This window comes from Lynx canadensis, chromosome B2 (genome assembly GCF_007474595.2).
Source record: "Lynx canadensis isolate LIC74 chromosome B2, mLynCan4.pri.v2, whole genome shotgun sequence".
NCBI classification, from domain to species: domain Eukaryota; kingdom Metazoa; phylum Chordata; class Mammalia; order Carnivora; family Felidae; genus Lynx; species Lynx canadensis.
Window position 1 is genome coordinate 79702871 of NC_044307.1, and position 72089 is coordinate 79774959.

The window sequence follows — 72089 nt, forward strand, 5'->3', positions numbered from 1 at the left end:
ATCTTTCGATTATTTGTTTATTTCAATATAGATCCATGGATATTTACTTTATTGTATAGGCTAAAATTCAATACTATCAATATTTATTTTATTGCTCAAACTTTTCCAACTTTGGCTATTAGGAGCTCCTTTAGATCAGTCTTTGTGTTCTTTAGACAAGCCCTTAGCCTTCTCTTTAAAATTCTGAATATTTTTGTTATGCCCAGAATTCACGATCCCCAAAGACCACCAGGGAGCCGAGTCCGATGCAAAAGCAAAGAGCCTTTATTCGAGCTAGCTCGAGCTCAATCCCCTACCTGTACCGACACAGCAGCGAGATGGCGGAGAGAGCCAGCGAGTTTCAAAAGCACAAAGGTTTTACAGGGGTCTAGGGGCAGTTGGTGAGGTAATGGCTGTGGCCTTAGCCGATTGGCTGGGGAAGGGTCGTGGCCTCAGCCAATTGGCTGGGGAAGGGTTGTGGCCTCAGCCGATTGGCTGGGGAAGGGTCGGAGTCCTGTTACGCAGGTCGCCGGGCGTGTTTTGATCGGGAAGTTTGAATGGGTGTGCGGGAGGTTACTCAAGGGGAGGAGGCATGGTCTGAGGTTTCTGCAATTTTCCCAGAAAGGGGCCATGTTGGGGACATAGTCACTCAAGGTAGAGGACACAGAACAAGATGGAGTCGGCCGGTGTAGGTCCACTCTTTCAATTTTATGCATATAAAAATAGTTAAGAATATACACTATATATATATAACTAATATAGGGAATGTTTGTGTACTCAACTCCTAGATTTTTTTTTTTTTTTGAGAGAGAGAGAGAGGGTGCAAGTGAGTGAGGGGCAGAAAGAGAGAGGGAGAGAGAGAGAGGTAGAGAAGTGAGACTGACCTGAAGCACGGCTCAAACTCACAAACTGTAAGATCAGGACCTGAGCCCAAATCAGTTGATTAATGACTGAGCCTCCCTGGTGTCCCCAACACTTAGATTTTTAACTTCAGCAACTGAGGATATAGAAAAACAGGAGACCCACAGGATGGGGAGAAAAATCAGTATTTTGGTTTCAAATGTGTTAAGTTTGAGATGCTTGTTAGTTACCCAGTGAAGGATGTTGAGGAAAGAGTTGGAGCTCAGGGCAGTGGTCAAGGCTAAACAATAAACCCAAGAAGCCAGGCAGACATGTGGATATCAGAAGAATAAAAAATACATAATACACGATCCCACCACTAAAGATAAGTGCTCTTAATTAACATTTTGGAGTGATTCCTTCCAATTCATGTTTTCACATGGCTAAGATATACGGTGTGCATTCTTTTTTTTCTCACTTAACATTATAATATAAACATTTCCATTTTCTAATGTGTATAATATACATTGTAATATAAACATTTTCAATTTTTTAGAATAGGTATCTATATATGACATAATATTAAAACATGTTCACACACCATAAATTGTCCTAAGAATTCAAAAATTTTACCTCTGTACATCTTGGTTTTAGACTCTTTTATTCCCAGTTTTACTGAGAAATAATTGATGTGCATCGCTATATAAGTTTAAGGTGCACAGCATGACAGTTGGGTTTACATACATGGTGAAATGATTGCTACCATGGGTTTAGTTAACATCACCCATCTCATATAGACACAATAAGAAGAAAAGAAAAATGCTTCTTGTGGTGAGAATGCTTAGGATCTACTCTCAGCTTTCTCACACGGCAGTGTTGGCACTAGTCATTGTAGTTTACACTACATCCTTAATATTTGTTTACCTTGTAAATGGAAGATCATACTTTTTGATGACCTTCCTCCAGTGTCCCCTTTGGTTTTAGATTTTTTTTTTTCTTTAAAATTTCCTGGACACTAGTGGCTCTTTAAACACTCAATTTCACCTAAAGTATCTTTCTTGAAGATCTTGGACTATTGCTTAAGCTCATTTTCTCTGTGTTTTTCTTTGGAAAATGAAGGATTTGCATGCTCCACCTCTGTTATTTATTCTTCTGGGTCATTATCTTGTCTTTACTGCCTTTTTTTTTTTAAGTTCTTTTTTTTTTAAATTAACTTTTCACTTTAGCTCATCTTTTTTTTTTCCTTCAAGCCTTTCTAAAAGTTTATGAGCAATAATTTTCAGATGTAATCGGTAATACAAAGAAGATGTTTTGTAAGATATCGTTTATCTCACAAAGATTCGTTTGTTTTGGTTCTACCATGGTATTTTCATATTCCTTTAATATGTATACCTCATCTCATCCTACCTTTTTTCTATCTCAGCCAACACCTAAGCTTATTAGCTTTGTATCAAATCCAGCCATCTCTTCATTTTAAGTCTTCAGAGAAACCATATCTTTTTGTATTCACCTTTTAGACAAGCAGAAATATCTGGAAATTCTTATTTTGTTTTGTTTCTTGCAGCAAATCATTTTCAGGGACTGTGTTCATCCTCTTAATTTTTAGATAAGGTTCCTTTCCTTTGGAGCCAGGTATTCCTCTTTCTTTGTTTCCTTCTTTTTTCTGATATCAGTAACTTATCTCTTTAAAGGGGTGGGAAGTCCCTATAAAAATCTACCCTGTTGGCGGAGGTAACCCATGGATGGTTTTCAATGCCACCGATGGCTTTCTCGGGAACAAAAAGGTTGATCTCTGAGGTATAGGCACCACCTCTCTCCCAATTCTGTTGATTCACAGTTTCTGGAGGGCTGGTAAAATCTGCCCCTTACTGGAATATGCCCATTGGAAGAAGAGTTCAGATGTTAGAGAAGCCGAGATTGTCTGTATTTCTTCTTCTATAAATCATTTGGGCATGTAAGATATACAGTTAATACTACAAACATCCATAAGCAGAAAATGTGCCCTTGTAAAAAAGTGTAATTAAAGGCTATATTTTCTGGTCCTAGTTCAATATATATAGTTATTAATAAATTTTAAACAAATATCTCACCCTCCTTTTATGATGTCTTATGAGACACTTTATATAAAAGGATAAATTCTTAAGTACTATTCAGATATAAGGCACAATTAGTACTGTTGGTATTATTATACTACAAAATTTTAAGATGAGTAAAGAGAAAGTTTACAATGCAAATTAGTGATGAAGTTTGAATGAAATTGGAAGGTAGACTCCATGCTGCTTCTAATATTAGAGTAACAACCACAAGTGAATCAACATGAGACCCGAGGTGCTGGACCCTTGTTATGTAGGAAATGTAATGGGCTCTTTTTATCCTATTTGCCCTTAACTGAGGGTCCCTCTTACTCCTCCAGGTCCTTGGCAAAGTAGAATTTAAGACTGATATCAAAACCCAACTTTATATGTATGCTATAATTTGTAGTATATAATTAGACTAATAAACTGTATTAATGTAGGTTCATTCATTCTCAGGTAAGGATTTTTTCTGGCTCCTTTTTATGTTTTCTTTTGAAGAACCTCTCCAGGTATAGTTACAGAAAGACATCTAGGTTGAGAGAAACCTTCCTGACTTTTCCAGTCAATATCCCAGTGTCCACACACAGATATCTAAGGCTACAAGTTGAAGATGTCCACTTAATTACCTCAGAAGACTATGGCTATTAAAAAGCAACACCAATTCCTAAGGAGAATTCAGCAGTGCAACATGCTGCTTACAGAGAGATACAATGAAAGAAAAAGCAGGCATCCGTCCTGATGGGGAAAGAATACTACATAACCTTGATGTATTAAGGATAGGTTTTTCTCTTCAAAATCTTACATTTTTGTCCTATGGAACATAAATCATAAATTTCAAAAATCAAACAGCAACAACCAAATAATGACAACCATAAAATCTAAAATCACTCATCCAGAAATGCAGACCAGAAGATAAAATGACACCCTGGGAAGGCAATTGCTTTTATCCAAGAGCTCTGACAGATGAGAAACAAGATCAAATCAATAAGATACAGAAGAGTAAGAATGGCACATACTGTTTAATTAAGCACCTAGCAGACAGCTCTTGATTCTTTGTGCAAATTAAGGAGAAATGAGCCAGTCCACTGTTGGTGATAAATAAATTATTTAAGGATTCCTGAAGATCTGTTGCTCAAAATGCCTCTGCCTCTGTACCAACTCTGTTCCTGAAATGTTCTCATTGTTGATGCTTCTGCTTAAGATTTCTATTTAAATGCAACTACATTAGGGAAAAAAAGTTGTTTTCAAAAATTGCATAACTCCTTCCCTTCCTCTAGTTGTTTCCTAGAAGGGGAAACATATTTTAAAAATTATCATCCTTTAAACTCTTAATTTGTCAGTTTTGCTAGTACTTAAGATTTCTATTTAAATGCAACTACATTAGAATTTTTTTTTAATTGTACAATTCCTTCCCTCCTTCTAGTTGTTTCCTAGAAGGAAACATATTTAAAAAGTATCATCCTTTAAACTCTTAATTTATCAGTTTTGCTAGTCAGTCATTTATCAAGGACCTTAAGGAACTGATTCTTAAAGAGAACATTTATATATATATAAAATTCTTATCAAATTAATGCATGATGTAGTTTACAAAAATCAACAGAAATACTTGTACTGAGAAGACCAGCTAAATTTTGATGGAGTTCTTTGGAGAAGTGTCTGGAGTATAGAGAAGATAGCCCGAGTGCCCTATAGCAGGTGAGAAGACACCAAAAGGCAAAAGAGAAGACATGATTTGGTCAAATGTTACCTACTTAGCTATTTTGCCAGGACCTTGCTCTGAGAGAAAGAGATACAAGGAAAGTTAATTTGTTCTTGTTTCATCTATTTGGTTCAGTCTTCCTTAATTAGACCTGTAAAGTGTTGTTTCACCTCTTCTCTTACCAGGCAAGAAGAGGGCACAGAAAAATGCACATGGTTACCCACTGGAAGCAGGTGGTGCTTTGATTCTTACACCAGGGTGGTGTCAGCAGGGCCCATGGGCAGCCGAGCCTTCACCCCCACGTGGCACTGAAGGGATGGGATGAGGTAGCACAAGGTGGAACTAATTATCTCTCTACTCTCCCCATTTTCAGAACCATCCATGCCCAGTGGGAAACCAAGTCTCCACTGTCAATATACATCAACCAAGCTGGAAAGAAGAGAGGGTATTCAGTACCCTGCTTCTTTCCAGAAAGAAGTGGAACATTTTTCAAGTGCTGAAAGAAAAAAAATAATCAACCCTGAATTGTATACCCAGTAAAAAATAACCTTCAGGAATAAAGGTAGGATCAATACATTTTCAGATGAAGGCTAATTAAGAGAATTTATTGCCAGCAGACTTACCCTTAAAGAGTAGCTAAAGGAATTTCTCTAGACAGAAAGTAAATAACAGAAGGAAACTGGGGCTTCAGGGAGGGAGAAGGAACATTGGAATGGCAAAATATGGAAACCATTCTTCTCATAAGTTTTTTAAATTATGAGCTTAATAGAGGAAGCAAAAATGATAACATCATTGATGTGGTGTTCAATATATGTATAATAAATACTTAAGACATATTTTAAAAGTAGGGAGGGTAAAGAACCCCAAATGAATGTGAGAGTTCCGCACTTCATTAGTAATGGTAAAATACCTATGCCAGTCAGCTGTGACATGTTACATATGTACCTTGTAATTCCTAGAGAAAACTCTTTTTTTTAATTTTTTTTTCAAGTTTTATTTATTTTTGAGAGAGAGAATGAGTTGGGGAGAGGCAGAGAGAGAAAGAGACACAGAATCTGAAGCAGGCTCCAGGCTCTGAGCTGTCAGCACAGAGCCTGATGTGGGGCTTGAACTCACAGACCGTGAGATCATGACCTGAGCTGAAGTCAGATGCTTAACTGACTGAGCTGCCCAGGTGCCCCCCTAGAGAAAACTCTTAAAAAAAATACCTCTAAGAAATATATTCAGAAGTAATAAAGATCAAAATGTAATTCAAAAAAATGTTCAAGTAATTCACAAGAAAAAAGAAAGCAAAAGCAGAAAGACAAGAAACAAAATGAACAAACACAAAACAAATAATACAATGGCATACTTAAGCCCTAATGCAGCAATAATTTAATTGTAAATGGTCTAATATACAATCAAAACAAAGATGAGCAGATTAAAAAAACATGACCCAACTATATGCTGTCTGTAAGAACTTCTTTAAATCCAACAACATAGGTTATTTGTATGTAAAAGAATGGAAAAAGAGGTATTGTACAAGTATTAACAATAGAAAAGCAGGAGTGACTATGTTAATACCCCTACAGTAGACTTCAAAGTAAAGGAAATTAGTGAGGACAAAGAGGAACATTACCTAATGATAAAAAGATCCATCCACCATGAAGACTTAGCTACCCTCAGTATGTATGCACCAACAACAGTTTCAAAATACATGAAGCAGGGATACCTGTGTGGCTCAGTCACTTGAGCATCGAACTCTTGATTTCGGTTCAGGCCATGATCTCACAGTTCCTGAGATCAAGCCCCGTGTCGGGTTCTGCACTGACAGCATGGAGCCTGCTTGGGATTCTCTCTCTCTCCCTCCCCCTGCCCTCCCCCACAGAAATAAATACACATTAAAAAAAATACATAAAGCAAAAACAGAGCTGAAAGAAAAGCACACAGGGGCTATAAATGGCTGTTATTTGACTATTTATTATTCATTGAAAATAATGCAATCATGATAAATTGTAATATCCTATGTGGCCATGTAAAGTTGAATTAGACTCCTCCTTCTTCATCTGCCAAACTAGACCAGCAATTATGATTGGAATTAGACCAGCAGTGGCATATGCCCAACCCCACATATTGCCCAACATCTTCCCATAACCATACCAGATATTATGAGTTTATACCTTTCACTTATTTTCCAAGTATTTATGGAGCACCTACTGTGTATTGGTGGTAATGCAGTGGTGCCTAAGGAGGTGAGATGAGTGTTATGAAAGTATATGGCAGGAGGAACAGGGAAAAAAAAAAAAAAGGTAAAGAGGATCCTACAGATTACCATAAAATCTGTGAGAAATCCCTGAGGACCAGAAGGCTTTAAGAACCAGAAAGGTGAAGAAATGTCTACCCGGGACAGACAGACACTACTTTGGATAAAGAAAACAGATTGAGGGTGAGCCTTTGAGTTCTGTTCTGTTCTGTATTCAACAGGGCCTAGAACGGGTCCTGTTCTGTCCCTCCTGTGAGACAGCTAGCACCAGCAGCCCAAAGCACTCAGGGCTGGTGTGAAGGAAGTAACACCAGGTCAACCTGATTCTGCAGAGCAGCCTACAGTCCCATCTCTTCCTCCTCTGTATCCCTGGAGCGAGCAGATTAAGTCAAAGAAAATTATCACTTTTTGATATCGTGTGTCATCATGGGCTTTTTCAATGAGGTTTAAGAGAAGGCTGATGAAAGACATGGTCACTGAATAAGATAATAGCTAACATGAATACTGGGTACCCAAAGTGTCCTCCAGGAGCACATCCATTTCTAACACCTTAACTTCAACAGGAGAGATAAAGACTAAGGCTTGGACTAGACCAGCAACGATATATGCCAAGACACATCACCTGAGTGATTAACTGATGCCACCAGAGGAACATGAGCTCATGGGAGAAAATAATTAGACAATGGAGGGCTATAGTCGATAGAAAAGCAAAACAACACACCGAGTAAACTCTTCCACAGCAAATAGAAATAACAGAACAGGAAGATCAAGAATCAGTACTAAACATATTCTTTACCCTCAAAATGATAAAGATGGTAAGAAATGTAGTAATGAGAAGTCATAAAGATGAACATGAGGGGCACCTGGGTGGCTCAGTTGGTTAAGCATCTGACTCTAGATTTCCACTCAGGCCATGATCTTGGTCATGATATTGTGCTCGGTGTGGAGCATGCTTGGGATTCTCTCTCTCTCTCTCTCTCTCTCTCATCTCTCTCTCTCTCCTTCTCTTTTTGCCCCTCCCCACTCACGTGTACATGCATGCTCTCTCAAAATAAACATTTTGAAAATGACGAACATGAAAATATTGCATATGAAAAATGTAATAGGTCAAATGAGCAAGATAACAAGTGGGTTAGATAGCATTATGATTATAACTGGTGAGCCAAATGACCAGTATGAAGAACTGAACCTAGAAGACAGAAGGAAAGGATAAAAGATAGAATTTTTTAAGTTAAGAGATCCAGAGGATATAAATAGAAGTACTAATAGCCAAATTTAAGGAGTGCCTAAAGGGAGAGAAGAGAAACACACACACACACACACACACACACACACACACAAATCAAAGGAGAGGATACAGACGATGGTAAATCTCTCAGAAATAAAGAAAAAACGAGAAATCTCAATTTGAGAAGGTCCATAGAAGGCCAAAAAGGACAGAAACTGATTTGTTATGATGAAATTTGATAATCACCCTTTAAAGTGAAATTCAGTAGCATTTAAAAGTTCCCAAAAAGAGTACATCCCTTCTAAAAGAACAAGAATCAGACTGACATTTGACTTCTCAACAGCAACAGTGAATGTAAGAGGATAACAGACTAATGTTTTTAAAATACCAATGAGAAAGAAATGTGAACCTAGAATTAATATCCAGTCTATCATTTAAATGATAGAGTTTGTTTAAAGAGAAACATACTTGGTCTTATTCATGCATATTAGTCTATTCCTACTTAATCTGGGATCTTAAAAATTTAAGGATGCATTTATGAATTATTTCAAATTACATTTGAGATGACGATTTCATTTTTGCACATTAGGTACTGATGAGTAGCTGTTTAATTGTTGCCAGCAGTTGGATGAAGAAACTGTTTTGCCTGGGGCATTATCAGTTGTTGCAACTAGTCTAGATACATTTTGATCATTTAGCTTCCAAACGCATTCTCTGAACAGCAGGTATAGTTCTGTGAATGCAGAATCAGTAAATAATGCAACTGAAAGGGAAAGAAAAGAATAAGTTTAAAATTAGTAACCTCAGTAAGATAATCATTCTATATTGTTATTTATACTATCTAATCTGATCCTATCAGAACTTCATAAAATTAATCTTAAGTGTACAAATAAATAAACACAAGGGTAAATAACAGGCATATAAAGCTTCAAAGTTTACCATATAAAGACCCTTTTAAAAAACACTTTTGAAGACTTTCAGTAAGAGAAATAAATCTAAAGAGATGCTAGAAAAGATAGGAGGATTTAAAGGAATCGAGTAACTTGGAAAATCTATTGTCTAAAAAAACAAGGATAAAAAAAATTTTAAAAAGGAAACAAACAAATAAACAAAAAAGGAGAAAGGACATCCATCATCATCCAGAACTTATGTTCCAGATGATAACATCTGGGATGGGGCTTGATAGGGACACCAGAGATGACAGTGTGTTAAGGCATTCATCCTGCTTGTGGAAAGAGCTAGGTTAGATTGATGAACTGACACATGTAAGAAATTGATTTTTTAAATATGCATAAGTATAAATCTTAAGTAGTTAGGCACACACATCAGAATGACAAAAATAGAATGTATAACTTTCAAACTGATAAAATGAAAGTCGATCCAGCCAATGGAAGGTTTCAGGGAAGGAGAAAAAAATAAAGTAGAGTAAACGTAAACTATGAAGTAAGGTCAGAGAAATAACCCCCAATAGAGTAATAATTCAAATGAACACAAATGTGTTAAGCTCATTTGGAAGCCACAGAGAATCTCAGAACAGACTTAAAATCAGACCCAGTAATGCAGTCTATAAGAGATGCTCTTTTATAAAAAGACTGTAGAAAAGTTGAAAATCAAAGGATGTGAAAAGATATAGCAGTTAAGAAAGATAGCAACCTTAGTAAGTGACGATAGAATTCAAGACAAATATAAATTACAAAGAATAAAAAAGCAGTAGTACATGAGCGAAAGAAAATGTATTATAGGAGGTGAGGAAATAGAGGCAAGAGGTGAGATCACTGGGGAAATGACTTTAGAAGGAAGGGGAGGGCGGATGGTAGCTGAATTTCAGTATAAAGTTGAAATATTATATGTTTTGCATATAATAATAGCAGAAGCTTCTTGAGAATGTGATAGGGACAAACATTGGAGGAGAGATGACACTTGCACGGTAAAAGAAAGAAAGAGGAAAAGACAGGGCACACAGAGGTGAGCCTATAGACCTGGTAGTGGAAGAATGAGGTCTTCTGTCTGCTGAGCCTGGGAGGGCCCTCTTGTGCCTCTCAGCCCAGCATTTAGTTTGCAGGCAGATGAAATCTAGGTGTCATCCCCCATATATCTAAGATGTTCAAAGATGAGCTCTAGGAGTCTAAATTATTCCTACACTGAACAACAACCGAAAGAAAAAAAAGTCCCACATTCCACAACCAAAATGTTTACCACATCGCAATAAACTCACAAAGCTTGCTTTTTTATCTCCTATTTGTGCATATATATTTCCCCATAACTCTGGTCTCTCTGATACATTTAAAGATAGAAAAATGGAGCGTATAAAATGCAGGCTAAATCAAGAAGTCTAAAAAATATAACTCAGATTTCCAATCCAGTTTTCAAATCCCAGAGAGGCTGCCAAGCTTTGAAAGCTTGGATATACTTGTGAACTAAGCCTTTGAAACTTCTGATGTTTGCCATCTCTGATGGAAATGTCTGCCTCAGGAATGTGCCGTTATTACACTGAGAATGAAAACCATCCGTTACAGTAAGTGGCCTGATGTCTTCATGAGGGACTTTAAAATACATGAAGAGAATCTTGCCCGGTGAACCACAGTAATGGTGTGTCCAGTGCCCGTGCATTAAAGGAGCTAGAGACACAGAGGCTTGGTCCGGCTTCCTTAGCCTAAGAAAATACTGGAGATTTTTTTTTCCCCTGGAAACAAAAACCCCGCGCAACATGTTGTGCCTGGAGGAGGGAACAAAGGTTGCTATTTTTCCTTAATGACAGCACTGGGTTCTGAAATTGAGCACAGCAGGTAGGAAGAGCGTGTATAGATTTCAAAAGCTATCTAAATGTTACACAGGCACTTCCCTTAAGAAAGAGCAGCACCAAACGTGGTAGCAGTTTTCTTTGGTTTCAACCCAAAACAAGACGTTCCGAGAAAAAGAATCCCTATTCTTGCCTCTCTGCCTTGATTTACTGTCAGGACGGAGAGACTTGGCTATGATGGAAGTGTGGGGCTGGGAAAGGCAAACCTGTCTGTTCTGGTGACATCCCACCTTCAATTAATTCCCAGCCTCAGGGGATGCCTCTCCTTGCTCCTCTCTTTGTTTCTATAATTGTCATTATTGTTTGCTAAATGTATCCCGATGTGCTCTTTACTGCAATACACTGCTTCAGGATCATAATGGATTCCTGTACTCTGGGACATTTCACAATAAATCATGGAGATTGAGAAGATCTGTTTCTCAAGCCTGAATCTCTTAGATGCATTTATGAGAGACCCTAAGAAAGGAGTTTTTTTTTTTTTTAAAGCATCGATCGACCATCTAGAGTATATCAAAAAATAGGCAAATAGGTACTATTTTTAAAAAGATGTTTGTGGCAAGGCAAGTTGATGTGTATAAAGATTCAGCAGAAAAGAAAAGAATGGAATTCATAAAAGTAGGTTCAGAATAATTCAAGGAAGACATGAAAGTCCCAATCGCTGCTGGGTATAAGAAACCAGAGGCTGAGCCCCAGCCGTGCATCAAAAGGTTGTATTGATAGCTGATGAAAAACTAAAGAGGAATATTCAATGCTATGTCGTGATTGGAAATGTAAATGTGGCTCTAAGAGGCATAATTCCAGAAGTTAGATGTTTAAGAAAAGATTCTTTCCTTGTTTATGGCCAGATCCACAGACAGATGATGAGTTTTGTAGGAGGGAAGAAGCTTGTCTAAGCGCTTTGCCAAAAGGCGTGGCAGAGAGGGAGTGAATGGGAAAGAAATGAGCTCTTTCATGGTTAAGCTAATAGAACAAATCAGGCTGTTGAGGAAATAAACTGAGGTTTCCAAGTTAGGATGGATTACTTTTGCCACAATCAGATGAAGTTAAACTCTGAAAAATTCTGTTGAAATAAGAATGATCGCAATGTAAGATAGCAATGAAAATATGAGGACAGAAGAACAGGTGGATGACCCAGGTACCAAGACCACTGAGGCATAGGAATCAAAATGACTGGCACTTTCTACCAGAGCCAGCCAAGCACGTGTGTTCAAAGGTCTAGCGCTCTTCTGGTAAGCTTCGATCCTTTCCCTTACTCCCAACAAGACTAGGAGGGAGGTCTGAATGCCTGAGAAGTTCTCACAACCCTGTCAATTTTGTGACCTTTGTGTGCACAGAATTACTTATTTTCCCTGCACCGCAATAAGAAACTCTAGTCGTGTTGAGTTTATAATCTGAAGTCTACATCCTCAGAATTGTGGAGATCATTGTTCTGGGCTGGCTGTCTCTGGCTGTGTGGGCATTAATTACACCTGTAAACCAACTTGGGGGGCCGGTGCGGGGAGAGGTTTGAAACCGTGCACAGTAGCAAAGCAATAGGATAAGGGCTATCTGATCTCCAGTGTAACTCCTTAGCATAATTTGGCCTCCTTTATGTTACTCTATTTTCTTCTTTGTCTGTGAGCTTTCTCAGATGAGGCAGACAGATGGCATATTGGGAGACAGGCTGAAATGAATGGGAAAAAAAGTGGGTGGTACTTCAGTAGAAGGTGAAAAAGATGAGAGACTAAAGTGGACCAGATTCCTAGTCTCCTAGATATCACACTGGCAGCATCTGTTTGTCTTAAAATCAATTTCCTTGTTATTTCTTCCTCAATAAGACTTTGTTGACTGCTTTCACTTTAGTGTTTAAGTGAAAAAAATAGTGTGCAGGCTATCTAGTGCCTTACCTTAATGAAAAAATATTGCCCTTAATATTTCCTCTGTGTTAACTGACTGGCTTAGCTCTTGATATGATGAAAACAGATTATCTGAAGAACCATTCCACTAAAAGCAGATACCATTGGACTGTGTCCATTCTAATGATTCAGCAGCTCAGTTTGCCTCCAGCAGAGGTTAGAACACTCCAAACAGAAAGAAAAACGGTAGTGGGGGTGGGGAGATCATTGTAGCTCCTGCCCAGTGGTTGAAATTTCTGATGACACTATCACAGGAAAAACTGTTTGCTGGGGTTATGACAGCAACATCAAGATTTAGCTTAAGACTGAAAAATTACAATCATTTCTCTTCTTCTGTCCCATTACTCCAACCCAGGAAGCCAGCTAGGTAAACACTGTCATCTGTAAATCAGATGTAACCTTTTGAAAGAGAGAAAAGCTGTAGAGATGAGTCAAGGACAAAGGGTAAGGTGGCCATGCAAGGACAGCCCTGCCAGCTCAACAGAGGCGCATCTCTTACCAGAGATGCCTCACAGGCTGGCCTTTGGTATCCAATTTGAACACGGTACAATTACTGTGATTATGACCCTGAAAATGGCTTAAAGTACAGTCTTCCCAATACGACCCATCAACTGTACAATGTCAGAGAATAGAACTCTGTAGCAACTGGTCTTGTCCAGATTAAATTATTTTTCTGTGATTAGTTCACTACCTGTTTTAGTTTCCCAGGGATGCTGTAACAAAGTACCACACACAAGGTGGCTTAAATAACAGACATTTATTCTGGTAGCTAGAAGTCTAAGGGCAAGGGACTGGCAGGGTAGGTTACTTCTGAGGGCTGTGAAGGAGATTCCAATCCATGCCTCTACTCTAGACTCCTGAGGTTTGCTGGCAATCTTTGGTGTTCCTTAACTTATAAATACATCACTCCAATCTCTGCCTTCTTTTTCACACTGTGGTCTCCCTGTGTGCATGTCTCTGGGTTCCAATTTCCTCCCTTTATAAGGACACCAGCCATATTGAATTAGGGCCCACACTATTGACCTCATTTTAATTTGATTCACTCTGTAAAGACTCTACTATCAAGTAAGGTTACATTTTGAGGTACTGGGGGATTGGGACTCAAATGTCCCTCTTTTGGAGGACACAATTCAACCCATGACACTACCTAAGTTAGTTGATGATAATTCAGCTGGTGTTTTCAGATCATTTATTCTTAAGTGAGAATAAGGATCTGCCCATGAAAATGAAAATGAGAGTCCCCACCAAGTCTTCTGATATAAAGTTTCTCTCTCAAATGAAGGGTTCCAAATCCTTCCAGAAGGGATCTGTGCCTCTTCTGGACCTAAGGAGCAGAAGTGACAATCACAGGGGTATTTAAACCTGTATCTCCTTTTGAGGGGTGTACCAGGGCTCCAAGTTCTCTTCTGGTGACTTGCCTTTGTTGAGGCTGTTACAGTCCACATCAAGAGGGTTTGATGGCCCCCAAGAGTGTGTAAGTATCAGCAATGGAAAACCTACTTCTCCCACCAACAATGTCACCTCCACTATTATGGTTGTTCACTGCCCTTTCTCTTGAGGTTGGAGAGGACCTCAGTGTTGAGGAAGTTGACTCCAATGGTATCAGCCTTTGGAGATCTTAACAGATAGTCCCCTTCCTTCAGCAGACTAACCCTTCTACTGAGAATACTAGGAAAACCTCTCAGGTTTGGGGCTGGGATAGTTGAGGACATCCTTTAACGTCTGTCCTCACCTGATATTACAAATGGAATGCGATTTGCATCATAAGGCTCTTGAAAGCACACACATGACAAGCAGCCTGATAAGCTACATCTGGGGGCTTGGACTTGCAAGGAAGGGAGATGACATCACAGAGTGTCAAAGATGATTGCACGACAGCATGATGAAAAAGTCGTATGACAACCCAAAGTAACTATTTAGGCATCAGATTAGTCATCCCATCATTATTGCTCAGAACCCTCCTCCTGTACTTGGGCCTGGTTCAGAAACCAGAATGCTGATGAACTGGAAATAAGTGTGAAGATCTTTGGCTTCCACATGAGTGCCTCACCTGGGTAGCACATTTTCACATGTGCTTCAAGGTCATTGACTGCAGTTTTTGCTTTAGCTCTTTACCCATCAGTGCTTAGCCACACAAACACTGAAAACAGCACTGTGAATACTTTGCATAGAACAATTCAGGAATTTAGGAAAAAGGAAATCATGGTAGAAAACTCAGACTGCCAAAAGGATTATTTGTGGGGTCACAAATAGCGATTCTGTTGATCACTTACCTGGTAATGTGTAATCTGAGTTCACCCAACCAGTGGCAATAAGAATGCTCTGCAGGAATTCAGAGAGGTGTGCATGGGGGTTTTGGAAACCATAGTAATAAAAGTCAAATGGTCTTCTTTATGATTGTGGGAAGAAGGAGATATTTTTTGAGAAAAATGGCAGTTTTCCACATCTATTATTCTTTTCATGTGTCAGATGGCTATACCGTGTGGGTTTTTAAAAAATAGAGAGGTAGTAAAAAATAATATTACTGAGAGAAGAAAACATATTTCAGCTTCAGCTTTTTAAACCGGTTTTGCAACACAGACATTTTGTTTTTATTATAAACACAGGCCATTATTTCTAACAAAAGGAAAAGAATGCTTATAATTTGCGATGAGACTAAAAGGAAATAAGAAGGACTGAGTTGTTTTATCATTTAGTGAAAATGGGTTGCTTCTCTTGATTGACGGAAAGAACTTTTCCTATAGTCCATTAGAAAGTAACTTGAAACAGGCGAAACGTCTGAGCCAGGTTCTCGGTTCAATGGCAGAAGGTTGAAAGTGGACTTCGTACGCTACTCTTTGCCATCTATTTTCATAGTACTTAGAACGGATTCAGTAGGTACCAAAAAAATACCTCTGTCTCAGGGATAAGTGGAGCAGAATTCAGTCATGCAAGGAAATAAAAGATAAAAGACTATGCTAGGGAGAGGTTAGGAGAGATGCTCCGGAACCAGGGATTTTAAACATGTTCTTTCTGATACTTCCCTAAGGCTGCTGAAAACTATTATTCATGTCACCCCTGAACACAGAGGCTGAAGGTAGTGACTGAAATTTCCTGCTTTGGGAAAGAGGGGGCTATAGTAGCCTTATCCTTTGTTCCTGTCACAGGAGAGAAGGAGTGTAGAGGGAGGTCTAGGTCATGAGTGATACCTGGATGAGTGATACCTACCCCTCCATAAAAGGAGCTCACCCTACTGCTTCTTACTGCAAGAGGAAGAGTGGCCAGAGATGGACCTTGTCTTGAGAAAGTGCTGGAAATCCAGAGTAGTGACTGAAAATCAGAAACCCTGGGAGGGAGGTCAAGCTTTATTGTTACCAGTCATGTGACCTTGGGCAAGTACTAGCTGGTTCTGAGTCCTCTCCTTCTCTAGAATACGAGCCCAAATCACTGTTGGAAGTATTGATGAGATCAGGGTGATGAAGATTTGCAAGGACACACACACATACACACACACACACAACAACAACAACAACAACGGCAAACAGAAGCAGAGCATTTCTTTGTTCACAGGGCTAGTGCCTGTACCCTGTGGTAATCTGGACTGTGATGTGCTGCTTAAGATAGATGAAGCTTGACATGTCTTCTCCCTCTGCTAGAAGGCCAAATCTTGCTGCCAACCAGTCCCTGGAGACCAGAACATGCAACATTTACACATGGGGAAGAAAATAAAGCTAGAGAAATGGCCAGCCTACCTCCAAAATTCAGACACTAAGCAAGCTTGCTGCAGGAAGCTGGAGGCAAAAGGTTGAAGAAAGATGCTTCCTCTTGTGCAAGTGTCTTTTACATGGTTACTCTGAACACTAGTAAGCGTGGCCCAGGCAGAGCGGAATTTGGAGATAGGGGAGGCAGGAGATGGAGGGGGCAATTTATTTCCTTTCCACCTTTATCCACCTGCCTCCTTAAAGGACTATGGTGGTAATCAGATCAAACGGAAAAGGGAAATCCCTTTGTAAACTATAAAGCGCTATAGAAATAACATGGATTATTATTGTCACTGTCAGGGGGAAGGCATGAGAGAGATTTTGTCAACAAATTACCATAATAAACCATGGCAGGAACATGACTTGAAATGCCTTTGTGCCTCCCACTTTTGGGAATGCCAATCTAGTGCTGGGGAGGGAGAAATTTCTTTCTCCCCGCTCCTCCCCAGAGGTCTTCTAGCTGGTTTAGGAATTAAATTGATATGAGACAGATTAACAGGAGAAAAAACAAAAACACGAAGTTTTTCTATGTGTGCACAGAGGCCCAATACTGAATTGAAGACCTAAAGAAATGACCGAGGCAGGCAGTTTTTGTACTTTGTAGACAAAGAGAAAATACATTCATGAGGAATTGACAGGCTAAAGAAAACGGATCTTTGGAAGCTTTAATTCCAAAGCTGAAGTAGTAGATTAGAAAAAAGTAACAAGGTTTGTTTCTACAGCTTTCTAGGCTTTCAAGTTTATATCGCTGGTGATAAGGATACCATTTTACTTCTTCGCACTGGAGTGTAACTTTCAGATGGGAGACTATTTTCTGCTTTTAGGGGCACAGAGGAGGGTCTGATTGTCCTTACACTGTCTGTTTCTTAAGTAACATTTATTTAAAATAAATAATCAATATGCCAAAGTGGCACATTTGGGGACTATCCTGCCCTTGGCCCCTCCATTAGTCTCAGTGGTAAGCCTCTAGAAAAAGGTTGGGGTTTCAATTCCATTGAAAAAAATAGAAGTAGGAGGTGAAAACTCAGCTCCACCCAGTGACATTGATACTGGTATTAACTTTGACATGTAAAATTAGAGTTCTGGGCCCAGGGACCTGCCTCTGGGTCTTGCCTGCTTGCACTCTAAGGAAGGCTGATGATAGGGAAACAGTCTGCAGAGAAATGTAAGTTACTGGTTCCTTGAGTGCTTTACTCTGAGGAGCAATTCTAATTTACTATTCAAATTTAACATTTGAATACTACATCCCCTCTCTCATTCCCTTGACTTTTTCTTTCCTTTGTTATCAAACGACTTTAGGAATTAGAACCAATCTGAATGTTGAACAACACAGAAATGGGTAATTATGTCACATTCGTACAATGGGACACCATGAAGCTAGATGCGAGACAACTGTGATGTAAGAGGCCAAGTGAGAAGAGCATCTTATAGCACAGTGGCTAGGCTTTGATGTCCTTTTAGTACGACAAACAAACCCATAGCCGTCTGGAAAAAAATCTAAGAGTATCTATGTACACACAAAGGTTGACAGTAGTTACTTACAGATATGAACTCTTTATTTTCTTCTTTTCACTTTTCATCATATTCCATATTTTTCAACAGACGATACATGGAATCATGTTATTATCAAAAATAAATAACTGTTACCTTACAAATAATAATAAAAGGACTTATAAATCTTTGGTTTTACTTATTAAAGTTTAACTTCAATCCTAAAGTGAATCTTGGAAAATGTGACACCTTAAACCATTATGTTTTTTCAGATCAATGTGTACTGGTCAGTACACACGACGTAGCCCTGCGTGCTGGGTCCTGATGACTGGGCTGAAGAGTGGCAATGGGGGGGGAGGTACCTTCTGAAGAAGGCTGGGAGCAGCCTGATCCAAAAGCTTTGGCATGGCATCAGGGAGAGCCAGTGGTGTCCTTGAGTAAGAGCCTCCCTTGTGCTCTGAAGGATTTCAGAGTATGCCACCCCGAAATGTGCCACTCTGGCTCAAGGACTATTTTGAGCTGAAGGCAATTGAGAAAAAGCCGGTACAGGACGAACTCTCTGTCCCCACTCCCCATCTGCCTGACAGCAGAACATACATTGCCCTTGTGAAGGTGTCCCTTCACAACTGCCCACACCAGGAAGAAGATGCCCCCCTTATCACCAGAGATGAGATGACGCTGAGAAACAATCTACACAGACAAACCTTACTGACTCGCTCTTTTCTTCCACTGGTTTCCCCATATATTTAATACCGTTCCACAATTTGCCACCCTTGAAGCTCAAAGAAAGGTTTCCATACAGAACACTGTAGTCCTGTCATTCTTCTACACATTTCTTGTTTTTTGCTAAGACGCTATATAAGCCTTTGAATGACTCATCACTGAGTTCTCCCATGTGTACGTATAATGCAAGTGTTAACAAACTTGTGTGTTTTTCTCTTGTTAATCTGCCTTCTGTCAATCTGATTTGCAGGGCCCCAAACAGAAACCTAAGAGGGTAGAGGGAGAAAGTTTTCCTTTCATACAGCACCAAGATGCAGACACCATATGTGGAAACAATGCATTCTCTCACATAACACCATGTGCAGAAATAGTGGGACACACTTGGCTGGATGATGCAGTGAAGAACCCAAAGTCACCCCATTTCTGAGATTTGCCATGTTGTGCTGGGAACAACTTTACTCCAGTCACCATATCCACATGCGACTCAGTTGGAGGAGAACAGATATTGTCTGATCCTGTGGCTCTCTAAGAGTGAGAAAGACGGTCTCAGAAGCCCTCCAACGGGCTTTCTCTCTTGTCTTACTGGTCAGACTGGATCACCTGCCTATTCCCCATCCCTGGAAAGGGGATCAGGATCACCTTTAACCTAATCAAGCCCCCTCTGGGATAGGCAGCTTTCCCTGAAGCATCATATGGCTACTCGGAGATTGGAGGATGCAAAATCAAGGGCCATTAGGAAGGATGAAAGGGTGATTGATTGAGTGGGGGGCAACAAAAGTATTTACCCATGCCACTCCTGAACTAGTTGGATTCTTACAGTGGGTGGGAAACTGTAAATTTCTTCTATTCACTGGAATGAGAATGTTATGGATTGAGAGCTGGGGATTCCTGCTCCAAAAATGGATGAAAGCCTGGCACTACTTTTTTTTTTTACATGAAAAATTATACAGGTATCTATTTTTACTGTTAATGATTCACATAACACAGAAGTAGGCAGAATAAGGGAACAAAGTGCCTCTATAGGATACTCTCTAATTGCCCCTCCAGACCCACTCTCCACCCTTCTGCACCTTAATCTCTGCTCTGCACCTACTGATCTCTAAGGGCTACATTAATGGACTCCCTTAGTTCTGGCTTCCATGAGGGGTCAGCCAATGAGGAGTCCTGGAGGAGAGAGGAAAGAAGGGAAGGAAATGCAATCGGCCAGAGTATTTGTTCCCCTGACATCTTCCCTGAGTGGTCATCATGAACTGTGTCCCCTAAGCAAAGGCCACAGCTCCTCCTAAAGAGCCCTTGTGCTACCACTCTCTCCTATAGAGTTTCAGGAACTACTCTGCCCTTGTCCCTTCAGACCTAAGGATGGTGACAGCCATGCTGTTTCTAATCCCAAGGCACTTATACTATTCCTGAGGTTTCCATTCAGCCTGCATGTAGTTTAGTAAATTCTTTTTTTAAACTTTTTTTTTTTTTTTTTTAATGCTTCTTTATTTATTTTGAACAGGGGAGGGGCAGAGACAGAGGGAGAGAGAATCCCAAGCAGGCTCCGCATTCTCAGTGCAGAGCCCAGTGCGGGGCTCCATCCCAGGAACTATGAGATCGTTGTCCTGAGCCAAAATCAAGAGTTGGAGACTTAACTGACTAAGACTCCCAGGCACCCCTAGCGTTGTAAATTCTTAAACACTTCTCAAATTATCTTAAGGGCATTTAATTAATTTAAGGGGATTAAATTGAATTAATTTCCTATTGGAAAATGATTTTACCCTATTCACACTGCCAAGTCCCCCTACATTTACCTACCACACAGTAAATTATAGACATCAATTAAAAAAAAACAACAGCCTTCCTGGGGACACCTGGGGGGCTCAGTCAGTTAACCATCCAACTTCAGCTCAGGTCATGATCTTGAGGTTCATGAGTTCGGCCCCACATCAGGCTCTGTGCTGACAGCTTAGAGCGTTCAGCCTGCTTAGGAGTCTGTGTCTCCCTCTCTCTCTGCCCCTCCTGCTCACACTCACTCTCTCTGTCTCTCTCAACAGTAAATAAACATTAATTTAAAAAAAAACAGTCTTCTAGACTTTGCACATTTATAACTGTGTGCTTACATGTAATATATATCTTTACATGTTTTTTTTAATAAGTTACCATCATGTTATGCATATTGCTCTGTTACTGGCCTTGTCAACCCACAATCTGTTGTGTTATATTTCCATATCAATGCATACTGATTTATCTCTTTTTAATGGCAGAATAGTATTTCTTAATATGAATTACCATAATTCATTAAACCTCTTATCTATAAATATTTATCTTATTTATACTTTTTGATTAGTAAAAACAATGTCACAATGTAATCCTTATCCATACATGTATATACATATGTATAAGTATTTCCTTAGAAGAGATTCCTAGAAATGGAATTGTTAGGTCAAAGACCATTGCTTTTAAATTTTTCTTCAAGCTGCCAAATTGTCTTACAAGAGGGTGTCACCAGTTTTCACTCCCACAAGCAGAGGAAGAAAGGCCCAATTTCTTCACACTTGTTTCAACCAATATTATCCATCTTTTTCAATTTGGGCATTCTAATGGGTGAAAAAATATCTCATTGTTGTTTTAATGTGCATTTTCCTGATTACTATTGTGGTTGAGCATCTTTTCATATGTTTATTGGCCATTTGGGTTTTTTCTTCTGGGAATTGATTCTTGAGATCTTTTGTGCATTTTTTTCCTACTGGTTTGTTTGTCTCTTTTTTATAAAAAGGAGGGTTTTTTCTTTTTTTAATTTTTTTAATGTTTATTTATTTTTGAAAGAGAGAGTGACAGAGCTCGAGTGGAGGAGGGGCAGAGAGACAGAGACACAGAATCTGAAGCAGGCTCTAGGCTCTGAGCTGTCAGCACAGAGCCCAACTAGGGGCTCAAACCTACAAGCCATGAGATCATGACCAACTGAGCCACCCAGGTGCCCCATAAAGGAGCTTTTTATATGTTCTGTATGTTAATCTCTTGCCTATTATATGCTATGTTGAACATATTTTCTTCCAGTGCGTCACTTATCTCTTAATATTATTTGTTACTTTCTAGCCTACACAGATTACTAATTTTGTAAAGTTGAATCAGTATTTTTTTTAATTTTTAATTAGTTAATTAAAGTCTCCTTACTCTGTGTATTTATTTTAAAAATTAGCATAATATGGAAGAGATTCATTTCCTTTGTATACAGTCCTATGAATTTTAACACATGTATAGTTTTGTGTAACTACCACCACATTGAGGATAAGGAATAACTCCATCCCCTAAAATAAATCCCTGTGCTATCCCATTTTATTCATACTCTCCCCTCACCCCAGCCTGCTGGCAACTTCTGATCTGTTCTTTATCACTTTAGTGATTATCTTTCCCAGAATGTCATATAAACAGACTCATAGCATATGCAACCTTTTGAGACTGCTTCTTTCACTGAGCATAATGCCTCTGAAATTGATCTCAGGCATTGAATGTATCAACAGTTATTTCTTTTTCATTACTGGGTATTATTCCACTATATGTATGTAATCACAGTTTACCTGTTGATCTACTGAACATCATTTAGGTTGTTTCCAGTTTTTGGTGATTATGAATAGAAGTACCGTAAATATTTGTATTTTTATATGTGTGATTTTGTGTGAAGATAAGCTGAAGTTTTACATTTTTATAAGAAAATTCATTTGCTATCAATTTATTCTACTATGGATTGTGCTTTTGTTGTCAAATCTAAGAATTCTTAACTCTACCCATGAAGATTTTCTCCTGTTTTCTTCTATAATTTTGCATTTACATTTATTTTTTTAAGTTTATTTATTTTTTAATAATCTCTATACTCAATGTGGGGCCCAAACTCACAACCCCAGGATCGAGAGTTGCATATTTTCCCAGGCACTAGCCAGACACCCCCATTTACATTAAATCTATGCATCATATTCAGTTAACTTTTGCTATGTGTTGTGAAGTTTAGGTTGGGGTTCATTTTTCTGCATATAACTTTCCAATTTTTCTAACACTTTTTGTTGAAAAGAGTGTTCTTTCTCCATTGAATTGCTTATGAGCATTTGTCAAAACCAATGGGCCATAATTATATGGGTCTATTTCTTAACTCTTTATCCTGTTTTGTTGATCTATGTGTTTATCTCTTCAGCACTATCACACTGTCTTGATTAACATAAGTTTAATAGTACATCTTAAAATCAGGTAGTGTGATTCCTTTAACTTCCTTTTCTTTTTCAAAATTGTTTTGACTATTTGAATTCCTTTGGCTTTATGTATAAATTTTGGAGTCAATTTGTCTGTATCTCCAAAACTTCCTGCTGTAACTTAGTTCAAGGTGTATTACATCTTTACTATGTTGAGCCTTCTAAGCCATAAATACAGGATATTTACCATTTACTGAAGCCTTTTTTAAAAAATATCTTTCATCAGCATTTGTAGATTTTCTTATATAAATCCTATGAATGTTGCATTAAATGTATACCTAAGTATTTATTTTGGTTTTTGAACAACTGAAATAATATATTAAAATATTTTTTTTAATGTTTTACTTATTTTTGAGACAGAAAGTGACAGAGCCTGAGCAGGGGAGGGGCAGAGGGAGAGGGAGACACAGAATCTGAAACAGGCTCCAGGCTCTGAGCTGTCAGCATAGAGCCCAATGTGGGGCTCGAACTCACAAACCGCGAGATCATGATCTGAGCTGGAGTTGGACGCTTAACCGATTGAGCCACCCATGCGCCCCTTGAAATAATATATTTAATCTTTCACCATCAACTGTAAATATGTGGATTATATTGACAGATTTTCAAGTTTTGAACCAGCCTTACATTTGGAGGTAAACCCTGTCGGTCGTGGTGTATTATTCCTCCTATATTTTTCTGGATTTAGCTAATATTTTATTTAGGATTTTTATATGTTTTTATATGCTTATGAATCATTTGGTATGTGTTTTTGTTTTTTTGAAATATTTGTCATTTTGGTATCAGTGTAATGTCTCCACAAAATGACTTAGGAAATATTTTCTATTTTCTGGAATAAAAGGTGTAGAATTGATGTTATTTCTTTTTTAAATTTTTGATAGAATTTAAAAGTGAAATCATCTGGACCTGGAGATTGTTTTTTTTTTGGGGGGGGGGAAGTACTTCTTTTTTTTTAAGTTTATTTTTTTATTTGTGAGAGAGAGAGAGAGAGCACAAGCAGAGGAGGTACACAGAGAAACAGGAGACACAGAATCTGAAGCAGGCTCCAGGCTCTTCAGCTGTTAACACAGAGCTGGATGTGGGCTCAAACTCACAAACTGTAAAATCATGACCTGAGCTGAAGTCGGATGTTTAACCAACTGAGCCACCCAGGAGCACTGAGATTTCTTTTTCAGAAAGTTTTTAATGACACATTCAATTTATTTAATAGTTATAGGACTACTAAGGCTATCTATCTCATCTCAGGTAAGTTTTGGTAGTTTATGATTTTTGAGAAATTGATCCATTTTATTTCCATTGTCAAATGTATGAGCATAGTTGTTCACAGTATTCAATTATTATCCTTTTAATATCTGTAGGGCATAGTGATATCCCCTCTATCATTTTTGTTATTGGTCATTTTCATTTTCTGTTATCCTTTGTCATTTTTGCTAGCAGTTTATCTATCATATTGATTTTTTTACAGAACCAGCTTTTGGTTTCATTCATTTTCTTTATTTCTCGATAGCATTTACTGTTTTCTATTCATTGATGTCTACTCTTGTCTTTCTTATTTCCTTTCTTCTGCTTGCTTTGGATTTATTTTGTCCTTATTTTTCTAGTTCATATGGGAGAAAGCTTAATATTAATTGTTTGAGACCAGTTCATTAAAATATTATAAGCATTTAATGCTATTGATTTCTCTTTTAGTTGAATCTCAAACATTTTGGTATCTTTTTAATTTTCTTTTTGTTCAAGTCAAAAGATTTTCTAATTTTTCTTGACTTCTTCTTTGACCTGTGGATTATTTAGATGTGTTTTGTTTTATATCCAAGTATTTAGAAAGTTTTTTTTATCTTTATGTTTTTGGTTTTTAATTTGATTCCATTATGGTCAACCAACATGTTTTGTATGATGTTGAATATTTTTAATTCATTACAAGTATTGTCTATCTTAATGAATGTTCCATGTATACTTGAAAAGAATGCTTATTATGCTGTTGTTGGGTGCAATGTTCTAAAATCATCAATGAACTTCAGTTATTTGATGATGTTCAGTATTGCTGTATCTTTACTGGTTTTCTATGCATACTACTATTGATTACTGAGAAAGGAGTACTAGAATTTCCAAATACAATTGTGGATTTGTTTATTTTTCCTTTCAATTCTATCAGTTTTTGTTTTATCTGTTTTTGAAGCACTGATGCCAGATACACACGTATTTAGGACTGTTATGTCTTGTTATTGAATTGACCATTTTTTTATCATATCATGCCAAATTTTATCTCTGACACATTTATTTGTCTAGTATTAACATATTCACACCAGGTTTCTTCTGATTAGTGTTTGCATGATATATTTCTTTTAAATCCTTTGATCATATATTATTGCACCCACATATATCATTTTATTCAAAATGTGTTCCTTATCCACCTATATCATTACATCAAAAGTGTGTTTCTTATAGTTAGTGTATAGTTGGGTCACATTTTTAAAAAAGTTATTCTGACAATCTCTATCACTGAATTGGTATATTTTTATCATTTGCATTTAATACAGTTGTTTATATCTTTGTATTTAGGTATGCCATTTTATCATTTTTATTTTTTCCTCAGTTTTTCATTCATCTCTTTCTCTCTTACTTTCCTTTAGGTTATTTGAACATTTTTCTATTCCATTTTAATTTATTGATTGTGCTTTTACTATATTTACTATATATTCTTTGTATAGTTTTTTTATTGGTTGCACTTCGCTTTTCATAATCTACTTAGAATCAATATATTACCACTGCAAATTGAATATAAAAAACTTACTACCATATAGGTCTTCCCCCCACCACTTTATTTTGTAGCTGTATCATATATTGCCTCTACATATATTGAAAATTCCATCTTTAAACAAATATTTAAACCATTCTTATGCACATTCACTTCCTTATGAACTTTATAATTAGCTTGTCAATGTCCTTAAAACAGTTGTCTAGGGTTTTGATTGGGACTGTAATGAAATTATAAATATTTTGCGGGGGGATTGCCATTGCTTAGTGAAGTACTTGGCACAGGAGAGATCCTTTGTAAATATTTATTGAATGAATGAGCAATTTGTATTACTAAAAGTTCCTATAGAGGAACATGGTATGCCTTTCCGCTTACTTATACATTTTAAGTTCTCTTTTTAGAAATATTTAGTCTATTCTTATGTCATAGTAATTAATCTACATATGAGTGGCTCAATTTGAACTAACCATAATACTCTGACTCCCTTAACCATAACTGATTTGTCCAGGAATGGGCATGGGACCCAAGTTGTGACAACCATAGCCCTTACCAGAATTTAAAATTCAGAAATAGAGAGAAATAGTGTAGTTTCTCTGAGGTGGTAGATGGAGTGAAATGTGGAGCCTTGCTCTTAGGGCAGTCATGACACTGTGCCATATAAGGGAATCCTCCAAAGGCAGAAGAGGGAGCTCTGAAGCTATTCATTATGTTGTTTGTTCTAGTCCCAGCTGAACTCTTGCTCTTCCTGTAATTAAAAGAGTGACAGAATCATCCTTTTTAGGCTAAACTTGTTCAAATTGAGTTTCTATCATTTAAAGCCAAAAGAGTCTTAACTATCATAAATATCCATAGTGATTCGAAGAGAGTTCTTTCTACAGTGCCAAGTAAATATCACTAGAGAAACTACTTTCATGAATAGGTAATGATTATTATTATAATAATTATCCACTAAGTATTGCTATATATGGTAGCTTTTAATACATTTATGAGTGCTAGAAAACTATTTTCAAAAGTCATTTAAGAATATTCCTTGTAATCGTGCCCAACTTAATTAGCCTAGTAAATGATAGATAATGCAAATCAATCAAAGATAAAATTTAGAGTAGCCTTTTTCAAATTATATTAAATTATGGATTAATTAAATATTGCAGTGCTAATTTTTTTCAGATGTTATAATAAGGTACCATAATTAGAAACTACATAGATTTTCTAAAAATATGAAAAGTCTTACAAACATTTCAATGGTAACAGAAGGGATTGCCAAATAACTTACTAGTGATATCATTATTCCACCAATGTCATAACTCAAAATGCTAAGTAAACCTTCAGCAGTTAATGTTCTAGGATGAAAAGGAAGAACCTAAGGAATTACTTGTCGTGACATATGGAGGCTCATTTGCCCCTCCCCTCCCCATAGCTGAGCTTGCAATTTCCTCCTACAGTCTCTGCCTCCTCTTACACCCACACACATTCAGACTCTGACACCAAGTTTACTCCTGCTCAGTTTTAAGAGGGATTTCAGAAGCCCTTCCCCAGAAGCATTAAGGTTTGTGGTTAAGTCAGCTTAAGGCTATTCTTGCTCTGTTCTTTTTCCCTATCTCAGACTTAAGGCCCAGCTTTAACTACCAAAGGCCCCTGACAAAGTTCCATGGCCCTAGAGGATGAGAATCTGGCTAACTCCTCAGGCTCTTAGATTTTAGATCCAGAGCCTTGACCCTAAACCCTGGTGCTTGCATCTGGCCGCATTGTTTTTGCTAGAGCTTCTTGATACCAATGGCCCAGCTGTTCTAAACCCACCATTCGATCTCCTTATTGTTGTGCTCACCACACCTGCCAGTACATCTTCCTGGTGCAGATTAACCTGTGCCCTATATATTCATCTCTGTCTTCTTCAAGAACCTCCATCTAATCTGATAGGAGCAACTAGATCCCACAACCAAGCTCTCCATCACTCATTGGGCTAACACCTTAGCCCATGTACTAACCTACCCTGAAGACCTGTTCTTCACTGAGAGTGTAAGTCTTTTCCTAATAATTAGGCAGAAATTGTTTCCACACCTGGAAACTATAACACTTTCTGTGAGACTCTATTATAAGATGTAACAAACATCATTATAATTGTTTATCCAGGTGTCCCTTGAAGTCAGGCACAGTATTCCACTCAATCTTACATTTCAAGTGCTGAAGCATACTTCTAAACCTTCACTTGATCTTAGCCAAAAGGCCGAGAAGCGATATACTTCTAAACCTTCATAGACACTCAATAAATGTGAGTAATAGTGATGTTCAGGTGTAATAATGCCTCAAAAGTTTTCTCTATTACATAGTATGTGACCATCACCAGTTACTCAGAAAAGCTGTAGATTATTTTTGTGATTGGTAACCTTGTACCAATAAAGAGATAAAATTCTCTCCCTCTATAACTTGGTATCCAAGAAAAAGAAACTAAATCACTATTTCACTTCACCAAAATCTGTCTTGAACAGCCATAATGATACTAACATTCTCAGGCCATAGTAGTAGGAAATTCAAGGCCAGCACTACATTCTTCCAACCTAGTTCAGGGCATGTCTTTGATCTTTTGCTCTAGAGCATTCAGCGCCTTGCACAATTAATTCTGGAATATGCGATATCATAATAATGATGACAAAGTAATAATGCTAACGTGTCAACAACCATTAAAAATTATAGGAATGTATTGCATAAAGGTTAAGATAGCAAGAATGTATGATATAAAGGTTAAGACCACAGAATTTAGAGTCATACCTATGATTCAATCCTGAGCCTGACCGTGTAATATTAAGGTAATATTACTTAATCTCTATAAGGCTCAGATTGGTCCTCTTCAGATGGGCATATGATTAAATGAGGTAATGTATTTAAAGTGTCAAAGACAGTGCCAAGTCAGGCACACAGAAAGTGCTTTAAAAAAAAAGCTATTGTTTATCATTATTAGCTATTAGCTATTATAGGCTTTTAGAAGCAGCAATGTTTCTTTTCCTTTTTTGGTATATATTAATTCAAAACTGTTTATGGAACACCTTACCATATGTGAAACACTAAGCAAAGTCCTATAGGGAATATGAAGCTGTAAAATGCAGTACCTGCCTACAAAAGCTTATAATCCAGAGAAGGGATAAAACATGGCTGAAAAACTACACACAAGGGGGCTTTTGCCCACCCCCCCAAAAAGCCACCAACAAAACACTAGGAGAGTTTGGCAGATAGAAGGGGAGGACATGCAAAATGTCAGGGAGGAGGAGCCCTGTGAGCTCCGTGCAATGATATGAACATAAGAAGTGTCCCCTAAATGCCTGTTTTTTGCCTGATACCAGGAATGTTCTCAACTGGTAAAAAGTAGCTGCTCTAAAAAAATGTCAATCTGAGTAACTTGAAGGATTTTTTTTTCTGTTTCTGCTATTTATGATTCTACTGCAGTGATATTTAATTGTATGGTATTCTTTAAGAACGTGTAAAGAGATCCTTGCAAGTCTGCCTAATAGGTACTCATTAATTCAGCCAAGCTAAACGAACTGTAAATGAAACTGACAAATGCTATTATCCCACTTGCTATATTTTTCTATATTTCTCTTTTTATATCCAGCAGAAGATAGTTTGAGGATCTCAAAACTCCTCCTGACACAGTGCAGGGAGCCAAAGGGCTACAGATAATTAATGTGGACTGCTACTGAATCCATTTCTCTTTCATCTTTAATGTGTAGTAAAAGCCACTGGAATATCAGTCTTAAGGCTTAGATTCAATAGTCTTGATGTCCCTTAAAGACATGGGATCTAATTATCCCATCCCTCTCTCCTCCCTTTTCTGGTCTATAGACGGAAGTGAGGCAACACTGGCTTGTGGAGGAGAGCTAGTTTTCTGTGTCACTTGCCCTAGAGAGGGGTGAAGATACTACACATGGGAACATGGGAGAGCTGGAAGAGATGTTCTTTCCAGAGGCTTATGCCCTGGGGATGAAAAACAAGGATGACTATTTTAGTTGATACCAAGATTATGAAATCTGTGCTGGGTTTATATGGAATCAGAATTTGTAGATGACCTGTGGCCAGTTTGGAGAACTTAGAGACAGTCCTGCATTCATCTTAAAATGTCAGAGCCTTGAGGCACCTGGGTGGCTCAGTCAGTTAAGCATCTGACTCTTGATTTTGGCTCAGGTCATGATCTCATGGTTTATGAGTTGGAGCTCCACATCAGGTTCCAAACTATCAGCACGGAGACTGCTTGGGATTCTCTCTCTTCTTTCTCTGCCCCTCCCGTGCTCTCTCTCCCTCTCAAAATAAATAAATAAATTTAAAAAACATGTCAGAGCCTCAAATTTCACCATTTAACATTTATTCTAGGTTCTGCATATCTTCTCTTTGTAATCCCCTTTTAAACAGAAATAGCTCTGAGAGAGGCAAAATATAGCTGCAGTATTGTTATACTTTAACAAGAAATGGTTTGGGGCACCCAGGTGGCTCAGTCAGTTGAGCTCTGACTTCGGCTTAGGTCATGATCTCATGGTCCATGAGTTCAAGCCCCGCATCAGACTCTGTGCTGATTGCTTGGAGCCTGAAGAGTGCTTTGGATTCTGTCTCCTTCTCTCTCTGCTTCTCCCCTGCTCATGCTCTGTCTCTCTCTCTCAAAATAATAAATAGACATTTAAAAACAAAACAATAAAACACACAAAAGAACAAGAATTGGTTTGTCAGTATCCCTCTAATCATCACCATCATTACATCCTCAGGATCACAGCCATCATTTATCAAGTACCTATTTTATTCCAGGCATGCCATATCTAGTCTAGAAACAGTGAGTACACAGACTTAAACACAATTTTAAAATCATTCATAGCAGTTATGGATAGAGTGGATAATTCTAAATTATCAAAGTTCTTCAAGCCAAGCAAATTAATTTTCACTGGTCAATTGCTAAATATGCAATTCCATAATTAACACACCAACAAAAATCTATATTCGGGCTTGAAATGCTCTTTGTGCTTTTGTTTAAATGTAAATGTGCCTATTCTCAAAATGCAAGAATACTTCTGCCATATTCATGTTTTCAAAATTCATATGTTGAAATTCTAATGCCCGAAGTGATAGTAAATGGAGGTGAGGCTTTGGGAGGTCATGAGGTCATGATGATGGAGCCCTCAGGAGTGGGATTAGTGTCCTTATAAAAGAGACACCACAGAGCTCCTTTGCTCTGTCCTCCATGTGAGGACACAGTGAAAAGCTGGCAGTTTGCAACCAGGAGAGGACTGTCACCTGCCCGTGCTGGCAACCTGCTTTAGGTCTTCCTCCAGAACTGTGAGCAATAAATATTTGTTGTTCATAAACCATCCAGTCTGGGGTATTTTGTGATAGCACTCCAAAAGGACTAAGACAACTTCTCAGCAAACAAAAACATTGTACTATATGAACATCTCTATCAGGAAGAGCAGGGGAAACCATTTGGGTTCCAAACAATCTTCTTTTTTTTATTTTTTTAAATGTTTATTTATTTTTGACAGAGAGAGAAAGAGAGACAGAGCACAAGTGGGGGAGGGGCAGAGAGAGAGGGGGACACAGAATCTGAAGCAGGCTCCAGGCTCTGAGCTGTCAGCACAGAGTCCGACGCGAGGCTGGAACTCACAAACGGTGAGATCATGACCTGAGCTGAAGTCGGATGCCACCCAAGCACCTCACCAACAATCTTCTTGATGCCAATCGGTTCACCACTCCACCTCGGCAAGAAAGAGTATACTGCCTTCCAGACTGGAACAATCTCCACAAAATCTTGTTCATCCGTGCAGCACACTTCTGCATGCCTGACTGGGACAGGACAAGGCTGAGAGGAGAAAGGAGGGAGGACCATCACACTGTCTTTCCAGAGAAAGCAGGTATTGTGAATGGATGATTGTCCTATCTATCTATCTGTCTGTCTATCTATCTATCCATCATCTATCTCCCTATCATGTATCTATTTATCTATCCATCATCTATCTATCTATTCTTATCAAGAGATGTATACAGAGGTGCAATTTTCTGCTATTGTCCCAAGTCCTTGTATAAAGATCTTAATTAGAATGATAGTCACAATTGGACAATCCAAGTGCATTGCATGGCACCTACTGTTGCTGTTGGCTTTCTGGGCACTTAGGTCCCTGTCTAAGCTGCTTCCCATGTGTACCAGAGATGCTGCCTTTTGTGTGATTATGTGATAATGATTGACTTACTCTGTGCTTAATAATGATGTACTTCTTGAAACCACCTGTGGCCACCAGCAAGATTTGAAATTCAAATGCATTCAGTTGAAATTTACACACTTAACAGCTTAGAGTCTTCCTTTATTTAAAGTTGTACTCCCTTCCAGTCTTCAGCAAGCTTATCTCCCTTCCCTGGCTTGCTTGTTTGCTTGCTTCCTTTCTTCCTTCCTTTTTTTTTTTCTTTCTCTTTTTCTCACAAGAGGTATCCCTATCTGACATACTGCATATTTAATTTCCTTATTAGTTTGTTTTTTGTGTCCTCACCCAACTAGAAATAATCTCTAGTGTAAATAAATTGTCTTGTGTTGACTATTGTACCCTCAGCATTAGCATAAAATCTGGCACGTGATAGGTACTTAATAAATAATTACTAAGTAAATTTTTATTCTTAAGCTATGGTTCCCTGAATACAAAACTAGTGGAAGATGGAAGGAAGTTTTTAAAACTACACAAAAGCAACAAGAAAAGAAGTAAGATGACAACCCATAGGAACACCATCAACCAGGGATATTTGTATTTTGGTATAAATATGTTCAGTATTTTTTCTCAACTTCTTCTGGACATTAGGATTACACTGATCATATTGGCTTGTAACCTGTTTGCCATGCATAAGCACTTTTTATAATGACATTTTCTTCTATTGCATGGTTTAAAGGACTGTATAATAAATATCCTATAGTATAGCTATACCATGATGTATTTAATCACTTGTTGACTATTGAGTTTTATTATGGTAGATTTCTTTGAAAACCTCTGCTGTCATGTATTTAATTTCATTTCTCTCTGAGAAGCATATGGGATGAGCAAACAGATGATTTCTATTATTCTTAAGTAAGGTGTGCCACAGACCATGTAATATTTCCTAGAGATAGCCTACAGAGGTGCCATGAAGTAAGCGAATGCCTACAAATCCCATACTTAAAATCCTTCTTTGTTGAAAAAATGTTTGCTTATTCATTGGGTTACTTACATTTAATTTTTTCCTAAAAGCAGAGAAAATCTGCTCTTAGATGTCCCAAACAGAATAAAAGGCTTTCCCTTAATTTCCGCCCCAAGAAAAACAATAACCTCAATAAAATGGGATCAGCTCTTCCTTCCTTTGACCCTTACCATGGCCCCCTAGAGGCTTGCAGAGGACCAACTGAGACTAGGTCAACCTTGCCATGGTCACCTCCCTCACTAGGTGAGACTATCTAGGGCTTAGGACCACAGAGGTAAGTATAGACTCATACCTTAGGCCAAGGGCAGGGGCAATGGGGATGAAATATATGTTACCGGGTATTTCTGGACACTGCATCTTATGGGGAGTAAAAGCTTTTAAAGAAGTCTATGTCTGCTGGTGGTCTGTGATTTCCATCTTGTTCATATATATATATATATATGTATATATATATATATATATATATCATCTTACACAGAAAGGAATGACCTCTAATTTTATCAACCTTTTAATGGGCTGGTTTCTAATTTTTCGTATTTATAGGTAGTGCTGCTTGACTTTCCTTGTAATACACTTTTGTGCACTTATAATATCATTTTCATAGGGTAGATTTCTGTAAGATGAATTAATGGGTGAAAGGAGATTTTTAAGGCTTTGAATCATGTTGATGTACCCTCAGAAGGGTTTGGCCAATATTCCCACCACTAACAGTGGAAGAATGCCTCTTTTCCTACACCCTACCAACATTGCCAGTTATCTTTTTGGGGAAAAAAATTAAGCATATATTTTGTCCATGGATGGTAGTGTGGTGGGATCTTAAACCATGTCACAAATAAGCCCCATGATATATCTTGAAAGTGTTTTCCTTCATATTTTTGTATACTTTCAAGGTATGTAAAAATCAGAATATAAAAGTAGTAGGTAACTTTAAAAGAGAACTCAAACATGGCTATGCTATTCTCTTCAAACCAAAATCCAAGGACTTAGATTTGGGAGTAAGCATAAGGAGTTTCTGTCTATAAACAATCCTCTAGGGTCCTTCCTTACACTCGTGAAATATAACCTACATTTGTATTGGAACTTTCCTGAGGAACTTTACAAAACAGTATTTTTATAAGTTACTGCTGAAATACCTGGATTCTTTTCCTCGGGTATTTAAATCAGCATATGTATATTTACTTTTCTGGGAACATCCCAAGAGCTATGAATCTCAGCTTTTGAATGAGGTGTATAGATTCTTCAGCTTCATGAGGCCAATATTGATTGGGTGACCAGAGAATCTTTTTGCTCTTCATTTGCCTTCTTGACGGTCAGCGGAGAGTTCAAATTAGTCCAGCTTTATTCTTGTTGCTCTTTGGTGCACACGCATGCTGGCAGCTTTCTCTCTGCCTCATCAGCCCCAGAGCGAGCATTCATACACAGCCAACTTCTCCCTGTACCTCCTGCGAGATGGTCTCAACCAAACTGAGCCTGATTTAACTTATTTCATCTATAAAATAAGATGAAACCCACACCTCAAATCCTATATTGTTGGGTAGAAATAGTAAAGTTTTGGTATCTCGCGTTTGGCTTGGATCTTTGTGTACTGTGTTATCAAAGATAAAAGCAATTTTTAATGTGTGTCCATATAATTAATTTGGTTTTCCTTTTTTTGTTAATTTTAGAGAGAGAGAATGCAAATGGGAGGGAGAGAGAGAGAGAGAGAGAGAATCTTAAGCAGGCTCCACACTCAGCATGGAGCCTGATGTCAGGTCACGTGACCCTGGGATCATGACCTGAGCCCAAATCAAGAATTGGACGCTCAGCCAACTGAGTCACCCACGTACCCCTGGTTTTCCATATTTTTAATCTGTCTCATTTTCATCCAGGATCTGGAAGGCTGTCCCTTACATGGTGACAACCTTATTTTAGGAATATTGTAGAAAGGATTAAAAGTGTCTATCTCTTGGGTCACAACTTGAAATTCACAAAAAGTTTTTAAAAGTATTGTGATTTGAAAGGTGTTATTTGACCAAAAAATATTGCCCTTATTGACCTGAAATTCCAAATATGCTTATTTCTTTCTTTCTCTAAAAAATTTTCACCAGAATTTCCTGTTAAAATCAAAATCTTCCCTCAAATGATAACATATTAGCGTTGAATAGATCATCATGTTAATTCAGCAGAAACTAAGACCTTAAGGGAAGGTGGGAAAACATGAATATATTGAAAAGGGGAGGAGATAGAGTACAGGAGTACAGAGTATAAGAAGCAGTTCCAAAAGGAAAGTTGCAGTGAGCCCCCAAGGGAGCCTTACAGGCAGGCTTTGAAGAGGACAGAGCATAACCAAATAATGACAATATCTACCACTTATTGGATCCATAGTATGTTTCAGGAAAGCTATATACTTTTTGTATTTATTCAAATTCATACGTTGCCACCTCTCCGCTATATGTGTATGATTACTCCCTTGTTAGGCAAAGGAAGAAGGGCTAGCAAAGCTCAGGAAGTGGCCTAATCTTGAGGTGCTGGCAAGTGTTGGAGCTGAGCTGGGGTGTGGCCGCCTGGCCCATCACCACTGCCTGTTCTTTCCATTTTGTCACTGACATCCCAAGTGGGAAGAGAGAGGAAAAAGGGAAGTGGAAGCTCCTGGAGATGAACAGTTTACAACGCCTTATGTCATCTCTGCCAGCAACTACCATCCAGGATATCTAGCTTTTAAAGGAATAGTTTTAAATCAGCTCAAAGCAAGAATTTAAACCATGTGACTTTCAATGTTTTCCCGACTACAAGGGTCAGTGCAGCCTAATGTAAAGTGCAATTACACATCTTGCAGATCCAATATTCTTTTTGAAGGCAGGTGTAAGAACATTAACTTGTTTATTATTATTCTTCCTTGCTACAGAAAGTATTCAAGGCAGATTTAATAGACTGTAAGTAACATCAACCAGAAAAATTATAAATTATATAATTTATAATAATATATGTTATAAATAAAAATAATGGTGTGATTTAAAGTCATGTTGAAACTTATACAAAATGGAACACCATCAGTCTGATAAAGTTGCTGTAGGTAGACTCTTGGCTTTCTAGAACAAGACAAAAAAGGGAAGCTTGATGATATATCAATTCAATGTGCATAAAATAAGGCAAATAACTTGCTTAGATGGCAATCATGAAAAAATATGCCCACTGTTCTCTTAAATTACAGAAAAGGTGTTCCAAGCAGCAATGGCATTTACCACTAAGGCACCATGCTTAGAATAAAACATATGCTCAACAGATGGTTATTATTAACACGACTATAGTGGTTTTTTTTTTCTTTTAAATGGTGCTTGTGTGAAATGACAAGTGTTGCTGAGAGTGTGGAGAAAAGAGAACCCTGTGCACTGTTCATAAGAATGTAAGTTAATGCAGCCACTGTGGAAAACAATATGGAGTTTCCTCAAAAAATTAAAAATAGAAACACCATATGATCCAGTAATGCTACTACTGAGTATTTATCCAAAGAAAACAAAAGCACTAATTCAAAAAGATATATGTACCCATACATTTATTGCAGCATTATTTTAATAGACAAAATATGCAAGTAACCTACATTTCCATCAATAAATGGATGGATAAAGAAAATGTGATATTTATATATCCAAAGGAATATTACTCAGCCGTAAAAAAAAAGAATGAAATCTTGTCATTTGCAATAGTATGGATGGACCAAGGGGGTATTATGCTAAGTGAAATAAGTCAGACAGAGAAAGACAAATGCTATATGAGTTCACCTATATGTGGAATCTAAAAAACAAAACAAATAAACAAAAACAGAGTCTTCACTATAGAGAACAAATTAATGGTTGCCAAAGGGGAGGTAGGTGAGGGGAGGTAGGGCAAAACAGGTAAAGGGAATTAAGAGCTACAAACTTCTAGTTATAAATAAGTCATGGAGATAAAAAGTACAGCATAAGGAATATAGTCAATAATACTGTAATAATATTGTAGAGTGAAAGATGGTGACTATACTTACCATAGTGAGCAATGAATGATGTATACAATTGTTCAATCACTAGGTCATACACCTGAAACTACTATAACATATGTCAACTATAATTCCAAGAAAATATTTGAAAAAAATGTTGCTTATGGCTTCCAGTTTACCATGGCATCTTTTTACCACTGACAAAAAATATCTACACAACAGAAGAAGATGAAAACTTCATATCAATACTAAAACGAAAATTGGCATCTAATCTATTACAAGTAGCAAGAGATATACCAATTAAATATAAGCCCTATGGAGCTAAATTGAACACAACAATCAGTGTTCAATGCATGTCATATTACCAGAAACAGAGGAAGCCTGATGACCAAAAAGAAAGCAAAAATCCATTGTCTGCTCCCAGCTAATTGCTCTGGCTCAGAATTAGTGCCTATGCCAACTAACAACCTAGCAGTCCACTGTTTTTGAAGAGGTCAAAATACTGTGGTCCAAACCAAAATATCAGTACCTCAAATCCTAGAAAACAGCAGATAGACCGGTTGTTGGACTGGCACAATGCTTGGTGCCTTACTAAGTGCAGTTCAAGCAAGTTAAATGCTGAATCAGAAACAATGAATAGAGAACAGTGAGACAACAAAACAGCAAGGGTCTTAGGCTTGGGGAACTCCAATTGTTCCAGTGTCAGAAAAACAGTCAATAGGGGTAGAAGATAACTCGGTCTGTCAGGGACATATGTGAGAAGAATACATGCCAGGGTCTGAAGGTGAAACTAGGGACGACAAGATGATCACCAACCAGAGATCCTAAAAGAGAAACAAAGACAGTGAGCAGGGCCCAAGGAAGGAAACACTATCCGTTGTCAGAGTCTAGGTCTAGATGGAGCTCCTCTGATGCAGGTTAAGAAGGAAAAAAATAGCTTAAAAATATTGCAGAACCTGGGGAATAGATTTTAATACAAAAACAAACCAAGAACACACCTCTGAAACAAATACACTTCTATAATCAGAAAAAAAAATGAGAAAACTGACATTCTCAATTGTGTACTAGATGGCACAAAACTTAAGATGCAAGAACAGAAAAGTCTAAAAAAAAAAAAACAAACCACCAATCCCAGCAATCAGAACAAAAATTAATCGGTTTAGAACGCCCTGTTTAAGCATAACAAAACCCATCGGCTTAGGTTAAGGGGGAAAAGCAATCAATTCTATCTACTTACCAAAGAAACACTTGCAAGGAAATAATACTGAAAGTCAAAAAGAATGTACTACAAAGACTAAATGGGGGAAAATGTAGATTGAGTGTATATATTGGTGCAAATGGCCAAACAGGGATCAAAAAGGTAACACCAAAGAATTCAAGGCAAGAGATCAAATAAATGAAAAAGGATCATTTTATGTTAACAAAAGGTAAAATTTACAATAAAGAGAGGATATATATATGAATCTGTAAACCCTATAAAACATGGCATCATTCTAAATTCTGAAAACTATTAGGTATTCAAAGAAAAATGACAAAAAACACTTTTTTGAAGTGTTAAACTAAAAGCAAATCTTGTACTCTTTACATTTCTTCTCAAATATCATGTAAATTTCCTGAAAATTGTCCTGTATTTTATTACCAAAAACCTCAATAGTTTCCAGAAAAGGATATTAAACCAGATACATCTGTCTACTATGCATTAAAATAACATATTAATAACAAAAGCTTAAGCAACAATGAAAACAAACTTTTTTATAACAAAGACATATTTATCTTTCCCAGAATGACACCCATTAAAAATCATTTGATTAAAACAAAAATAGTTACAGAATATTTTTTACGCCACAAAGTTAAAACAATAGTTTCGATGTTAAGGAAACAGATGGAAAATAAATAAATCATCCGACTCAACATTTTAGGGAAGAATACCAAAAAAGTCAGAATACCAAAAAAGAAAGAATACCAAAAAAAAAAAAAAAGTAAAGAAAGTGCTGAAGGGAATAAGGTGCATTTTGAGCAAACAAACAAGCAACAAAGGAAGCAGAAAGAAGCTGACAGGGCTCTGGCAAACTCAGGATGAAAAGTGCAACAACGCAAAGAGCAAATAGATCAATGTAGAAATGACACAGCAGTTGTAACAACAGAAACCATTTAAACGATAAGAAAATGTGTTGTATTGTTCGATGTTAATATTAGGGGAAAAATCCAATGAAATATAAGCCTGTCTTAAAAAAACTAAGTTACTGTGGGTGCCTGGGTGGCTCAGTTAGTGAGCCCTTGTCTGCCAGCTGGGAGCCTAGGAGCTTGCTTCAGATTCTGTGTCTCCCTCTCTCCATTCCTTCCCTGCTCTCACTCTGGCTCTCTCTCTCTCTGAAAAATAAATAAACATAAAAAAAAAAAAAAAAAAACCTAAGTGACTAAAACTGATGCAGAAGGAGTCAAAACCAAATAGACACACAACCACAGAAAACATGGAAAAGGTGTAGAAGAAGTACTGGCTCTGAAACCAGATGGAGCTTTTTCAAATGTTCAAGGAACAGCTAATGCTACATAAATTGCTGCAAAGAACAGAAAGATATAGATAGCTACATAATTTAGTTTATAAAGCTAACATAATTCTGATACTCAAACAAAAAGAAAAGTCAATTTCTTCTTGATTTATTCGAAAACCTGAAATGAATTGCTAGCAAACTAAATACAAGGCTATGTTAAAAATCAACCAAGTGAGATTTGTTCCCAGAATTCACAGATCTAGCAAAGAGATTGAATAAGAAATGGTATTATGGGATAGATAATACATACAGGCTGAAAGAGACTTTGATACAACCTATTCTTATTTATTTATTTATTTATTTATTTATTGAAGATGAGAAAACTAGAAGTTGAAGACTTTTTGAACATTACTTAATCATCAAAGAAGGAACCCAACATCATATTTCAGGATAAAATATTAGAGGCACCCTCACTAAAATCAGGACCAAAGCAAAAATGCCTGCTATAAATCTTATTGTACAAAATTATACATTGAGTTCATGCCAATAAAACAAAATGTGAGACAAAATATAAAATCTACAAAATGCTGGAAATATAGGAAAAAATTATTATTGCCTATTGATGGCATGATTATCGGCCAAAAGTTGAAGAAAATCATGTTTAAAATAAAACTTCTTGGGGGCGCCTGGGTGGCGCAGTCGGTTAAGCGTCCGACTTCAGCTCAGGTCACAATCTTGCGGTCAGTGAGTTCGAGCCCCGCGTTGGGCTCTGGGCTGATGGCTCAGAGCCTGGAGCCTGCTTCCGATTCTGTGTCTCCTTCTCTGCCCCTCCCCCCTTCATGCTCTGTCTCTCTCTGTCTCAAAAGTAAATAAACGTTAAAAAAAAATTAAAAATAAAATAAAATAAATAAAACTTCTTGGAATTAATTAGACAGCTCAGTAAGTTAGTCAAAATAGGGGGGAAATATATTTTAATATTATCGCCTATCCCATTTGCAGGCATTTGCCAGTCAGAAAATGTAATGGGAATATATCCATTCATTAGAACTACACTGAATTCATAATCTTCAATCTCATCTGGGTCCTCCACACTCCTGAGGGATCCTACAGCAGTCTGATCCACTCCCCTCCCATCATGGCCATCCACCCACTTACCCCTACTGTGTCTTACATTACCGCCTCATCAGAAGGGAGCCTTCTTAACTTCCTGCCTTTCATCCTACACACATACCTGCATCTGAACCCACATTCTTCTTTCCAAAAAATGCCACTGGTCTCACTTTTCTTCCTATCAAAGACCAAGCTTTTGTCTGTCCTTAATTCCCATCTTTTCCCATCTTTTCAGAAACCTACGTTATGAACTATCCTTTCTTTCTATTGTACCATTAACCTCTCCTTCCTTCTGTTTCTATTCTGTTTCTATTCTATTACCATTTAAATATGATGAAATCCCTCCCATCTTTCCATATTTTCAGTTCTTTCTTTTCCAGCTCCATTTTCTTTTTCCCTTTCATAGTCTTTTCTCCTTTTAAAATCTGGAAAAATTATTTATATCTATCACCAGGAAGATCTATTCAATAGGCAAATTCAGTCTTGTAATTTTTCTCTTTAAAACTTCTTTCTGGAGGGGCTCAGTTGGTTAAGCATCGACTCGTGATTTTGGCTCAGGTCATGATCTCACAGCTCATGGGTGTGAGCCCCCTTCCCCCCCACCCCCCCCCCCCATCGGCCTCTGACAGTGTGGAGCCTGATTGGAATCCTCTCACTCCCTCTCTCTCTGCCAATTCCCACTCACTTGATCTGTCTCTCTCTCAAAAATAAAAGTAAATAAACTTAAAAAAAAAAAAAAAACTTCTTCCTGTAATACCCTCCACTACCTTAAGCTTCACCTAGTTCGCTCTTATGCATTCTTCACCTTTTTAGGTTAAAGGACACTTCCTCACATAAAGTGATCCAACATTAAGATTTTCTTTCATACATGGAGAGAGAAAATATTATAACATTACAATCCTCAACACTAAGATTGAAATCTTTCTAAAATACTTTGTGAGTGGGTGCCTGGGTTGCTCAGTTGGCTAAGTGTCTGACTTTGGCTCAGGTCATGATCTCGCAGTTAGTGACTTCGAGTCTCGCTTTGGGCTCTGTGCTGACAGCTCAGAGCCTGGAGCCTGCTTCAGATACTGTGTCTCCCTCTCTCTCTCTGCCCCCCCCCCCAAAATAAATAAGCATAAAATTTTTTTGATAAAAATAAAAAAAATAAAATACTTTGTGAGTTATAACACAAGTCCAATCAAAATCCCAATGGAAGGTAGCACTGACACTAAAACTAAACAATGGTAGCACAAAATGATAAACCAATCTCACTTTGTTAATAAGGAAGTTAAAATTCTTTAATAAAGTTGTAGAAAATAAGATCCTTTCCTTTAATGAAAATAATACACTATGGCCTAGTAGGATTTAGGAAAAGAAAATAAAATGTTTCAATATTGGGAACTGAATTAATAAATTTATCTCACCAGTTGAATAAAGGAGAACTATATATGTGTCAATCACTGTGTGAGAGGCATTTGATAATGGTTATGCTTTATTCATAATAAAATCTTAATCTAGAGACAGTACTATGTAATACCAAAATATAAAAACAAAGACAAATATGACCATTGTCTCCTCTACCATCAAAGAATAATATAACAAGGCCAAAAGAAAATGAAAGACATAAGTACTGGAGAGGAGGAGATTAAAATCTCTATTACACATAAGTGATAAGATTGTGCGTCTATAAGATCAATGAGAGGTAACTGAGTTCTCATAAACAAAGTGAAACCAATACCTTTATGATTTACTAGTACAATCCAGTATACAGAACAGCTAAGAATAAACTTGTCAAGTAATGTGCATAAAGCTATTTGTTTTTTAAAAACGACAAACAATTTTACTGTAAGACATAACAGAAAGCTTGAATTAATGTAGAGATATGTCATGTACCTGAAATCTTTAATAATATCAATACACCAGCTCCTTTACAAACATAATCTCTCACAAAGGGTATTTGACAAGAGCAAAATGTGTTTCTAAAGTTATCTAAAATAGGGGCACCTGGGTGGCTCAGTCAGTTAAGCATCTGACTTGATTTCGGCTCACGTCATGGTCTCATGGCTTGTGGGATCAAGCCCCATGTTAGAGTCTGTGCTGACAGTGCAGGGCCTTCTGGGGATTCTCTCTCTTGTCCCTCTCACTCTCTGTCCCTCCCTTGCTCACGCTGTCTCTGTCTCTCTCTAAATAAATAAATAAACGTAAACAATAAAAAATAAAGTTATCTAAAATAAAACTGACTATTAAGAATACCTAAATTTTTTTTCAATGTTTATCTATTTATTTTATTTTTTTGAGACAGAGAGAGAGAGAGAGAGAGAGAGAGTGTGGGGGAGGGGCAGAGAAAGAGGGAAATTCAGAATCTGAAACAGGCTCCAGGAGCTGAGGTGTCAGCACAGAGCCTGATGCGGGACTCAAACTCATGAGCCATGAGACCTGAGCTGAAGATGGATGCTTGACTGACTAAGCCACCCAGGCACCCCAAGAATACCTAAATATTTTTGAGAAATAAAAAGAGAAATGGGATTTCTCTTATTGGAATTTAAAATATATTATAGAATAAATGATAAATAAGTTATAATAGAACTGGCGTAGAAGTGGATAAAAATTTTTTAACTATTATAGAACATTCATAAAATTTAGTGTATGATAAATTTCCTACTTCAAAAACATTAGGAAATGATAGATTATTTATTTTATAAATATTATTGAGACATCTAATTCCTCATTTAAGAAAAAAATAGATGTTTTCCACACCACAAAATAAAAAAAAAAACTCAGAAATTTAAGTGTTTAAAAAGAAAATATAATAATATTTATATAGGGCCATCTGAGTGGCTCAGTCAGTTAAGTGTTTGACTTCAGCTCAGGTCATGATCTCCCGGTTCATGGGTTGGAGCCCCACATCTGGCTCTGTGCTAATAGTTCAGAGCCTGGAGCCTGCTTCGGATTCTGTGTCTCCCTCTCTCTCTGCCCCTGCCCCACTCGTGCTCTCTTTCTCTCTCTCTGTCTCTCTCTCTCAAAAATAAACATTAAAAAAATTTTTAAGAATATGTATATAAAATTGAAGTATAGAAATTTTCTAAGCAAAGTAACAATTTCATGAAGAAAATATTGAAAACATAAATACCTAAAATTTAAAAGTATCAATACATTGGGGCACCCGGGTGGCTCAGTCAGTTGAGTGTCTGACTTTGTCTCAGGTCAGGAGCTCGGGTTTGTGAGTTGGAGCCCCACATCAGGCTCTGTGCTGACAGCTCGGAGCCTGGAGTCTGTTTCAGATTCTGTGTCTCTTTCTCTCTGTGCCCATCCCCTGCTTGTGCTCTGTCCCTCTCTGTCTCTCAAAAATAAATAAATAAATGTAAAAAAATTTTTTAAATAAATAAAAAATATCGATACATTTAGAAAACAAATACAAACATAAGGGAAAGAAACAAAGAATTATTTGGAATATTTATTACAGAAAGAGTATTATCCAAATTAAAAAGAAATGACTTATCCTATAAGAAATTGGCAGAATATACAAATATCCAAAATATTTACCATCACTAACAATGAAAGGACCTAATTAAATAGCTTTGACTTCCCTTTCCCCCATATTGAATTGGCAAAGACTTTCATAAATTACAATAATCACTTGTGATGAAAATATGGCAAGACTAACATTAAATTACAAAATTATAGTGATTGGGGAACTTGATTTGGTGATTCGGTAACTGCTCTTAAAATGAATTTTACAGTGTATATAAAAGTTGAATAACTTCTGGGGCGCCTGGGTGGCTCAGTCGGTTAAGCGGCCGACTTCAGCTCAGGTCATGATCTCGCGGTCCGTGAGTTCGAGCCCCGCGTCAGGCTCTGTGCTGACAGCTCAGAGCCTGGAGCCTGTTTCAGATTCTGTGTCTCCCTCTCTCTGACCCTCCCCCGTTCATGCTCTGTCTCTCTCTGTCTCAAAAATAAACGTTAAAAAAAATTTTAAAAAAAAGTTTGAATAACTTTTAAGGAAATATTTTAAAATGTGGGAGCAGGGGCTCCTGGATGGCTCAGTCAGCTAAGCCTCTGACTCTTGATTTCAGCTCAGGTCATGATCTCACTCAAGCCTTGCATCAGACTCTGTGCTGACAGCATGGGGCCTGCTTGTGATTCTTTCTCTCCCTCTCTCTCTCTCTGCCCCTCCCCTACTCCACACTCTCTCTCTCTCTTAAAAATAAATAAACGTTAAAAAAAATTTAAAAATACAATGTGGAAGCAGTTTATATACTGATACTATTAGAGCATTATTTTTATCACTGAAAATTGTTAGCAATCATGACTGGTTATAATGGAAGGATTATATATGGGACATCTAACATATGTCCAGTAAAATTCACTTTTTGGAGAAACATGTGGTAATATACTGGTGTGTCAACTAAAATAGGTTAAGTCCAAGTAGCAGAATCTGTCTCTATCAATAACCACCATATTAGAAGGAAACCGGGCTATCTGACAGAGACAAAATAAAAGCTGAACCAGAAAGCTTCAGGAATGACCCAAGCAAAGAATACTCTGCAGTCTTCAGCAACAGGAGCTCTCAAACCTTCCTGTGAGAGTACAACCATCAGATGTGTTCATTCTGACCACCTTCCATGTCTGAATGTCTCCATTTAGTTCCCATGAGAGGATCTTGTTGGTTCCACTTTGGTCACTTTACTCTCTGCTTGACTCAATCAGTCAGGCAAGGGTGTAGGTTAAGTGGCACTGACACTGTTCTATAAAACGAGAGCCACTCCAATATGTATCTCCTACAACCTATGTCATTTTTCAAAACAGAGTCTAAAAGTGAGTTGGCCTGGTTTTACATATGGGGATGTATATGTGAGAATATTGGAGGAATGTTTGGAAGAAGATACTTCAAAATGGTGGCACTGTTATCTATGAGTGGCAAGTTTATGAATGATTTTTATTTTCTTCACACTTGATGCATATACAATAAAATTCTTTGTGCAGCAATATGAATTTGACTACAATGCCATTGGCAATTAACTACACTTTCCAACCAACTCTCCATTTTGCTAATATTTTTACATGCTGGGAGTTGGGGAGTAATAATAAAATTGTAGGAAAGGAGAGCCTGCCAAGGAAATAGCAGACAACCCCTTCTTGAGAAATAGAAAGCTTGAAGTGTGTGTCCTATTGTCCCCAGTATTCTCATAGCCTGATTTCTCCTGATTAGATTGACAAAATGGGTACTAGCTCATTAGGAGATTCCAGGAAGTCCCTGTCAGCATTAGGACTCGGAATCATCCTCATCAGTTTTTACATTTGTAAAACTTATCAACGGTAAGCATGTACCACCAGATGACCCCAAACCACATCTGGGACCAGAAGGGATCTGGACAGCCTTGTTGAACTTCCAGAATACCAGGTGGGCCAGTTGCACAGGCTCGTTCAGGCCATTTTGCATGTTTGATTCTTTTAGAGCCTACTCACTACATTACAGTGGGATCTTACTGCATTACTTTCTTTTCCAAGTTTTTAAAAATTGTATTTCATTAATTTTTTGAATAGGTGATTCATTCACTTAGTTCAGTTCCCCAATGAAAGAATGGACTTAGACAATGTTCAGCAATCTCTGTTAACCTCATGAAACAAAGACAGCCAGACATCTCTTGATGGAAGAATTAAGCACTATATACAAGGTCTTCTTGTCAAAATATCAAACCCGCATCTGCTTAAGCTTTTAAGTATAACTTCCAGTTTACAGATACACTGGGGACAGTAGAACATGTAAAATGACACCATGAAAGTAATCAGCAAAATCTGGAGTAAAGGAAACTCTACTGATCTCTCAAAAAATATATTTCAAGAGGAAACTTTAAAAAAAAAAAAAGGGAGAAGTTACAGATTAAAAAGAGACTTAAGAGATTTAGTAATCAAATGCCGTACAAGAACTTTCCTGATCATGACATAAATCAACCATAAAATTAAAAAAAAAAATTTTAGAGGGTGGGGGCAGAGGGAGAGAGAGAAAGATTACCAAGTAGGCTCTCTACTCAGCACAGAACCTGACCCGGTTCTCGATCCCATGACCCTGGATCAAGACCTGAGCTGAAATAAGACTCAGATCCTTAACCAACTGAGCCACCCAGGTGCCCCAACCATGAAGAATTTTTATGAGAAAATGATAATACTATTTATTATATTTGAAATTATTGTGAAAATATTAATATACAATAATAATATTGTGTTTATATTTTGAAATATGGTCTTCTATTTTAAAGATAAATACTAAATATTTGTGGATAAAATTATATGATGTCTAGAATTTGCTTGAAAACAATCCAGTGGGTGTTGTCTAGAATACAGATAAAATAAGATTGGCCATGAATTGGTAAATGTTAAAGTTGGGTAATGAGTATATGGGGATTTCCCTATACTATTCTTTCTACTTTTCCTATGTTTAAAAAGTTCTATAATAAAAAGCTAAAAGAGAAAATACAAAGTTTCCATTCTACTCTCCCATCCATCCAGTCCTCATTTCGCCATAGATAATGACTATTTGTAGTTTCTTATGCATCCTTCCAGAGTTTGTATGCAATAAATTCCTTTTATCCTTAGAAAAACATTTAAGTACATATTTTTAAAAGGCTGATTTCTTGGGAAGTATCTGACTTTCAACCTATCAGTTGACAGCTATTTGAGTTCACTCCCTAAGACTGATGCTCATTTCCTTTCTGACTTCCATGGACACAGCACCAGATCATTGGGACCAGGATAAGTGCTTGAAAATAATGACAGCAGAATCATTCTTGGTGACTGTTTCCATGGGAATGGGAATGAATCAGCGATAGAAAACTCTTAAATCTCAGCCTGAGGGTCACAGAAGGCCATTCCATTTTAAAAGGGTTCTGGCTATTTACAGCTTTTATGTTTGGAGGGATGAAAAAATATCAACATAAATTTATTTCGTTGAAGAACATTACCTAATCCTACATATGAAAACTCAGCCATTATTCAGAGAGCTGTGACTAGCATTCTGCCTACACACAGCCCGTTGTGAGTGGTTGCTAAACACCATCATCTTCAACTTGACTGAGATTGTTTTGAAATCTGCATTTCTGTAGCATTTTAAAGTGAAGGGTAGAATTGTACGGGTCTTGAAGAGTACTGGTTTACAACTTTAAGTAGTACTCAGGGGCTTTCTGTGGGCTAATTGAAATGCAATTAATGTAAAGCTGAAAATTGGAATTAATTCAAATTAATCTCTGACAAGAATGATACATAAAGAGTTTGAGGAGGACAGCAGTGTTGTAAATTCTTCAATGGGAATAAGTTTTGAGAGAAGCTATTTAAGGATATTTCAAATAATTTAAATAATTATACTCAATCCAAAGGCGGTTTGTACATCTGTCTTTTTAATTGTTAAATAATACTAGATTATGGTTGCAGAACAATAATAGTCTCTTCTTTATGCACATCCAGCAGCATGAATCTTGGCAATAGATCATCTGAGAAAATTGTTTTTTGGGTGATGAATTGCCAGGTTAAGAGTATTATATTCCTGCTAGCATGCCTTCATTATCAGAGCATTTTAGAAAATACGTTTTTTATGTGATACGGGGTATTGTTGTGATAAGAATTAATATAACACTTTAGCAAGCAGCTTAAGGAAGTCAAGTGTGGTTGTTTTAAATTTATATTCCACAATTTTACATAGGCAAAGCAGATAATAACATAATAGCATTTTTTTAACTGTGCAGTTAACACCCACTTCTGTAAGTGAAACACAGGCTTAGGAATGATATGAAGGCATTATTATCTAATTCATTAAGATAAATAAAGGATAAGTGAGTTTCATGTGTAGCAGCAGAGAATGGTAAAAGTAATTCCACTTTCTTGGGGTTTGGAAAATGTGTGTGTGTGTGTGTGTGTGTGTGTGTGTGTGTGTGTGGGTTTCCCCTGTGTGTTGAGGAGAAGAGACAAAAGGACCAATGCTGAACTAAAGGAAATCATAAACTCTTAATTTTCTTGCTCTGGTTCAAAGCAGTAAAGTAATCAAGTTATGCAGTGACGGCTTATGTAGGTAAACTTCAGACCTCCTTGGAGGCATGAGACATTTAAAACTAATTACAGTTATTAAGTATTGGAAAATTCCCCAGGCTTTAAAAACATTTTCTTGCAGAAACATGCAGTGAAGACATGTGTTTGGAGAGGAGCACCCTGTCTTCTCCAAGTGAGGACAGAAGACAAAGCAACAAAAGACACAATAAAAAACTAACAAAAACAGCAAGCGGCTAAAAATTCAGGCAGAGGAACTTGTAGAATCTTTCCTGCGAAGGGGCTGGCATCGTGAAGAACAGGAGTATTTAAAACATGGCATAAATTCTCAACAGTGTTCCTTAGATTATTGTGTAATTTTCTCCTTTTTTTTTACAGTTACAAGTTTTCTCATTTAGAAAACACTATGCAAATATATACAAAAGCATATTGTACTTTTCTTTTTGTTTATTTGTCCTGAGACTAACTTATAATATTGTACTTTCACAACTACCAGCAAAATTGAATCCAAACTGTTAACAGTACAAAAAATTCCAAAATGTATTAATTGTCCAATATTGCAGATACCTATTTACATGTTTACATGTGTAATCTTTAGACTATTATTTTTGAGTCTTGTTCTCATAATCTGCAATACTTTGACATTTGCACACTAAGAATTGATTTGGTGAAATTTGACTTCTCCTCTATTAGGAATAGTCATTTTTAGTCATTGCCATGTATGAAAGAAAAACGCCAAAAACCTTGGCCATGTTGAGTGCCATCTATGCTTCAGAGGCACTGTTTTATATCAACCTTACAACAATCCCTTCTCACAGACGTGAAGTCCCCATCTATACAAGGCCTGCCCCTGTGCTGGCTTATGATGGCGTTTGATAAATATTTGCTGATCTGCTGAAGAAACCAAGGCTGAGGGATTATACATTCATCCCAGTTATCTGCAATTCAAAACCCAGGTTTCTGATCCCAAATCCCTGCCTTTGCACTCTCTAGAGCTCCTTCTTTCACCATCAAAATGTGCGCCAAGTATTGAGCCAGAGGGCATTAAAAGTAATGGAATTCTTTATGAAGGTACTATCTACAAGAGAAGCAAGCTGATTTTTTTTTTATGAAATTTATTGACAAATTGGTTTCCATACAACACAAGCTGATTTTTATATAGGACCTATAGAATTATCTCTGGCGTTGGCTGTAGAATTCAGCATCACAACTCCCACCCCAGAAAATCAATAAATAACTGGCCAAACAGGCTACAAGATCAGTGTCCTTTATGTTAAAAATGTTTAGTGGTGTATTACAGGCATATGTCTTAGAGTGTGCCTTGGAATCAGAAAGATGGACTGTGGTAATGGAAATGGGGTTGCAAACCTTCTCCAGATCATAAAACGCAACAGTTTTATGCCAGGATAACATATGGGGCTGGCGGCCTTCCTGGAGTGAACTAAATTCAGAGGGATATTCAGGGTCTTATTCCCAGGGAGAAGACTGAGTAGTTGGGCATTGATCCATTTCTTATGTTTCATTCAATAAATATTCGTCAAGTGCATTTTCAGTGCATTTAATTATAATGTAAGCAACATGCCCCTCATCTATAAAGTGGGGTGGGGGGTGGGAATAGAACCTATCTCACAGAGCTCAGAGAATTAAGTGAGAGTGTGTGCAGAAGGCTTAGAATAATACCTGGCATGTAGTAATTCCTTAAAAAAAATATTAGTTGTGACTATTAGGTTCTTACAATGTCCTTGACACTGTGCTGGGTGCTGAAATTCCAAAAAGGATTTAAATTTATCTTTTTCCCAGGAAACTCACAGTTGTAGAGGGAGACACTCATGTAAACTAAAGCCACATAGACAAGACTAGGTAGAAGGTTCTATGAGATGCAGGAAGTACAAAGAGGGAATAGCCTAGCACTAACAGGTCAACAAAAGCTTCCCACAGGAGGTGATAATCGAGTCTTAAAAGGACAATTAAATATTCTGCAGGTGGGGTGTGTGATGGGGAAGATGGGGGTTCCAGTCAGAGGGACTTGCAGTAGTAAGAACAGAGCTCGGAGTTATGGAAAGCTGAATCTGTGAGGAACTGCTTGTTATGAGATGGCTGAAGATAGGGTGCTTGTGTGATGAAAGAAAGAAATAGACCAGAGACTGACTAATTCATGAGAGACGTTGTCCTGTCGCAATGAGAACTACTGAGGGTGTTTTCAACAGTAGGGTATTATAAACAGATGTGTGCTTTAGAAAACCTCGTGAATAAAAGTATGGGAGATAAAATTGAAGGTATGAGACTAACTGTGAAGAATAGTCAGGAGATTATTGAAACAGAACAAGCAAGGAATGAAAATATCTTGAACTATAAGCAGTGACAAAGGGCAATGAGAGAAAGCCAGATTCAAGAGACATAAGGAGAGGAATGAGAAAGAAGTTGGGATATTTGGGTGGTGTATCAGTGAAAGTAAAGGTTGGGTACCAATATTTCTGACTTGGTGCTTCAATGTATGTTCAGAATGCAGTGATTGGAAGAGGAGAGCAGATGTGGAAAGATTAATAGTGAGTTTTGCGTTGAACATGGGAAATTTAGACGCTGGTAGAACATTCTGGAAAAAAATATGGTAAGTCATTGGATGTAGACTTTTGATTGTAAGGGAGAGGTGAGGCTGGAAATACAGATTTCAGACCATCAGCATATGGGTGGACATGGAGCCACTGATAAGATTCCTGAGAGAGACACATTAGCAGAGAAGAGAAGAGGACAAATGTTGGAGAAGCCAACTTATAAGTGATGGTAGAGAAGTTGGAAAACAAGGCTGATAATCAGGGATATAGAAATTAAAAGCACGAAAGAGTGGTATCACCAAAGCCAAAGAATTCTGGAATCTCAAGAAGGTTATTCGTATCAAATGCCATAAAAAGTACACGAAACCTAAAAGAAGCCTATTATTTGAAGCTTAGGCATTTGTTGTTATTTTAATCTCTGTCAGGAAAGTTTCAGTGGAATCCAACTGCATTTGGTTTCCTGGAATACACAGTCATTGTGGTGGTGTGTGTGTGTGTGTGTGTGTGCGTGCACATATACATGTATTTCCTCTTAACTAAGTTTGCTGCCTTAGTAAGCCTGCCTAATATTTCTTATTTTATGTGTCCCTTTTACTCATGTTTTCTATAGTTTTCTCATTTATTTATGCCGGATTTGACAGTCCAAGTATCCATATGTTGAGCTACAAATTTTAGGGGACTAAATGTCAAAACTGGCAGTGTCTTTCAGATTTCAGCTGTATAAAATAGGGACAAGTAAAAGTACGTTCCTCAGGGTTCTTCTTCCTAAAGAAAAGGGACTTTTGGCAAAGAGACAAGAGCCACTTTTTATGATTCCATCATATCTACTCAGAAAATGACCTGAGAGGACAACGTCTTAATAGGAAGATCTGGCAGATCGGCCAAGTGTTCCTTAAGGTTCGTTCAATAGGGCACAACGTTTTCCCACTTCTAACCACAGGATGAGTTGTTTCAAAAGTTCTGAGAAAGTTCTAAGAGAGTATTTGTTATATATATTTCCTCCATGGTAAAAGCAGAGTCTTGGTTCTGTAGGCTCTATGCTTCAATTTCACTCATACAAACCCAAAAATATGAACATATAATCCATATTTAAATTTCTAACTTTTTAAGTAATACAAAAGCACTGTAAACCAAAAGATAGAACAGAGAGTCATCACCTTTTTACTCATTTTCCCATGGTTACATCCTACATAACTATGGTACAATATCAAACCCATGAAGTTGTCACTGGCAAAACTATGTGTAGGGTCTCTGTGGTTTTGCCACAAGTGTAAATGTGATGACACTGCAGTCACCATGGCAACCAAGACACAAAACTATTCCATCACCACAGAAACTCCCTCATGCTACCCTTTTTGTTATTTCAAAAATGGTATATAAATGGAATCATATAGTATATAATCTTTTTTAAGTTTTATTAAATTCCAGTTACCTAACATACAGTGTAAATATTAATTTCAGGTATACAATATAGTGATTCAATCTACTTCCATACAAACATCCAGTGCCCATCACAAGTGCACTCCTTCATTCCTATCATCTATTTCACCGATTCCCCCACCCACTTCCACTCTGGTAACCATCAGTTTGTTCCCTATAGTTAAGAGTCTGTTCCTTATATTTTTGCCTCTCTCTTTTTTTCCTTTTCCTCATTTGTTTGTTTCATTAATTACACATATGAGTGAAATCATATGGTATTTGTCTTTTCTCTGACGAGACTTATTTCGCTTAGCATAATACTCTCTAGCTCCATCCACGTCATCACAGTTTTCATTCTTTTTATGGCTGAGTAATATGCCATTTACATAATATCTCACATTCTTTATCCATCCAACATCAGTCAGCAGATGCTTGTGACCTTTGAGATATGCTTTTTCACTCAGCGTAGCGCCTTGAGATCCACCCAAGATGTTGTAAATTCAATAGTTAATTTTCTTTATCACATGCATAGTATTTCATGGACTTGAATCTACCATAGTATGTTTAATCATCCCCCAGTGAAGGACATTGGAGGTGTTTCCATTCTGTAAGCTTTTTTGAAATAAAGCTGCTATGAACATTCATGCACAGATTTTTGTGTGGACTTAAGTTTTTATTTCTCTAAGATAAATGTCCATGAGGGTGACTGATGAGTTATGTGGTAAGCATATATTTTAATTTTCTTAAGAAACCAGGAAACTATTGACCGCAGCAACTTCTTACTCAACGTGTCTCTGGAGGCAAGGAAAACAAAAGCAAAAATGAATGATTGGGACCTCACCAAAATAAAAACTTCTGCGCAACGAAGGAAACAATCAGCTAAACTAAAAGGCAACTGACAGAATGGGACAAGATATTTGCAAATGACATATCAGATAAAGGGTTAGTATCCAAAATCTATAAATAACTTAATCAAACTCAACACCCAAATACAAATAATCCAGTGAAGAAATGGGCAAAAGACATGAATAGACACCTCTCCAAAGAAGACATCCAGATGGCCAACTGACACATGAAAAAATACTCAACATCACTCATCATCAGAGAACTACAAATCAGAACCACATTGAGATGTCACCTCACACCTGTCAGAATGGCTAACATTAACAACTCAGACAACAACAGATATGGGCAAGGATGCAGAGAAAGAGGATCTCTTTTGCACTGCTGGTGGGAATGCAAACTGATGCATCCACTCTGGAAACAGTATGGAGGTTCCTCAAAAACTAAAAATAGAACTACCCTATGACCCAGAAACTGGACTACTACACATCTATCCAAGGGATACAGGTATGTCATTTCAAAGGGGCACATGCACTGCAATGTTTATAGCAACACTATCAACAATATCAAAGTATGGAAAGAGCCTAAATGTCCATCGATGGATGAATGGATAAAGAAGATGTGGTATATATATATGTATGTATATATATACACAATGGGGTATTACTTGGCATTCAAAAAGAATGAAATCTTACCATTTGCAACTACGTGGATGGAACTAGAGGGTATTATGCTAAGTGACATTAGTCAGAGAAAGACAAATATCATATGACTTCATTCAGATGAGGACTTTAAGATACAAAACAGATGAACATAAGGGAAGGGAAACAAAAATAATATAAACACAGGGAGGGGGACAAAACATAAGAGACTCTTTTTTTTTAATTTTTTTTTCAACGTTTATTTATTTTTGGGACAGAGAGAGACAGAGCATGAACGGGGAGGGGCAGAGAGAGAGGGAGACACAGAATCGGAAACAGGCTCCAGGCTCTGAGCCATCAGCCCAGAGCCCGACGCGGGGCTCGAACCCACGGACCGCGAGATGGTGACCTGGCTGAAGTCGGACGCCTAACCGACTGCGCCACCCAGGCGCCCCAAGAGACTCTTAAATATAGAGAACAAACAGAGGGTTGCTGGAGGGGTTGTGGGAGGGGGGGAAGGGCTAAATGGGTAAGGGGCATTAAGGAATCTACTCCTGAAATCATTGTTGCACTATATGCTAACTAACTTGGATGTAAATTAAAAAAAAACAAAAAACAAAAAAACAGAAAACTTTTTCAGAATAGGTGTATACCATTTTACATTCCCACCAGTGGTGTGTGAGAGATCTAGTCTCTCCACATCCTCAAAATCATTTGTTATTATCACCATTCTTTTGTGTTAGTTGTCCTATTAGATGGGTAGTGATAGATCATTGTGATTTTAATTTTCATTGTCATGATGGCCAATGATGTTGAACATCTTTTCATGTGTTCGTCATCTGTACACCCTCTTTAATGAAATGTCACTTTTTGTCTTTTGCTCCCTTTTTTAATGAATTAATATGTTTTTTAAACTGTTGAGTTTTGAGAGTTCTTTATTATATATTTACTGTACATTATATATATTATTGTCTATATTTATTATACATAATATAGGTATATAAAATATGTATATAAAATAGGATATTTATATTTATCTTTTGTCACATAGGTAACACGCAAATATTTTCTCAGTATGCTATTTTGTCTTTTCATCCTAACAGGATCTTCACAGGGCAAAATTTTTTTTTCTTTTATGTTTCATTCCTTAGCTGTCATGTCATATTTGGATTTTAGAGTTGAAAATTCACTTGAATTTCTGGAGCACAATTAGATAATCAGTATTGCATACAAAAAAAAAAAAGATTATACCAGAAATGATAGGTGTCTTGGAATTGCTTCAAAATAATCCAGATTGGAGAGTAAGATGGGAGAACAGGGGGTGGGAGTATAGATAAATAACAATGGCCATGAGTTGACAGTTATTGAAGCAGGGAGAATAGGTACATAAGATCATTATATCATTTTTTCCACTTTTGCATGTTTGAAGTTTTCCATAATAAAAAGATTTTTAAAAATACTGCATATCTTTTGACTAAATAATCCAGTTTGGGGAACCTTATCCTAAGGAAGAGCTTGAAATCATGGAAAAAGAAAGTTATTTGTACCAAGATGTTTATAGTGACATAATTTGTAAAAGTAGAAGGAAAAATCAAGGAATACAAATAGCTAGCGATTAGAGAATCATTATATAATCTATAGTATATCATCTCAGGGGACCATTATGGAGCCATTAAAGTGATAAACGTGAGGCTGAAGATACACAAAAAGTTTTTTCCAAAATGATGTTAGCTAGAAAAAAACAAAACAATCCTTCAACTGTGATTTAGCCAGCCATAGTAGTGGAATACTGTGATTTTATGTTTCTGTAGCAAAAATTTAGTTCTTTCCTATTAAACAATTTAATGATAATTTCAGTTGCCATAAATAAAAGAATATGGCACCAGGATTTAGTATCTTCTATACCATATTGGCAGGTCTAGACAGTAAGGTTGGCAAAGGGGTCTCCTTTGTTCTACCATGCAGTGTGAGGGCATCTGGCAGAGCACATATACCCCACCCTTCAAGTATACACCCTTAAGTATCCTCTTAATGTGTTGAAATTCCTGACAGCTACACAAGCATTTTACTAAAGCTTATAACAATTATGGAAAAGAAATGCAAGTGCATAGGACATTAAATTTCAAGTCAGTAAGGGGTTTATTTATTTATTTATTTATTCATATTTAAGTATAATTAATACACTGTTATATTAGTTGCAAGTGTACAATATAGTGATTTGACAATTCCATACATTTCTCAGTGCTCATCAAGATAAATACATTCTTGATTTCCTTTATCTGTTTCACCGATCCACCCACCCACCTCCCCTCTGGCAACCACCAGTTTGTTCCCCATAGGTAAGAGTCTACTGTTTTGTTTATCTCTTTTTCTTCATTGTGTATTTGTTTTGTTTCTTAATTCCACATATGAGTGAAATCATATAGTACTTGCCTTTCTCTGACTGATTTATTCCAGTTAGCATTGTATTCTCTAAGTCCATCCATGTTGTTGCAAATGGCAGGATTTCATTCATCTTTATGGCTGAGTGATATTCCACAGTGTGTGTGTGTGTGTGTGTGTGTGTGTGTGTGTGTGTTGTGCACTACAACTTCTCTATCCATTTGTCTATGGGTAGACACTTAGGTTGATTCCATATCTTTGTTATGAATGTAGGGGTGCATATATTTTTTTGAATTAGCACCTCTCTTTTCTTTGGGTAAATACCCAGTTGTGTGATTACTGGATCAGATGGTAATTCTCTGGTTAATTTTTGAGGAACCTCCATACTGTTTTCCACAGTGGCTACTCCAGTTTACATTCCCACCAACAGTACATAAAAGTTCCTTTTCCTCCACATTCTACCAACATTTGTTATTTCTTGTGGTTTTGACTCTAGCCATTCTGACATGTGTAAGATGATATCTCATTGTGGTTTTAATGTGCATTTCCAGTAAAGGACTAACTTTTAAAAAATTGCTAAAAAGATACAGATTACTTGACTTATAACTTGAGGGAAAATCTACCTTAAAGCATGATAATACTCGCAAGTATTTCCTGAATAAATGTGATGAATCAGGAGAAGAATTACCCACCACAAATCTAGTTTGTGTTGGAAATCACGAAGGTTTTAAAGATGTCCACAAATTCTTTGATATTCCTTCTTTAGCAAGTTGGAGTCTAATTCCCCTCCCTTTAAGTGTGGGCTGTACTTAATAACTCACTTCTAAGGCATAGAAAGAGGTGGAAGTGAAGGTGTGTTACTTTCCAAGTTAGGACATAAAAGGCATATATGACTTCCTCCTTGCTCTCCCTTAAATCATTTGCTCTAGAGAACACAACTCATTTTTTGAGGGTTCAAGCAACCTAAGGAGAGTTTCATTGGGGAGGAGCTGAGACCTCCTGCCCACAGCCAGTAAGCCCAGTAAAGCCCTGAGATGTCTGCAGTCCCTGATGACATCTTGATTGTGACCCGTGAAAGACCCTGAGCTGGAATCACCCAGCTAAAATGCTCCTGAAATTATGACCCACAGATCTTGTAACATAATAAATGTTTATTGCTTTAAATCACTAAGTTTTGAAGTAATTTGTTATGCTGTAATAGATAATACAGAAATCTCTAGAAATGCTCTAGAAATTTTATTTAACATGGTTCTTAAGAATTTATGTTTAGTAGAATTTTATGTTTAGTAGGATTTCCTAGTTCCTGGTAGTCTTCTATGAGTCTGCGATTTTGCCAGAAGTTATGTCAACGAGAAAATTTTTCAAAACCACAATTCTGCAAATGCAAAGAGACTTCTAGTTCTAAAACTCTATATCCATATGATATGGACTAGAAAATACCAGTGATAGAAACAATAATGTTAAAATGAAAAAGATTGGGGGGCGCCTGGGTGGCGCAGTCGGTTAAGCGTCCGACTTCAGCCAGGTCACGATCTCGTGGTCCGTGAGTTCGAGCCCCGCGTCAGGCTCTGGGCTGATGGCTCGGAGCCTGGAGCCTGTTTCCGATTCTGTGTCTCCCTCTCTCTCTGACCCCTCCCCCGTTCATGCTCTGTCTCTCTCTATCCCAAAAATAAAAAACGTTGAAAAAAAAAAATTAAAAAAAAAAAAAAATGAAAAAGATTGGGAGTACTTTTAAGTTGTTTAAAACGTTGGTAATTTAAGATATCTTTTATTTAATTAGTTCCAAAAATTTGTGTCTATAAAATATTTCATTGTTTGAAATTTGTTTTACAGTTTGCTTTTAATATTTATACTGAAGAGAATAAAAAGGGGGAAAAAAGATGAATAGAGTCTAAAGACTGAGAAAATAGGACCCTCATTTGTGAAAATATTTCTCATGTGCCCAGTACCATACCTTTGCAGATGTTTAGGATGATGACCTCCTTTTTTGGGAGACAAAAGTATTATTGTTTCAAATATGTACCAGTTTTGAATTATTTATTTTTGAGAAAACAACATAATGTGACATGTCCTAGCTATCATTTAAGGATGCTTTTTAATGCTTTCTGCGACTATTGATCAAATTTAGATTCTTTTCTTTCATCAGGGTTTCACCTGATAGTTGAAACACCAGAGAAGTGTTCCAGGATCTTGAAAGAAAGGCTTCAGGTCTCAAAGTCTTTGATTCCTTCATACTAGCATATGAACTGGCAGGCTTATTTTGTAATGACACCATCAGTGTGCTCCATATGAGAGACTTTGAATTTCATCTTAGGACGTAATTCACTGAGAAAAAGATTCTTTTCAAATACCTCCACAGAAATAACCTAATGGAAAGTCTTCCCACTTCCATGGAAAAGATATTTGTCCATGTTGGGTTGGAAGAAGAAAAGTGAGGTTTGGGACTCGATTATGCACCACGAAAGCGAGACTTCATTAACGCAGGTTAAACAAAATTCTCCTGATGTTGAACAACTGTGAAGATGATAAATTCCAATGATAAAACCAAGCCTGATTAATGTCTCTGGATTAAGAAGCAATTCAACTCAAGTAGCTGAGATATGATGGAATAATTAGTGGGTAGCGCCAGAAATTATTAAATAACCTAGAAGATACCAAATAACTTCTGGAAGCAAGAACATCTGCTTTTGATTCCAGACTTGGGAGAATACAAAGGTAAGAAAGCCATGCATTAATTTGATAGGATGGTGGGATATCTCCATGTTAAGTATCTTTTGGTAATGAGTTAAATTGTGCAGAATTTATTCCAGTGCCCACAGATGTTTAATGTATTCCTAAGTGGCTTCTATGTCATTGAAATTATACTCATTAAGCTTACAAAATAGGTAACTTATTATTCAAAACATAGTATTAAATCTCACAATATGGAAGAATTAGAAGCCAATGCACAGACTGTCAATACGGATAATGCAAGTCTCCTTGGGAAAAATAATTAGACACAGAAATATCAGATATAATGCACAGCATGAGACTTATCAAGGAAATAATATAAGACTAATAGTTGACCTGGGGTTACCATGATTTATTGTTTTAAGAAGAAAATGGTGAAAAAAATGCAAAATTAAGAATGTAGAGTATGTGACACAGCCTTAAGTTATATTTATGTCTTAACCAAACCCTTATTATTATTGTTTGCAAAGCAGTGCTATTTATGGAATATTCTATTGTGTGCCATAAAATAAAAACTAAAATACATAGCTAATCTTAAAATTAAACACAGAAAATAGTGTTTAATCCGTACTCCATAAATTAAGATATACAAAGTACCTGGAGCAAAGTTCCAAAGAGAAACTAAAATGACCATACGCTGCCTTTAATTTAATGAAGGTGATTCTATTGTCCTCTTGGAGAAGGCTTTGAACTTTGTGCTGTGCTGGCTTATTCGGGGTCTTTCTTTTGGCCTATGTCATGTTTTATTAGCTGACTGATGAGGTAAAGGTGAAGGTCAGCAGTGGAAACCAGATGGAGGCTAACTGGTCCCACCAGGGTCACATGCATACATGCTCTCACAGAGCTTGAACTAAATTATTTGACTCATTGGAAACTCTCAAGGAATTGAGTTCATGGAGTTTGGACAATAGAAAGCCATGGACTATCCTGATGACAATCTTGACAATATATTTGCAGCTGCTAAATAAATGTTGTCCAGCTGTTTTTTATTCTACATAAGTTCATGACTTACACAGAGGGACTGATCTCTAAACTGTAGCTGAAGAAACCCCTGATGCAGCATGAGTAACTACTGCAATTAAGAAAAAGACAGGAGGGTGCCTTTTTTTTATAATGTTTGGATTTCGGAGGTTACCTTCTTGAAAATGAAGGAATGGATCTCATGTGACTCTGATTTCCAAAAGTGCAGACTTCTGCTTGTAAGGACAAGATGAAATAAGAAGCAATGGTACTATTTTAAATTTTTTTAGTGTTTATTTATTTACTTTTTGAGAGAGAGAGAGAGAGCACAAGGGGGGGAAGGACAGAGAGAGAATCTGAAGCAGGCTCCAGGCTCTGAGCTGTCAGCGCAGAGCCCCTCATGGGGCTCAAACTGACAAACCACAAGATCATGACCTGAGCTGACACAACCAACTGAGACACCGAGGCGCCCCAAGAAACAATGTTACTATTGATTTCATACCCTAAAATACCAAGAGCCAGATTATTTTATGGAAACCCTATTAGTCATATATAGAGTTTTGTTTTCATGGAGTTTTTTCAGTGGAAAAATAATTATATATTTTAACTATCTTGGTAACATTTTAAAAGTTAGACCTTTCCTCCCAGATGTTGCCTGATATATCTGGATTGGTGGTTGTCATTTGGGGGTTCCAAAAAAGAAAGGGACCTAGAAGAACACCCTGAGATTGAGGATGGGCCTTTCTTTTCTTTTTAATGTTTTATTATTTATTTATTTATTTAGAGCACACGAGTGAGCACAAAGGGGGACGGACAGAGAGAGAGGAGAGAAAATCCTAAGCAGACTCCATGTTGTCAGCACAGAGCCCTACAGGGGGCTTGATCTCATGAACCAGGAGATCATGATCTGAGCTGAAATCAAGAGTCGGATGCTTAACCAACTAACCAACTAAGCCACCCCCGTGCCCCAAGGATGGCCTTTCCAAGCTTCATCCTCACATTTTCTCTAGCCCCATTAAAAGTCTCTCGGGATGGATGGAGAAATGATTGAGCACCACTGATGTAGGTCAATGCAAGAGGAACATCTGATTAAGAGCTCAAGCTGTAAGGGCAGAACACATGGGTCCAGATTTTCATTCTACTGCTTCCCAGCTAAGTAATATTAGGCAAGTAACTTGACCTCTCTAAGCCTCACTTGCCACGTTCATAAAATGGGATAATAACAAAAGTGCCTTTAAGTGAGAACGGGTGGTTAAAATGAGGTACAGCAAGAAAAACACTCAGCACAGTGACTGGCTATAGTAACTGGCACTCAGTAAATAACACTATAGTTATTGCTCTCCAAAGGAGTCAAAACATCTTAAATCTGAGAAGAGAGAATGCTGTTCTAAAAAATTGCATTAAAGAAGTGTCTAGATAGGGCCTGGTTTAATGGCACTTTCTCTTGGAAATTGTAAAGGAAAGGCTTCCATTGGGTGGGATTTGACTGAATGGTCTCCACATTTTTTGTTACATTTTAAGATTCTTTGAAATGCAGTTGAATACAGGAAATTTGCCCCTTTGACAGTCTGTTTAGAATGAATGCTGCATGAGCAAATGATGATTATGTGCTTAGTAATTTCAGTGTAATTCAGAGTTCACCGGTCAGGGTCATGCCTACAATTCCTTATCTCATTTGTCCTGAGCTGGCCTGATTTTCATTATCTGTGAAGATTCACGTGGAATGATTTATCAAACTTGCCCCCCAAACCCCTAAAGGACAGCCAGCTGGTTGACAAAAAGTATCCTACACTGAATTTTATTTTGCCTGAAATATTATGCCACTCTTGGTATCTTCTTGCTATTGAAGGAATTCAAAGTCCTTCCTGAGCTGGTCCTAGATTAAGCAGCCATGTTCAGGTCCCTAACTGCTCACTCAAGGCTCCAGAACATGCCTTCTTGCTTGTCCTTCCATGGGCCACCCTCCCCTTTAAGGCATTTCAAATGACAGTGCAAATTCCCTGTTCTGGCCTTACCAAAATATGTTCTCCCTCGCTTTCTCTCCCTCTTAGTCTGCTCAGGCTGCCATAACAAAAATAGCATAGACTGGGTGGCTTAAACAGCATAGGTTTATTTTTTACAGTTCTGGAAGCTAGAAGTCCAAGATCACTGGTTCCTAATGAGGACTGTCTTCCTAGCTGTGTGGACACCTGACTTCTTGCTGTATCCTCACACTGCAGAGACAGAGTGCTATGGTGTCTCTTTATCTTCTTCTTTCTTTTAAGTTTATCTGTTTTGAGGGGGGGGGGGTAAGGGCAGAGAGAGAGAATCCCAAGCAGGCTCTGCTCTGTGAGTGAGGAGCCCGATGCAGGACTCAAACTTGAACCGCGAGATCATGACCTGAGCCAACTGAACCACCCAGGTGCCCCCTCTCTTTATCTTCTTATAAGGGCACCAGACCTATGAGGTCAGAGTCTCATCCTTATGACCTCAGTTAACCCTCATCACTTCCTCAGAGGCCCCATCTCCAAATACAGCCACGTTAGGGATTAGGACTTCAAAATAATGAATTTTGGTGGGGGGACAAAATTCAACCCACAGAACCATCCCTCCATTCTCTTCCTCTTTCTCTCCTCTTCTCCTCTCCTTTTGAGTCACTATAGTTTCTATGATCTGTTCTATTCCCTTCCTGCTTCAAATAACACGGTTTTTATGTTAGATAATTAATTTTATGTCTATTCTTATCTCTTTAACTAGACTGCATATGTCTAAGGAAGGCATAGCAGTTTTTGGTCTCTTCACAGTCTGTGTAGGTAGACCTTCAATATAGATGTTACTTGATTAACTCATTAAAGAATACCTTCAATTTGGTGAAACTACTCACTGCAGTGTAAAAAAAAAAAAAATTAAGACTATGGGCATTCATTGAAGGTTTATAATGATCCAGGCACTGTTCTAAGTACTTTTAAAACATTAATATGGCTAATATGGTTAACCCAATGTATTTAAATGTGAACTGAGTTCTTACCATATGCCAGGTGCTTTGTATATATGTCTCATATCTCATTTAATCCCTACCATGACCCTATAAAGTAACTATTAAAATGATCATTTTAGAGATGAGGAAAACTGAAGTTCAGAGAAAGCACATCCCCAAGGTTTTATGGCTGGTTAGAGGTGGAACTGAAGTATGAAGTAGATGGGTCTGATTCTAAAACCCACGTTGTCCCTACTACCCTACACTGCAGTAGAATCTATACTGCCTGGTAATACAAGCCAGCAAAGAACTGACTCCCTGAGAGCTTTTACGATGGCATCTTGACTGCTGCTAGAATGAATCCTTGTTAAGACACTGTTGGGTTTTGTTGTGGCAAAAGGCACCAGCAGAAATTTTTCTTCAGTATTGAATGTTTTAAGCAATCCAACAGTGGATGAGAAATTCATGCTATGCTTATGAGGCTGCCTTCAGTGGCCAAGCTGATTTTGTCTGTCATGCAGAGTAATTCAGCTCTTCGTTACGAATACTACATGGGGACAATTAGTATTCCACTGGTTCTGGAACAACAAAATTCTAAGGTGTACCAAGAGTGTGTGGAGCCTGGCCATGAGCAGGGATTTCATGCCGAGATGCCAGTGTGCCACCAGGCTGTAAAAAACCCAGTCAGATCCAGATAAATTAACACCAAAACTCCAAACAAACCAGCGCATTTCTGAGTATTGTTCAGTAATTTCCTGTCCAAATATGTGATCATATAAAAAAATAAATGAAAAAGGTAAATCTAGGACATACAGGGAAGTGGGTTCTCTCCATTCTTTGCTGGTGGTTGTATAAGTTGGAACCACCTTTCAGGAAACAATTTGAAATACATATTGAAATCATATCTTTGAGCTAGCATTCCAGATGGCCTCTGAGCTAACTAGAGGAAAATAAAACACACAGAGAAGTGAGAATAATCTCTTTCAGTGATCCCCAAACTATCCATGACCAATCGGACTGAGCACTTATCTGCATGTTTGTTGAATTGGAAATTTTGAAAGAGGGTGGATATATTTTATGTTATATTTTGTATATAATAAGCAACTCAAAAAGATCAAGAATATACACAATGTCTAGTGAAAAGTCTCCTTCTTACCCCATAGCTGTCCACTTTGTCTCTCCAGAAGGAACCCATTACTGGCATAAGTCCTTCCAGAAATATTCTGTGCAAATGCATGCGCGCGCATGCACACACACACACACACACACACACGCACGCACACATTGAAGCTTGGTGCCTCTCTTGTTTTTCCCTGTTGACTATGACACAGAAGAAAATACAGATTACCTGAATAACAAGTGTACAGGTGATCTATATACAGGTGATCTATATTTTCTTCTGTGTCACAGTCAACAGGCATAGACAAGAGAGGCACCAAGCTTCAATGTAAACTTTCATATTAGAAATGTACTTTATTGTCTAATCATTGTAAATCTCACCAACCCATGTACTTTCATTATATACACCTAGGAAGGGTGGCCATGAATATGGAGCCCTGTACTGTCCTTGGCCACAAATGTTTGAAACTCTCCAGTCTACATTAGTTGCCCTCTCTGCCTGGTATGCCTCTTGATCAATATCCATGTGCCTCTCTCTTGTGTTTGTATGCTTTGTTTCCTGTATAGCATTATTCTCCCATCTTGATAAGCTTTCTTCTTTGGTACAGCACATCCTCCAGTAGCCTCCTGAAAAAAGTATGAGAGTAAGATTTTTTTTTAATTTTTTTTTAACATTTATTTATTTTTGAGACACAGAGAGACAGAGCACGAACAGGGGAGGGTCAGAGAGAGAGGGACACAGAATCCGAAGCAGGCTCCAGGCTCTGAGCTGCCAGCACAGAGCCTGACGTGGGGCTCAAACCCACAGACCACGAGATCATGACCTGAGCCGAAGTCATATGCTCAACCAACTGAGCCACCCAGGCGCCCCGAGAGTAAGATTTTTGTATGTCTAAAAATCCCTTAATTCCACCCTTTCCTTTGATTGATAGTTTGGCTGAGTATAGAATTCTGGGTTGAAAATAATTTTCTTTCTGACTTTGAATGCATCACTCTGGTGTTTTCTAGAGTTGCTGTGGAAAAATATGAAGTTATGCTAATTCTTTCTCCTTTGCAATCTTCCATCTGTTAAGGGCAAGAACAAATAAGCAAACATGCATTCATATCCATGCTCACTATTCTCCTACTCTGGGTCACAAGACAAGACACTCATCTTCCTTGAGATGTAAGCAAACTGATGATCTGTGAGGATTTTTTTTCAAAACTTAGAGTTCAATTATAAGGATACAAACAGGAACATTCTGAACCTCTTCTGGGTATGAGATGTATTTATTATCATCACTGGTTAATGATCATGAAAAGTGTTCCTTCCTATTTTTTTCCAAAGCTCTTCTTGACTCTATCCACTGACTTGGAGAAAACACATTAATTTTGGCTAATTGGTCTGTCAGGATTAATGAAAAGTCTAAATTACAGAACATATTAAAACTGTTAACAAGCATCTGTGTTGCGGTGAAGTAAAGTTTGGATCATGCATCTGAAGATGCAGTCCCAGCATTGCCACTTGTTAAGTCATGTGTCCTTGAGCTACTCTATTGACCCCTCAAAGCTACTGTTTTCCTGTCTATAAAATGACAGTAATACCTTGCTCACAGAGTTGCCATGATAATTAAAAGCATTACAGGCAGGAGTGCCTGGGTAGCTCAGTCAGTTAAGCGTCCAACTCTTGATTTTGGCTTAGGTCATGATCACATGGTCATGAGATTGAACCCCACACTGGGCTGGTGTGGAGCCTGCTTAAGATTGTCTCTCTCTCTCCCCCTCTGCCCCTCCCCTACTTGTACTCTTTCTCTCTCTCTCTCTCTCTCTGTCTCTCAAAAAAAACCCCAAACTTATAGACAATTGTTCAGTAAATTGTACAAAAAAGCACTATACACATGTAAGGCTTTCTTATAGTAATTTTGTTTTTTTTAAGAAAGAAAGAGAGAGCCCATGAGATTGGGGAAGGGGCAGAGGGAGAGAGAGAGAGAGAGAGAGAGAGAGAGAGAGAGGAGATCTTAAGCAATCTTCAAGCTCAGTGCAGAGCCTGAAGTGGGGCTCAATCTCACAACCAGTTAGATCTGGACCTGAGCTGATATCAAGAGTCTGATGCTCAACCAACTAAGCCACCCAGGCACCCCAAGCTTTCTGATAGTAATTTAAACTAGATAAATAATGTAGCCTAGTGAAGTTTGTTAGGAAGCCACTTTCCTGACAATTATGTACAGAAAATAATTTGTCATTTGCATATTTATTTATATTAATGTCCTTCCCTTTCTAGTTGCCTTTCTATATAATTTAAATTGTTGCCGTAGTAAGTAGCTTAACAAATCCTTTCCTCCAAGGTATTGTCAAAACAAACTTTAGCCCAGTTTCTTGTCCAAATAATTGGAATTTGTTGCAGTTTTCCTTTTTTTTTTCATTTAGAAAAACATAAAATTGCCGTTTTGGAGTAGTAAGACTTTTCTGAGACTAACATTACTGAAATAACATTGGATTTTTGGTGATTTGAAATAAATGGAACCTTGTCATTATTACTTGAGACTGAATTACATTTTTTAGAATGGAAAATAAAATAGGACAGAAATGACTTTAAGGGAGAAATGGCAATTTTATTTTTTTAGAAAGAATTATACGTGTATTTCTTATAAAAGGCCCCAAACAGGGAAACAATGACTAATGATTGGATTGGAACAGGTTTCACATGCTAGCTATATATGACATTGTACCTCAAGGGCTCTTGCCCTTTGTACATACTGCTGTTTAGGTCAAAATAAATAAATAAATAATGAGAAGCATCTGAAAGGTCTGTCATTCACAAAGAAATACAGCTAAATATTGCTAAATATATAAAGAAGGATTCATCCAGGACTGAAACCAAGTAAGAAGGATATAGGAATTGTCTTTTTTCTTCCTATCACTGATTTCTCTTGTCAAAATGTCCTTATCTATAATATTACCACAAATTAATGAAAAGAATTGGTATAGCTCAGTCTTTAATCAAATCATCCATTCACCCCACAAATGTTTAGTGAACACCTTCTATGTACTAAGTATAGTTCTAGATGCTGTAAATGCATCAGTGAATAAAATAGATAACATTTCCTGCCCTCGTGGAGCTTCCATCCTCAAGAAACTAGAGGACTGAGTCTGCCAAGGAGAGTGGGGTGGCAGGCATTATAAGACATAAGAGGAAATGATGCTGTATGTTTCAAAAGTATGATCTTTCTTTTGGTGTTTGAAGGAGCTGAAAGCTTCAAGGGTCTTTTGGCTCCAGACCCGCTCTCCAAACTTACGCTTCTGCATATATGTGGAAGGCAAGAAAAAGACTCAAGACCTGGTGATCTAAAGAACCTGAACGACTATGAAGAAAGCATATCATTTAACTGGAGGATCCGTTGCTCCTCTCCTTTCACCAAAGAATGGCAAGCTGCCAAGTGATCTGGTGTATCAAGGGTATTCCAGGACAGTCTTCATTTCTGATATTCTCTCCTACTCTCCTCTTGAGTACATTCATACTTGTCATGCCATGTTCTTCTAGACTTTGGTTGGGAAAATATGGCCTCTGTCACCATTAAGCAAAGGCTGAAACAGCAGCTGAGATATTGTAACTCGGCTCTGCCAATGCCATGTAGCAAGGGCAAAGAGGGGAGACAGACTGATTAACAGAGACAGAAACAGCCTGAAATCATGAGGAAAGTACCCATAACTCTTAACATGTCAGGAAGCACAACAGCATCTGGAGAGAAGGAATGACTTTGTGCTTTTGAAGAGAGAGGAATTGCCAAATATCTAAAGCTATTTTGAGATCCATTAGAGACTGTGAAGCACTAGCTAAAGAGTAACCTTTTCTTCCCATTTCGCCTTCCTCCCCAGATTGGGTGAGAGAGAACACTGAACTTCTTACTGGGACTCTATACTCGAATTTCCAGGCCCATCTAGCTCTTTCTGCACTGCTCTTTTCCCATTGCAAATTCAGCATGCATATTCTCCACTAGGGGACAAGGGCATGGCAGCAGAAGAACCATGACAAACATCCATCCCGCCATCAGCTCCAAAACATACAACAGAATCTCATAGCTTTGTCTCACTTGATAGTAGTTTCCATGTACTTTTAATAACAAAAATAACAAACTATATACGCAGATATTTGTATTTTTTGGAGCTCACTTTGGTTTGACAGGAATGGAGGTCATTTCATTCTCCACTTTCCTTTCTGATCACATCCAGAGGGGTGACTCTTACTCATTCAAGTTCCTTGATTCCATTAAATATAATGCCACAGTTGCTTTAAGCCAAATCAGACTTTGCAGGTCACCTAGCCTAAATCCTCATTTTACAGATGAAGAAACTGAGACCCAAGAAGATTAACAAAGCAAAAAACAAAACAAAAAACCCTTCTCTGCAAAGCAGGGAGAATTTCTAACTTTTTAGTCACAAAGCTAATCAATAGCAGAGTCAGAGGCCACTTAACTGCAACCCCATAGTCATTCTATCAAATACAGTAATATACTCAGTAACATTTCCAACAGACTTCTTATATCCCTGAGATCCTCTACTGCTTTGAGGAGGAAGTGAAATTTCTCTTACGAAACACAGGGAGGCAAGAAATGTCCTCAGGTACATAGAAGAGCAAGATGGCCCCTAGGAGTCCTCTAAAGACCCGTATAGCATCAGAGACATTTTTGACCACACTCAAGAGAGTTTCTTCAGCCTGTAGATGGCACAGTTGGGCATAGAGTGATTTAAGGCAATTGTCTTTGTGACCCCTTGTGTTCGAGGACTTTGATTCATGTTAGATGTAATGTTGATTAATCAAACTAGAAATGTGTATGATTTTTGACACATAATATAGTCCTAGAGAATAGCAAGGACATGCTATCACATGTAGTATAGAAAGCTTAACTTGGAGAAGTGTGAACAGATATCACTTTCATCACAGTGGATTTCTAAAACTGATTTTGTGTAAAGATGACTGCAATAAAATGGACTGTAGTTGCCATAGGAACATGATCTCTGGTGTTTGATAGCAGCCTTGTAAGTCTATGTGCATGTATGTGTGTGGGGGGGGGTGTATTCTTGATCAAAAAGGACCCCCAGTGTATGGTAGCACCTAAAATGGATAAAATTAATGTGCTCGAATAGTCTTGCGTTGTTCATCTTAGAGATAATTTATCAACTCTATCACCATAGTTTGATTTGCCTCCTTAGAATTTTTAAGGACTTTGAGATATTCATTTGAATAGCCCAATTCTCTTTAATATGCTACCCACCAACTTTGAACTGATAAACTGCTATGCCCTCAGAAATGCTCCCATAGCAAAATTAGTTATTTAAAATTATTTTCTTATTGTTAAAAATAATTCTGTTGCCCAGAGTGTCTTTTAAAGTGCTGGTTACTCCATAAATTTTTCTTGGTAATAGAAACTGAAAAGATTTCTGAAAAACATGAGTTAATACTACAATTCTCCCCATCTTCTTTTGCCTTCTCAGGTTAGTTAAAGCTACAAGTTAGAGCAACTGCTCACCTATCAGTCAAAAAGCATCGTGGTCTGGAAACAGAGCTGCTGCACATCTTTAATTGTCCTAGGACCAACCCGACACTTTGTGGTTGAGCTTTTTGAGCACTCACACTCTACTGAAAAGCATCAAGCCAATTACCAGACCTATAGAATGGGCATTTGATAAGAGAGTTCACAGAATTAAGACAGGCATAAGCAATAACCTGGATGCCCTGTTACTTTCTTTCTTCTAGAGTGGGTACCTCGTTACTGGGAATGCTGAATAAAAGGTAGCAAATGTGAGGAATTTAATTATGGGTGTTGATTAGGTAGCTGGATAATTGGGACTCAGTATAGTGTCTGTATAGCACAAGATAGCAATGAGCCTAGTTAATGTAAAACTGGTACAATTTTCTGGGTTTTCTTGTCTCTGAAGATCTGAATTTTGACTTCAATAGTCAAGTATATCCCCCAATTGTGTGTTTTTATATATATATATATATATATATATATATATGTATTTGGAGGGATTCTTTATCCAGGGACCTTGTCAACACTGCAAAATATAAATGGTTAGTAAATTTGAAAAAGGGTCAATGTGGCACCTAATAAAGAATAGAAACAAAAATGATAATACTCTAGCTTTTATCCATTATCCATTCTAATATTACCAAGGATGGCATTAGCAGGCACATTCACGTGTTAAAGGTACAAATGTAAAAGAAAAGAAAAACAAAACAAAACAAAACAAAACACCCTTCTCTGCAAAGCAGGGAGAATTTCTAACTTTTTAGCCAGTATCCACATTTCTGGGAACCTTAATTACTAATATTAACCATCTATATTTTCATGATTCTGAGTTAAAAATTTCTCATCACTAGCAACTCAGGGCAACATATATTCTAAAAGAGAATTTCTTGAAGTAGGTTCCACAGAACACTAGCCCCGTTGTTTTGACTAGCCATTGGTCAGAAAGAGTTCTGAGCATGGGGCCCTGGGTGGCTCAGTCGGTTAAGCGGCCGACTTCAGCTCAGGTCACGATCTCGCGGTCCGTGAGTTCGAGCCCCGCGTCGGGCTCTGTGCTGACAGCTCAGAGCCTGGAGCCTGTTTCAGATTCTGTGTCTCCCTCTCTCTGACCCTCCCCCATTCATGCTCTGTCTCTCTCTGTCTCAAAAATAAAAATAAACATTAAAAAAAAAAAAAGAAAGAGTTATGAGCAATGCTGAGTCCTGGTGGCCTCTATGGACTTTTATGGTGCATTTTTGACATATTAAAACTAATAATCATATAGTAAAAATATCTTCTTGATATTTTTTAACTTTTTTCTAAAATTTACTTGGCTATGGAATCCATTTGTCAGATTATAGCCATTACCTTCTTCAGGTACTTTTAAAACCATGCCCTAGAGCAGAAAGTCATAGAATGCTGTCATGGAGAATTTAGTCATCTGATCAACACTTTCTCTGTGCTCAGGAATTTCTGCTATTTCATTCTCAAGACCTGGGCACACAAGTCCAGTAAAAGTAAACTATGTTTCACAAAGATGTCATTACATTGCTGCTAGAAATTTCTTCTTTATATGAAGCCTAAACTTGTGCCCCAGGAAATTTCACACCATTGCTACTAAACCTAGTGCTTAGAACAACACAAGGTGAAATTTTCTTCCATTTGGCAGCCCTTCAAAATTCGACAGATAATGATCATGTTCCTACCGGGTTAATGATATTCCAGACTAACTAGTTTCATCTCTTGACCCTTTGTCCTGTGACAAAATTTTCAGTCCTTTAACATCTTAGTTGTCCTCCTTGGTCATGTTCTACTTTGTCAATGTCCTCCTTAAAATGTAGCCCCAAAGATTGAACATACACTGTGGGTATGACAGTATTTTAGACATAATCTGAGCATCAGGAAGGACAGTGGGATCATTACCTCCCTTGGTCTCAACATTTACTTTACAGATTGCCATAGGTTTGGTTTCCAAGAACCAGACTCTAAGATGGAGATTAGTGTGTGAGAGTTTTATTGGGATGCTCTTGGGATCAACACTTATGGAAGGAAGAGGAAGGAAGCGTTATAGAGCAGAAGTTGAGCTGCAGTATCAACAGAGGTATCAGGTGACCCCATTAAGTTGTTCACTCGAGCTGACCAAGTTGTTGTTGACCAAGTTGGGATGAGAAGGTTGAGATTTTAAACCACCCTCCCCCATCATTCAGTTATTGGATGAAGGTCAACCCATAAAGGAGGCCATCTTGGGAAAGGCAGCTCTCTTCAGCTGCGGCAATCCCCAGCTCAAGGCTGGCTGTACTCCCAACAGCTGGGAGAATAAGTCTTTCATTCCTGATAGGTATTCTGGGTATCCACTATAGCTCCTTCAGGACTTTATAGGCTTTGATTAGGATTTTATCTTAAATGCATTTGAAAACCATTGAAGAGATTAAAGTAGGAGGGACATGATTAGCTTTGTATTTTTTTAATGTTTATTTATTTACTTTGAGAAAGAGACAGAGAGCATACACAGAAGAGGGACAGAGAGAGAGAGAGATAGAAGAGAGACAGAGTCCA